The sequence below is a fragment of the Pelecanus crispus genome, chromosome 1 (assembly GCF_030463565.1).
Source record: "Pelecanus crispus isolate bPelCri1 chromosome 1, bPelCri1.pri, whole genome shotgun sequence".
Lineage (NCBI taxonomy): Eukaryota > Metazoa > Chordata > Aves > Pelecaniformes > Pelecanidae > Pelecanus > Pelecanus crispus.
Genome location: NC_134643.1, coordinates 179,024,447 through 179,096,535, shown reverse-complemented (window position 1 = coordinate 179,096,535; position 72,089 = coordinate 179,024,447). Strand labels below are relative to the sequence as shown.

The 72,089-nt window shown below is 40.5% G+C and overlaps 1 protein-coding gene across 3 annotated transcripts; it reads left to right on the top strand.

Moving 5' to 3' along the window:
- The first annotated feature begins 17,391 nt into the window (after positions 1 to 17,391).
- On the top strand, positions 17,392 to 70,255 carry SLAIN1 (SLAIN motif family member 1). 3 transcript variants are annotated; one of them, XM_075724117.1, is made up of 8 exons: positions 17,392 to 17,879; positions 21,646 to 21,785; positions 46,863 to 47,012; positions 48,906 to 49,055; positions 51,274 to 51,612; positions 63,202 to 63,366; positions 65,582 to 65,882; positions 70,180 to 70,255. In XM_075724117.1, exons 1-8 carry the CDS (start codon positions 17,392 to 17,394, stop codon positions 70,253 to 70,255), a joined length of 1,809 nt encoding a protein of 602 aa, XP_075580232.1. The 3 variants fall into 3 exon arrangements, with proteins under 3 accessions (XP_075580232.1, XP_075580239.1, XP_075580246.1); XM_075724124.1 differs by lacking the exon at positions 46,863 to 47,012; XM_075724131.1 differs by lacking the exons at positions 17,392 to 17,879; positions 21,646 to 21,785; positions 46,863 to 47,012; positions 51,274 to 51,612 and having other exon boundaries at positions 48,995 to 49,055.
- Positions 70,256 to 72,089: the final 1,834 nt, after the last annotated feature.

Here is a 72,089-nt window from a genome sequence, read left to right as displayed (position 1 = left end):
AAATACCAAATCAGAAAAACTTACACCCTTTCCAATGAAAGTATAAGGAACTCTGGAAATGATTAAAATTAGTACAATGGTTTATCATTGAGTGGAAAGGAGCAAGACCAGTTGATTTTGTAGTGCAAAACCAGTATGAACAGTTGTATCTAGAGAAAGTGCAGATTGATGTCACATAAAAATCCAAAAAGAGCTGAGAAAATTTTTAAAAATACTATTGTTATGAATACCAGGTAGGCTGTTCTATACATGTGTTCACTATAACTGCCATGAAGGTAGGATTTCTGTCTGCAGTGCAGAAAATGAAAAATGTTTTCAGGCACTTCCGCAACATAGAGGAGAATTCTGTATCAGACTGATCAAATGACGGCAGTTTAAATTCAACTACCAATTTACTTTTGTGATTAAAACATTAAAATCACTCCACTTCATCCCCATTTAGTATACATGCTCCCAGGCATTCAGCAGCTTAATACAGTCTCATTACTGTTTGAAATCATTCAGTTCACCAAAGACCATTCTTTCTATCAAGGTATTTTTTGCTACTTTGACAATTATGCTCAGCAATTTGCCCATCACAGGAGCATGTATATTACACCCGTCAACTAGAATGAAGGGAATATACATTTTTCCATTTATGGCCATTCTACAGTATACAAATGTCTTTCCTACATAATGCACTAACCTTATCAATTTTCTCCTTGAGATTTCAATGGTAGCTCTTTTCCTGACAGCTGATGTTATATTATATACACAGGAGTATAATTGGAAAAGATATATGTACATACTGCAGGAAGCCCTTGGGCATAGATGCCAAAATGATCTTAGATGCCTTGCAAATTTGCTGTCATTCAACTTGCTTCAAGGTAAGAAGATTTCACCTGCTACTAAGAAATACAATTTGAATGTAATACCTGCATTATATTACACATCTAATAAGAGAATATTTAGGCCTTAGGCCTTCTTCACCTGGGAGAAGAGGAAGGCTTGCACACTGGAGGAGAAGATTAATGTAGGAAATACTAGTCTCTCTTTTTTGCCCCTACACAATCCCTTCCTCTTGCTTTCCATCTCTCTCCCTCTTCCTCTACTCTCCCTCTCCCTACCTCTCCTCTCTTGCAGCCACAAGGAGGATAAAGGATGTAGTGGAACATATCCTGAATGTCCTACACATTAATAAGCCTTCAGTTATATGTGCTTCCAGTCTGATATAGTGAATTATATCCTACTTGCACTTTCTTCACATCATAAAATTTTATTCTATTTCTGTTTTTATGAAGTAAATGTAGCATAAAATGTAGGATAAAATAGTGTTGAAATTGGATATGTCTTTGCCTTAGTCTTATTTATTAAAAATCATGTAATTTTTTTTCCTGTTTCCAATAAGAATGAAAGCACAGAAGAATTTTTTTTTGCTTGTGATTCCAAAGCCTAAGCCTCAGCCTCAGCCTAAAATTCACTCTTATACTTTTCTCAGGGTACGCCTACCAGTGCTCAGCTCTCTAGTCTGTTTTCTTTCTGCCTCATTTGTCTTAATTTTGCTTGCATCTCCACACAGAGTTTGTTGTTCTAACAAACAATACTCAGCAAAATCCCCACATTAGCATAGCTCATTTTTCTGCTCAGTCCTGCATAGCTTTTACTTCTGCTTCTAACAGCCGTTCTTTTACCTAATTATTGCATGAAAAGTAACCCAAAGCAGAATACAGCAGTAAGGTTGTACTTAACATGTATGAAGTTACATACGCTTTTTGTCTCATACAGATTTTCTGAGCTCTGAGCACTAGAAATGCAATTTCTTCCATTGAAATCACTATGTAATACCTCCTTAATACTATTATTGCAAGTAAATACAAGCTGTGGTTTGCTTCCATTCTTTTTAGATAGATCAAGCCACATAAAGATGAGTGGGCTTTTTATGCAGTTAGGACTGTTAACATGTTGGTATTGGCTGAGTTATCTGTTAAATATTTAAGCTTATTTTTTTAAGTTATATTCTTTTTGCTACCTATTCCCAAGTGGGGACATGTCTGGCCAGCTAAATTCAGCTTTTGTGTAACTACACATTTATGAAAGCATTGGCAAAAAATTAAACAACTAATGTAGGTCTGTGGTTCATGCTTGTAGTTATGTATTTAGCTAAGTAGTGCAGTTTCTCATCATTAATATTCATTTAGCTCCTTACAAATACCCTGTATCCATTAGAGATTTGCATGTAGCTGACAGCAGTATAAGGTCTTTGTTTCCTTGTAAAGATATATACCAAAAGTTCAGTGAGTAAATAATCCAACTTGTAGGGTACAATTGTACAACTGTACAAAAATGCTAGCTAATCTTGGTGATCAAAGCTTTGAAAACATGCCCATCCTTTTGCTGATTTATACAAGGAAATATAAAATGAGTGAAGAGAGCAGACTGTTTTAATAGTACCTTAATACTAACAGCTTATGTAGAAAAGATATAGAAAAAACATAGTTCTGTAAAACTGGGGGAAAAAAAGGGGTTCTCTAGTACTCTAATGTGTTATAGTAATCAATACTGAGCACTCAGTTGCTATTTCATACTAGCCCTAGTGAGCATGTGTAACATAAGGCAACCGCATATTGTCTGGATCCTGGATCTAATCACTCACACTGCCTTTAAGTCCATGGTGTTGACATCACACAATGTCTTTATTCATTCAGCTGGGAAGGGATATTGTGGGTAAGACTGTTAGTTTTTAATTTTAATCAAGATTTTCAGTCCAAATTTATCTGAATAGACAGCCATCATGAAAATCATGGAAAGGCTTACAGCCTTTCTGGGATGGCTGGCAATTTGGTTACTGAATTGCACTGTAAAAGTAATGCTGATTTTCGCTTATCAGAGGATAAAATATACAAAGAAAGCAGAATTTGCTATACTTTTATTAGATTGCAAAAAAAAAGGATGATCTTGGTGTCAAGATTCTGGTTTATATATCGAATTACTTTGCTCGTTGATCCACTGTAGGCTTTCCTTGTGATCTTGGGAAGTCAGCCTCTGTGTATATCTGTGTATTTTCATATGTGAAACATGGGTGATGCTCCTCTATCTCAAAAATTAGCTTTTTGAGACATTTGTGAAAGCAATGTCCAGATTCTGCAATAATGGGAGACATAGTTAATGGTTAAGATAAAGTATCATAAAATATTTTTAAATAAGCAGGTTTAGATTCTATTCTGAGCTGGATGATTAAGTCTGATCATGCTTCCTTTACTCAATGAAGAAACAAAAGGATCTCAAAAGGGTGATTCACCTTATTTTAGAAAAAATTTCTAAGCTAAGACAGAGAAATTACCCTTTGGAAATGTCTGGGGGAAGGAAGGGATTGGTGAGTATAACGAGAACCAAGGGAACCAGTTGAGACTGATTTTTAGATGTCTAAAGGTGAGATATTCAGATGTCTAATTTAGTGTTCATTAAAACTACTCTTTCAGAGTTCAGATCTGATGATATTGCAGTACTCATAACCCCTATTCTGGTCTGGGGTTGCTTACTTCCTAAAAGACAGCATGCTGGGAATGAATATTAGAGCAGGGTTTCATTTTAATTTTTCTTGATACATTTACTTGTGTGTTGAAGTGTGAAGTATGTAAAAGACCACTGGAAGATCTGAAAGCAGGAGACAGCATTTGGATTTACAGAAAAACTGTGCATTGTGAGCCTTGCTATTCCAAAGTTAAAGGTAAGATGCAAGATATACTATACTGAATGTAAGAAAAACAATGTAGAGATCTTCATGCAAAAACCTTCAATATATTACAACACAGCTATTGCTTTTGCTCATTTCTGTGTACTTAAACCTTTTCAAAGTAGTTCATTCAGTCAGACTGGGTTGCTTAGGATGACATCCAGCCCCAGGCTCTAGACACAGTAATTATTCTATATCTGCAAGGGAGATCTCTTAAGGTCTACCTGTAATCTGTAGAGTCCTACCTGTGCAGTCAATGGACACACCTACAGTGACGCAACGGCATCTTGCCCTGAAAGTGACAAGAATAAATTGCAACTGAGAATCAGGTTGCTCTATTGAAATGAATAAGCCAGGGTTCAGAGGTATTTTCACCTAATGTAGTCATTGTGACCAATGAAGAGAAGATACAAAATCTGTTAAATTACAATGAAAACATTATCCTGTGAGTACCATTCTTACCTTTGTGAGGAGCATAGTGAGTAAACAGATGTGCAATTGTTGTGGTTTAACCCCAGCCAGCAACTAAGCACCAAGTAGCCTCCCCCCAGCTCTGGTGGGATGGGGGAGAAACTTGGAAGGGCAAAAGTAAGAGAACTTGTGGGTTGAGATAAGAACAGTATAATAAATGAAATAAAATAAAATAAAAGTAACAAGAACAATAGCAATGACAATAATAATAATAAAATGGTGAAATCAACAAAAAGAGGAACAAAACCCAGGAAAAACAAGCAGTGCAACTGCTCACCACCCACCAACCAACACCCAGCCGGTCCCCAAGCAGCGATCGCTGCCCCCTGGTCAGCCCCCCCCATTTTATATACTGAGCATGACGTCATATGGTGTGGAATAGCCCTTTGGGCAGTTTGGATCAACTACCTTGGCCGTGCCCCCTCCCAGTTTCTTGTGCATCCGGCAGAGCATGGGAAGCTGAAAAGTCCTTGACTAGCATAAGCAGTACTTAGCAACAACTAAAATACCAGTGTGTTATCAACATTGTTCTCATGCTAAATCCAAACCACAGCACTATGCCAGCCACGAGGAAGAAAATTAACTCTATCCCAGCCAAAACCAGGACAGCAAGGCAGTGAAGAATGAAGCTTTTGTTTTATTATTTTTTCTAGAAGTTGCTAGATTTTAAGTCCTCTCTGTTCACAGCAATTATTAATTCATAATAGTATAAATCAGTACCGCTGTACTAAATAAAGACAAATGGAAACATAGATTAAATGTTCTGATAAGATGGTGTTCATCTAGGTAGTTCTGAGATAAGATCATGCTAACTAAAATTATATTAATCAATTTTTTTTGTTACAATATTTTGTGTTATTATGCCATTGCAAAATTTGATGGGAAGAGTGAATTTTACAATTAATCAGATTATAAAATTAATAAGGCATTGTGGCAGTTATAAAACTGTAGAAAGACATACCAAGGGTCTGTATATTAAGCATAATAAATTGCCATATCCTATTTCAGCACATGACAAGATGGGACAGTCAGACTTCAGTAGATTTTCTAAAAAAATTCAATGGATTTAAAGTTTCCTTGTGTGACATTTAGAGAATACTGATTTGCTTGGCATTTCTGATCAATCTTCTCTCTCTTGCAGAAAAATGGATCTACTAATTTTGACATACAGAACGCATGATAAAGAAGTTCCACCAGTGTTTAGTTAAGTGTATTGGTCTGTTAATTCAAACCACTATGGAAAATTATTAGTTTTTATTGCTAGGAACAAATACTCTAAATGCAGTCCTACTGCAAGTTTCCCAAAGGAATTAATTGCATGAGAATTTAGATGCCTTTTCATACCCACATTCCAGGAAGAAAAACAAGATATTGTTCAGTATATTCATCAGATCTGTGAAGCTGCTAAACTGTATGTAAAACTAATGATAGTTTATTGACATTTTCTGAACAGCTGGACATACCTACACATATGTTTTGAAGGGGCTGTATTCTTTTTACTGAAAACACATGTCCTCAGATATAAAGATCTGTTATCTTTAAACAGCATGAATGGGATTAATCTCATCAAAGATTAGTCATTTAAAAGTCAGCTATTCAGTTTAAACTACTGTTTTCATACAGAGTGAGGTGGGTTCACTCTGTACCTTTGAGACATCAATCTCCAGAGGAATATTCTTCCCAAGTAACTTAAATGATAACTTTAAGATGGAACAAATCATCTTTGGAAAATACATCTCTATTACTGCAGAGGGATTCTAGACAAAAATTGTTAGAGGGTTTTAATTAGAAGTATTCCACTCCAAGTTTGTAATTCTGGTAACAATTGTATTACCATTTTTTTAAGAAGTACACACTTAATAGTTGCCATGAAATCATGAAATACATACTTTGCATGACATTATGTGGTTGTATTTATCTTTCCTACTTTATTAAGCTGACTATCTAAACACCTTGGATTGATTAATCTTGCCTAAATTTAAACATCTGCAGTGTAGACATCTACTTCTAAGCTACTTGATCTATTCTGTCTTTATAGTCATATAGAGAAGTAGACATTTTTAGGAAGTGATTCAATTGGTCAGATTGCAAACGTCTATTTTACTGTGATGTTAACCATGGTCTGAACGTACGTCTTACTTTCCACGGTTTGCAAAGGAACCTGGAGTGAATAGTGCAGATTTCTAGACATCTACATTAGGCCAGATAAACTCCTTCCTTTGAGACTACAGTGAAAGCATTTTTGTTTTCTTGTGGACAGTGTCTGTGTATTAAAGTACAGAAACTGAAAGAAGAGTTCACACTTTGTTATAATACGTTTCAGCAACACTCAATAGTTACCTGCCTTATTTGCCTAAAATAATAAATAGTTCAGTAGTTTACTGGACAAACAAAGGTGTTGACCACTGGTCTCTGCCATGAGATGTTTTAGATCATGGCTATTCAGAACTGATTTTTCTCCCTTACATCCCAGCTTAAAAGGAGTTCTTGGATATGACCATGATACAGTTAGAGTGCTCAGAGGCTGCTGGACCTGAGCAAGAGCTTAGAAGGGTCAAAAGTGCCAAAGGCATACATTAATATTAGTCTGTTGAATGGCTGTCCCAGCCAACCTTTCTCCCCTCATCTGCACATTCAGTAGTGAAGACAGGAGGTGTGGGTGTCTGTGTAATTTAAACCACTGGGCCTGCAGCTGAATAATGATGTAATCTGTCTTGCCTGGCTTAAAGGATGTGCAGACTGATATGCAAAGGAGCCATGAAGCAGTAGCTAGGTTTTTTTGTTAATTTTATGAACATTTCTTAGGAATTAATGGCAGTAGCTTTAATAAACCTGTTATTATTGATATTTTTTTCTGGTGTGTATTTCTTGCTGATGATGTATTCTAGTTAAACCATACTCGTTATTACCCTGTGCTTCACCAGGAAACAATGAGATTTGCTCACCAGGTGGAGAAAAGCAGTGCCAAAATTTTAATGTTGGGGGTCACAAATTTGGTCCTGTTCAGAGGCCAACAGTTATTGATAAGGCTCATTTACAATGGAAGATGTTAGATGTTCATTTGAGCCAGCACATTGGAATCCAGGACTTCCTAGTGTTTGAGGGGATTAGAGATTTTAGTTCACTCCACTAGAAACCAGGAGCAACTCTGGATCCAAATATCTGCTACTTAAATGCTCACTGACAGAGAAGTAGCAATAAGAAACAATAAATAATAATTCTGTGCGCATTAATTCATCCTTGCTGAACAGCCCTGGTAATTTTGCCATGTGTTTTTTTGTTATTTTTTATTATATGTTGTAAGTTTGCTGAAAAGAAACACCGGTTTTGTGAGGCTTGATATTTACCATATAAAAGCCAGCATGGCAGTACTCATTAAAAAAAAAAAAAATCGTATTAACATCTCAATACCAATGTATCACAACTTAATTGTTTTTTGTCCTTTTTGCATATCATTAGCATGTGGTGTTTTATTTCTCTTTGACTAGTGCTTCCATGAAACAATCCAAATGAACAGTTTGCTGGCAGCTGTTTTAATGAACGCGTTATCTTCAATAATGCATTAAATTAGACTGAAAAGCTATATTGAGAGATGATGTACTAAATTATGTGGGGTTTTGTGATTCATCAGGCCCATTTTTTCACTGTGTAATGGATACTTTATTTTACAAAGCTGGGGCATAGCTCTACAGAGGGGAGAATCAAGCAATAAGAGGAAAGGAGTGAAATAACGCATATAATACATATTGATGCATTTAAATATGTAGATGGTTTCAAAGCTACTGATATTTACAAGAACAAGGAATGTCACAAGCACAGCTTTGCTGTATTAATATATTCTGTTGCATCCTGTGTAGGTTCTTACAAAACACTCAGCCTAAGCATCCCCTCCTTAGCAGTGCTTGACACAAGGTGACAAACATCTGTGACATTGCCCTCTCATCCTCTTCCCCTTGAACTCACCCCTGTGAGTTTGACAAGACATGCTCTCCGTTACTTCGTAGAGCCTCCTTAGCTAGGCTTGTAAAGAACTGGTCAACATCAAAGGGACCTTGCTTTTAGTCACTAGGTCAGCTCTATTCCTTGCTCCTTGGTATGGACATGCGTATCATGTTGGGATAGTTTCATGTGTTCAGTTTATTTACTCAGAATATATATATAGGTCAGAACTCTGCTACTCCGCTTGCCTTCCTTGATATTTTAACATAATCCTGTTGTTTAGAATGAACAGTATCCACTTTCCTGGTTGGTTTTCCTGTCTGATCATACTTGCGTGTTGCTCACTGTAGCTATTCTGTTACACCAGGAGATGGTTTTAGCTTCCAGACAAGTTGGTATCAGATCACAAGGGAGAAATGTAGCCTCCTTTTCTCCCTTCTGCTGCACCAAAACAGCTTGTTTTTCTTCACAGCAGCGTAACAGCAGAGACATCCTTCATTCCATAAAGACACTTAGGTAGGTTTGATGTGCCAAAGTCTGAAATTGTTGACCAAACTAGCTCTATTTAGCTGCTTAACGGCTGCAGAATCACTGGGCTCTTAAACTCATGAGATATTTCCTTTTTTGACTTCAAAGGCCTACTGTCCTGTTTTGTGCTTTGCCTGGTCTGAGCAACTCAGCTCTAATCTCCTGCATCTGTAAAACTGGGACTTAGAAGAATTCTGTGCATTTCAGCCAGAAGAATCTGCATATATTCTCAAAACATGTTTGGCACACACTGCTAAGACCAGACCTCCTCATAAAACTCCTGACAACCACCGCCTTTAAAATCATGGAGATGGTGTTCTCTTTGAACAGATCACTGGCCCAGAAAGTGGGAGGGCCAAGTTCAATTTCTCCCACAATGTACCTGTCTTTTAACCACGTTGTGTAACACAGTGGAACAGGCTGGTGTGTGGAATAAACTAGATGTTCCCATTAAGGTTCTTGTCATGTTTTCTGACCTGTGCAAGGTGGATCCTTGTTGCCCATGGCCCACAGGATAGCTGCACTGCCTGCACATTCACCGTCTGTGCCTATTGACCCCTCAGGAATGACTGCTGAGTAGAAAATATAGAGACAGTCCTTGGAGCAAAGACCAGATCCTGGAATTTCTCCATCTCATCCCAGTGGTCTAATTCATAATTAAAAGCAGTCTGAATGATTCTCTGTTTATCTCTGTTCATGCCATGTTCCTTTCTAGCAACATTGGAGGAGTACTGTCTGCACTCAGATTTGGCTGAGTAGGATGGTGTGGGAGTGGAAATTTGGGGGTTTTCATCTGCGAGTACTGGAAATGTCTTCATACGATGATCTCTTCTAAGCCTTAGTATCTTCTTTGCCTTTCTAGTCTCTGAGCTCTTTTGGACAGGGATTAACTCCTTCTGTTTGTGCAGTGCCCAGCATAGCAGTGGCCTCTGGGTGGTACTGCTGCACCTGTGTAAGTGGCTCAAGAAAAAATCAGATTTCACCTGCCTTTCCAAGCAACTTACTTGTAAATGTACTATTTTCCATGAAGTTTTTATAACTGTGTCAGTTATAAATTGACAGCTACAGTCTCATAGCCTGTGCCAAGACTTAAAACCGGTTGGTTTTGTCCTGTTAGAGTCAATATCTGAATATAATCATGCCAAAAGCACTTGTCTGAGTCTTGGCATTGCTGTGCAGTCATCAGACATCTGCTTAGGGAGCTTAGACAGCTATTGTGGTCAAAACAATGGGCAGCCAACATTTTAAAACTACCTACTCAGGGGAAAAAATAAGAAACAGAATCATTTCTGGAAAGAAAATGTAAAGCTTTTCTGGCATTGAAGCCATTTTTCCTAATGGGGGGAAAAACAGTGTTCACATGTCAAAATACCCAAAAGAAGCATAAAAAGGAGAAAGAATTAAGAAAAAGATGAAAGCATTATGCAAAGAAGCCAATTAAGGACAAGTAGAATCAGTGGGTTTGAAAACTGGTGATAGGAATTTAAAAAGTAATAGTGTTGCCATAAATAATGGTGCCATTGAAATCAATAGTCAGACTTGACTATAAGATGAATATTCCAGAAAATGTTGGTCTATCATTGTATCTGCTAGTTCCTCTAGGGAGTTTCCACCCGTGGAACTTCAAATTATGTTATCCCCATATGTAGTTCAAATCTTGGAATTAAGAATGAGAATCCAGCTAACCATACTTGTAGCATTACAATCTCAAACAGCAAAATATTTAAAATACTAATATTTGGAAAATCAACAAAAGTATACAATTGATAATGCATTTGAACATTGCTTTTATCCTTTTACCAAAGTAACAGATAAATAAAAGTACCAGTAAAGCCTTTTGTAGTGAAATACCTGTTTTCTCATAACAAAATTCTCCATGGGAGCAAGAATACCAGTTTTGACATGAATGATGTCTGTGGAAACCTGGAGGATGAAAACAGGGAAGGACCAGTATTTTTTCTGCCTCTTCAACTGTAGTGTGAGATATCCCAGATACTCAGAGGAGAGCTCATGCTTTGAGAACTCCAGTTTCTGGTTTTTAACTCGGAGATCACCAGGACTGTTTAAAAACTCCCCTGCCTTCTAATTCACAATCAGGATCTCCTCAGTAGGAACATAAATGAAACAGGGGAATGGAGGTAGGAGGGACTTTGCTTCTCATAAATTGGAACAAACACAAGGAAAAGATCGAGCTAAGAAGAATATGCTCTTTTTGTAATGCCACAATTCCTATGTCCTTCATCAATCCAGTGAGCGTACTCAAGAAATGCCTTTGCTGCACCACATTTCTTCTATTTCCAGATTGTCCCAGAAAGGGCTGATTGTAGAGCAGCTCTCCTCCAGCCTTGGAGGAGTATCTGACACTGACCATACACCTGCAGAACGGACAAAAGGGACATAGAGCCAGCAAGACGGATCAACCCATCACTACCCAGAGCCAAGAGACCTGGCATGGCAGGAGGAATGGCAAAGGTCTTCATGCTGGTCTAATGATCTGTTGCAGGAAAGATCTCAAGTACTCTGCAAGGTATATACTATATGGAAGAGAGGGTCTGGAAAACAAGTTTGGATTTAGGTTTTTCTAACTGTACCTAAATTCCCTTCTAGGCATCTTTGCCATTTATTGGATCTTTCGTCATTGAGTGGGTTATAGATAGTGCAGGGACAAGTTTTTGCATGCTAGGCTTTTTTTTAGATCCCATCTGACAGGAAAAAAGAAATCACAAAAATAAATTACATGGGCATTTCTGGATATTTAGCAAAGATTTTTGCTTGATCAAACTGAACTTGGATGAAAGTTCAGGTACTTATTTTTTGAAACCGTTCCCCATCTGAAAATTTAACTCACCCACTTTGAAACAAGAAAAACCTTCCAACCAACTGCAAACTTTCCATGCTCTTTTGACAAGGTACCAGTGCCGCTCAGATGTGCCTTCTCAAAAACCAAATCTACTGCTGGACTGAGGGGTTTTTGCAATATTTAATTTTTCCTAGATACGTCACATAACCAATGCTAAGCATATCGCCGTTTAGTTTTTTAACATGGTAACTTCTAAACCATTTTACAGTATCATAAAGCATTCAGCCTGTTGGCTTATACTTACTAAAATTTTGCAAACTATAAAAATCACTTAGTTATCCACATGATGGAGTTGCTAACATCGATAGTAAATTTTTTTCCACTTTATTGCAAAAGCTGCTGAATCTCTTGAATCTGCTTCTCCAACTATATGCAGATAGACAAAACTAAAGATGACAGAAGACGAAAAAAAAAAAAAAGGAAAAATGACCAGAATTAGTTGAACCCTCCAGTATATTCATGTCATCATCAAACAAGGCATTTTTCCTGTATCAACGGCCACTGTTCCCTGAAGACAAATCAAGCTGAAATCAGGATTCTTGGCAAAATGTGTCATGCATTTTTAGCCTCCTGGAGAGAAGCTGTACTTCCGTCATTATGATCGTCAGCATTTTACACTCAAATAGCCTATCTGCTGTTTCAAAACCTTTACTCTAACATTATCAGCTCATTTATTAACAACCTTGAACTCCTCATCTCCCCCTCTACCTTCTCCTTCTTGTTCATCAGCAGTAAGGTTCTGTGAACAAAAATATATTCTACATGTATACTGGAGACAATGCAAATGTTCAAGCTTCTTTGAAAGCATAATTAGTCTTTGTTCTTGATGAAGACTCATTAGAAAGAAACAACCCAACCTGATTTGCAAGATTCAGGCCTGATGCTTTCTGTCTATAAGGAAAGGAAGGGAAAGGAAGGCACGGGAAGGGGAGAGAAAGGATTAATGCATTTGAAAGCCAGAGTGATTTGATGTGGAATTGATGAGGCAAGTAACAATCCATTAAATTAGAACTGTCATGTATAGTTCTGTCTAGATGGATCTACAAATTAGGATTCCCTAAGCTTAAGACAGTATCTTTGGATACCATAAACACTGATTTTCTGGAACAACTGGGGCTCACAGAGAATAATGAAATTTTGGATTTGATCCTATAGAAAATCTATTCTAATAGTGGTTACAATGTACTTCAATTTAATATTAATTCAATAAGGAAAAAGCCAGAAGGAATCATAGTAGTTTAAAAAAGGAAATTGTATAAAAAGGAGCAAGCCAATTAGCAGGAAATTAGCAACAGCTAGGAAGTTGCTGTTTGCAAGAGACATTGAGAATGAATAATCTATGATGTAACTCCAGGAAAATGTTTAACTACTGAAAGATTTTAGAACAAATCTATGAATCTAACAATAACACATTGCTAGGACCAGGTAGTGTCTATGCAAGAACTCTACTGCAGCTGAAGTGTGACATTGCTGAACTTCTCACAGGCATTTACCTTATCATTCAAACCAGGCTTGGTGCCAAACAAATTGGAAGCATCAGCTGGGACATCAGTCTTGAAAAAACATGAAAGCTGCTCTGGGGAAACTACTTTTCAGTTAGTCTGATTTTTCTACCAAGCCAATTTGTACAAATTATAATAAATAACAGAATATAGAGGCATCTGGTTATGTACAATCTATTGGAGGAGAGTCCATACAGCTTTTTATTAAAGCAAAACATGCTCATGAATATATGAGTGTTTCTGAAGGAGCCAATATGCTTTTGGTTAAGCTGATTTCTTTAACTGAGTATATTTGGAGTTACAAGAATTTTTTGTCACAGTCTTTCCCTAAGCTATCACGACATAAGAAAACATGGAGTATTAATAGAAAGGAAACAAAGGGTTAGAAAATTCAGTTTTCATTATGGGGAGACACAGGAAACAATGGGAGGTTCAGCCTGACTTCTGTGGGGGCAAGGCTATATAAATTAGGGCTTGTCATCTTGGAAGAGAAGTTTTATGAAGTCATGAATGACAAAGAGAAGCTGAATAGAGAATGATTAATCATTCTGTCTTTCTCAGAAAACCAGAACTAAGGGACACCCAATCAAATTACTAGGCAGCAGATTTAAAGTAGATAATAGGAAGTAGTTTTTCTTACAATACATAATTAAATTGCAGTGCTAATTGCCACAGGGCGTTGTAGAGTCCTAATGTTTAAATGGTTTAAAGATGGGGCTCAGCAAATGTAATATTATTACACATTGGTGGCTATCAAAAATAAATGGTCCAGATGTCTCGATTCGGCGACTTCTTAAAAGCTGGAGGAAATCCCCCAATACTTGTCCTGTTTCCGAGATATTTTCCTTACGAAGCTACAATCGCCCTTTGTTAAAGACAGACTACTGGATTAGATGGACTTTTGCTGGCATGGTAGTGGCCCTATTTTTATAAAACTACTTTCACAGTCATTTTTCAGACTGGAACTGCACTTTAAAATAATCTTGCCAGACTTGGAGTTTACTATCCATGCTCTGACCTTATTATAACACATCTTTTGTATAGCCCAGACTGGATTACTGCAATTAATTCTTTACCGGCTTGCCTGAAAGGCAGGTCCAGCCTGCAGCTATTGCAGCATAAAGCAACAGGCTTATTAACAGAGAAGAGCAGATGGGATTTGTAGACTTTCTGCTTCTTTGTTCTCTGCATTGGGAGCCTATTAGCAACTATACCGATTCAGAAATTTCTACTACACGATACCATGTAAGTAGCATCCTATAGCAGATTTCTGCTGAGTTAGGGCATGCAATTTCGCAGGTCCAGGAATAACAGGTTTCATGGGCATGTTAGGATGTTTTGGGTTGGTGTTCAACAAATTTTATCAATGCCTTAAAAAAAGGAATGGAACCATCAAGTCTTCACTGTGGCTTGTAAAGAGCTTATGATGTTCTGCGCTGATCAAACTCATCAGCTAGTGTTGGGATACCGAATGGAGCTCATTAACAATTTATTAGTAATGTCAATATTGGCAGGAGAATAATTTGTGTTTAAAACCCCAAACAATTAGGTCAAATATTTTAATGACTAAGATGTTCAAACCGTCTTTGCAGAAGACTAGCAGGCCAGCATGAAGACCATGAGATAGTGCGTTCATGAACACACATTTTACCTGCCAGCACCTCTAGGTGAAGCTACATGGTTAGTGAAATTGTATGTTAGTGAAATTACATGGACATTTAAAACAGAGCGACAAATACAACACCGCGAAAGGCATTTTCACCCTTTACTAGATCCACCTGTCCAGGAAATGCCTGGAAAAAAAGACAGGATCTCTCACACTGTGAGCATGGTAGGTGAAGCATGCACAAGTTTAAGCTGTTTTCTACCCATACTGCCAGATGGATATTAGGCTCAAAGCAGTCCCACTCAAGGAAGAGCCGACCTTCTGGACCATTTTCTTGGAGACGAGACGTAATGAGCCTGATCCTGCCTGCGATCAATTGATCTGAGCTGCCTGGAAAAGCTTTTGTACCCATACTAAGGCACTGTGCTCAGACCTAAGCTGCTTCTCTTTGGGAACTCAGCCCAAACAAGTGTCTGCATGCAACATTTGCGTAGGCAGCACAAACAGGAGATGGCAGTTGAAAATTTGCAACTGCTTTTACTCATAACTGAGGACAAGCATTTCCATGGCGACTTAAGATCCTGTGCCATGATGCTACATGCTGTAGTGCGTCTCCAAATGTGTCTCCTGATGTATCTCCAAACTGGTGTCTGCAATAGATTTTTTTATTGATGAAATATACTGACCACACTGTCATGCACCTGTTCCAGCAATTGAAAAAATCAGATACCCATTTCCTGGTTTTTTGTTTGTCCACTGAATAACTGCTTGCCTGGTTCAAAGAGAAAAAGTAATTCCTCCATTTTGAATCTCTTTGGAGCATTTCCTCTGCCTTATTGCATCATCCAGCACTGACATTATTACAAACTTCTTCCTGGCTTTTTTTCCTTGTATATTACTGGTGTCTAATAAACTCTATATTACATATGCTGCTAATTATCTTTTTTATCACTTTACAATCTTGCTGGATTAGCATACGCATTTCTAAGAATTAAGGCTTGTACCATTATTAGTGACAGCAACCTGAGGCATATGCCTTTTCCCTGGGGCTAAACATGTAGAAATGCAATTCTTCTTTTACTTCTGGAAATAAAGATTACAGCTACCTGTAGTAGTGAAAACTGGATGATGTTACTCACTCTGATGACGCATGGCAGTATTGGGGCCAGATGGTTTTTACACTCTCAGCATTTTTCCACTTCGTTCTTCCAAAGAGAGATAGGGGGCCAAACGAAAGTTTTGGATTAAGCGCTATCGGGTTGCAATCTAGTACACTGGGGGCTACATTTATTCTCTTCAGTGATAGAAGTTACGTTATCTGGAAGTCAATGCTTTGTGCCCTGCTGTTCTCTTCCTTTCCAGCCATTCTTGTAGTACCAGTTATTATTTGCGCTGCAAAGAGTGCTTAAAAGACTAACAAACAATAGTGCCATTGTCCTGTGCATGTACAGAAGAAAGTTTCCAGCCTATAAACAAAAAAAGAGAAAACTGTGACAGGCTGGATGATTTCAAAGTTGACTTATGCCCCGAGCAGAGAATTAGCGTCTGTGCCACATAAGAAACCTGAGACAGCGACAAAGCACGGTGAAGGCAGCGGTGGCTTCTTACCGCTCCTGCTCTGCCTAAAGCTGGTGCTCAAGAACTGGGTAGAGACCGACTGACAGCTATTATTAGTGGCTGGCTGAGCAACTTTACACGCTTCCTGGAAATTTGTTCCCTATTTCATCTCAGAGCTTTAGGAGACTTCAGGACAGTAACACAGGAGGTTGTCCTCTGTAATTCTAGTTAAGGGAAATGAACCCAACGAGGGCGGTGTGATGGCTGCGCTGCCTTGGGCAACACTGAATCTCTGCTCACCTGCTAGGTGGGAGGAAGGGACGCCAGCAATGCTTTCTTTCAATACCGGGCAATGAAGGACACTACAAAAACACTACCATGAGCAAACGTCATTCATCCCTCAAGCAGACCCGGACATTACAAACCCATGGAAGTATCTGGGCTGCGTTAAAGGAATTGATTTCCATACGAGGACATCTTTCACCCCAGGGGTTCTCCTACACATAAACAGTTATGCAGTTTTCTCCTACGCTTGGTTCAGTCTTCTTGCCTCACCAGCAACGCATCTCCAAAACCACGTCACTTTCGCCGCTGTGAATCCAAAACTCCTCGGATCAGCACGTTTCAACCCCACAAAACGCCTGCTGTGGGCTGAGCTCCTTCCTTTTCGAGCCCAACAAAGCCTCTCTTTGCCATTCCCCGCACACTCGCAATCTGCATAATTACAGCCCTGACACCACCAGGCTCTAATTACACGGCTCACGAGAGGCGCGGCGTCCTGGGCCAGAGCCAACCCGCGGCTGGGCTGGGCTGGGCTGGGCTGGGCTGGGGGGAAGGCACCTTTGTTTAAAGACCCGCGCCGAGGCGGCCCCGGGGCTCCCCGCGGAGCTCCCCGCCGCGGCGGCCCCCGCCGCCCCTTCCCGCGGGCGGATGGCGGGGGAGCCGGGCGGCTCTTTGTTCCCGCCGTGTGCGTGTGCGCCGCGCTGGGGCTGCCGGAGTGGGAGGGGATCCCACCCGCGCCCTCCTCGCCGCTGAACGGGAGGCGCAGCGGCAGCGGCGGGGGCGGGCAGCGGAGCGGAGCGCAGGGCCGGGCCGGGCCCCCAGCGCGGCGAGCGGCGCTCCCCGCCGCGCCCGCCTCCCCGCCGCCCGCGGGGGCCGGGCGCTGCCCTCCGGCGGCGCGGCGGAGCAGGTGGCGGCGGGCGGGCGGGCGGGCAGGATGGAGGCCGCCTTGCTGAAGCCGGCGATGATGGCGGAGGTGAAAGGGAGCGGCGGCGGCCCCGCCGTCAGCGCCGAGCTGGAGGTGAAGAAGCTGCAGGAGCTGGTGCGGAAGCTGGAGAAGCAAAACGAGCAGCTCCGCAGCCGCGCCGCCGCCGCCGCCGTGGCCGCCGGCCCGCACCTGCTGCTGGCCCCGCCGCCGGCCCCCGCCGGGCTGCGCCCCGCCAGCCCCCCCAGCGCGGCGGGCGGCGGCGGGGCCGCGCCGTGCATGCCCAGCCCGCTGCCCACCCTGCTGTGCGGCGCCGCGCTGGGCCCGCCGGAGCCCCTCGCCTATTTCAAGCCCTCACCGGGCCCGCCGGCGGCCGGCGGCGGCCAGGAGGCCGGCGGCGGTGGCGGTCCGGGGGCGGCGGCGGCGGCGGCCACGGTGCTGGACGAGGTGGCGGTGCTGGAGCTGGAGGAGGGCGGCTGCGGACAGGACGAGGAGACGTGGTACGTGCGGCGCCGCCGGTGCTCCCCGGGCTGTGATGAGCATTAGCCCCCAAATCCACTTGACCGCCTTCTGCTTAAACTTAAATCTCCTTCCCCCCCTCCCCTAAAACGTGCCCTCGGTGCGGTTAACCCTGCGAGGGAAGGGGCCCGTGTCCGCGATGGGGTGAATTCAGGTGGGGGCTGTACCCCCCATCGCGCCCGCGGCGGGGGACTTGTGCTCGTTTTCCCCTTTGGGGAAGAGCGTCTCTCTCTTTTCTTCCATGTCTCAGCCTAGTTTCAGCCTCCTGTTTACATAAGGAATTAAAAATAGTGGAATTGTTCCGAGAAAGCCTTTATCTCAGCAGCGCTGCCTCCCCGTCCTAAAATCTCTGCCCAATTGTCTCGCATCTTCAGGGATTTGGGAGGGCTTTTGTCTTTTAGACATTGATCTAAATGCTTGGTTGTGTATCTTAAGCGCCCCTGTAGCTCCAAAAGGCACGGTTGCATGCTGGTAAATTGAATAAAGCAGAAATGGCCAGTGAATGAATAAAGCGGAAAAATGAAATCGACATAGAGGAATGATGACGCTCGCTTAGAAACAAACAGAAGGGGAAATTATAGAATGGAGATTAAATAAATAAGTGAGCCTGGTGCCTCAAAACTTGTCTCGGCAACGTGGATGCAGATCGTAGGGACTATTCAAACGCTGCTGGAACACTATGTAAATCATTGGCTGCGTGAGCATGTTAAATGTAATTGATGCTCAATTGTTTTAAAGTGTCAGTAATAAAATATATATTATCTATATTTAAATAACTGGTTTAAGTATCTGTCAAAGCTTCAGCATAGTTTTTTATGTGGTTAGTTTTTAAATCGAGCTGCAGTTTACATCAGCTGAGAATAAAATACAGGATAATGCAGCTGAGGCTTTTAAGGATTTAAACATCCTTATTTTTGGTAGCAGAGAAAGGATTTAAAAATTAATCTAAATATAATAAATATTTCTTGAATGTTGGTTGTGTGTACTTCATGGTACAAATAATATCATGCTGCAGTTTTGGAAAATTGCTTTTGAGAATCATCAACAAATAGTATGGAAATTTTTGTCAGTGTTGTTTCATTGCGTGTACTGTTAGTCTGCTCAGGGCTGTTCTGGGGTTGTCAATCCGGACTTGAATGAAATCTTACCTCGATCCTAAATCTTAACTTTCCTTCACAGTGAGGAATACTGAATTTGTTTGATCCCGTCCTGTTAAACAAAATGTTTCCCTGTTTATGTTTCAGGGTGGTAGAAAGTCATTGTGATTTTATGTGCCTTAGTAAAATTTCCTATTTGATTTGCCCCCTGGAAGCAATCCTAAATGCTTTTTTTTTTTTTTTTGTGGGGCCAAAACTTACCTTGATGTCACACACGTACGTGTCCACAGGAAGAATTTGGTAACAGGGATTTGTTAACTAAGAGTCAGTTGTTTTAGCTGTTGAGTGTTTTTAGTTCAAGGCTAAATCTCTGTAGTTGTCCAAGAAGGGTCAGCTGTGTGATGCCAGCTGCTTGGGGCTTTTTTGTAATGTCAGTCTTTAAAGCAAACTGCTATCTGGAAAATCAAAGACCAACGTGTATCCTAGTTGTTGATGAGTAATTTTAGGCCTTAAATACCTTTGCTTTTTTTTTTTTTAACTGCAGTTATAAAAAAAAGTAGAATTAACATCATTGCAGACAAGTCAAACCTCTTTTTACTGTTCAGCATTTTACACAAACATCTGATCACTCAGATGTTTAGCTTTTGAAGCACTTCTGGAGGTTAACAGGAAAGCTGAAAGCTTTTTTCTTTCTTTTCTTTTTGTTTTTCTCAGTATCACTTTTTAAATGTGTAGCCAGGCACCACAGGAAGTCAGAGGAAATGAGTCCTCCTGTCAGAGAAATTCAATAGTTGATCTCTGCTGGGATTGCCAAGAGAGATAGCAATCGCAGTGAGGATATTTATTCCTTGTGAGCTGGATAGAGAGTGCTGATTGACTTCACAGGGAAAAAAAAAAAAAGAAAAAAACATTGAGCAGACACTGAAGAACACTTGTTCCTGGGGGACTTTAGTAGCTGTTGAGCCCAAACCCTGAAGGTGAAAGGCTGCTACCTGTTAGCCATCTCCTGAGGAACTCGGTGTTTTGGTTTTTGGTGTTTGTTGGGTTTTTTTTTTTGTTCTTGCCTTTTGTACCGGCTGTGTGCAGGCCAGATGCCTTTGCAGCCCGTGGAGTGTTTTGCTGGTGCCTGAGAATCTGCCTCTGTCTGCATCCCCATGTATCGGAAGTGGTCAGGCCAAGGCAAGGAGCTGTGAGTCCTCTCCAGTGACAGAATAGTTCCCTTCCCAGCAGATCTGTGCTCTCCCAGGTGAACTGGCATCTGCTTGTGTCCGCTAATCTGCAAGGGCAACAGCAGCAACGCAGATCCCAGCTTCAGAAATTGCCCCATAAAATCTGCTTTGGTACCTGGCTTCCTAACGTGCTTGACCATCTCATTAGTTGCCTACTCTTGTCTGAGAATAACACGTCTACGTGAGCTTTTCTTGCCTTTTTTTTCTCTGCTGGAATTGAATATTGAAATTGGATTTTTGTTGTTTCTCAGCAAATGTTTTCTAATCTTTAAAAATCTGACTTGTACAGCATTTGGATGATCTGGGAGAAGATACTGTGTATGAAAATTAAATTATAACCAGCACTCTGACAAGTTGATTAAGTTGTTATAGGTAAAAGAGTGAAATAGATAAGAGTGAAATTCTGGTTGTCGTGGTTTAGCCCCAGCCAGCAGCTCAGCACCACGCAGCCGCTCGCTCACTCCCCCTGCCCCAATGGGATGGGGGAGAGAATCGGAGGAGTAAGAGTGAGAAACACTCCTGGGTTGAGATAAGAACAGTTTAATAATTGAAATAAAGTAAAATGGTAATGATAATAGTAACAATATAATAATGATGATAATATACAAAGCAAGTGATGCACAATGCAATTGCTCACCACCCACTGACCAATACCCAGACAGTCCCTGAGCAGTGATCGCTGCCCCCCAGCCAACCTCCCCCCCCCCGAGTTTCTATACTGAGCATGATGTCATATGGTATGGAATAGCCCTGAGCATGATGTCATATGGTATGGAATAGCCCTTTGGTCAGTTTGGATCAACTGTTCTGGCTGTGCCCCCTCCCAGTTTCTTGTGCACCTGGCAGAGCATGGGAAGCTGAAAAGTCCTTGACTAGCATAAGCAGTACTTAACACACTGGTGTTTTAGTTGCTATCAACATTCTTCTCATCCTAGATCCAAAACACAGCACTATGCCTGCTGCTAGGAAGAAAATTAACTTTATCCCAGCCAAAACCAGGACAGTGGTTTAAATATAAAATCAAATACTGAAATTATCTGATCTCCAGTATGGATAAATATAAAAGGGAAATCTGATAGCATCTTTGGTGTGTGAACAGCTCCTAATGCATTTGAACTTTGGGCAGTGATGAAATTCAGACTGTGGTAGCGATGAGATGTAAGACTTTTATGGGAAGTCTCCTTGAACTTTGATTTGACATGCCAGACCTGTAGAGTTCATATTTTGCCACCTACTTTTCTGAGGAGGGAGGAAGAAAACTAACATAAGCTCTTGTACTTCATAGTATCTTTTGTTATTAGAATATCGTGTTACAGGGCATTGCACTGTTACATGTTATTAGTGGGTAGGAAATTGAGAATACAGAAGTAAACTTTTAAGTATTGCATGTCTTGCTGATATTTGTGTGTCTTTTGGTTAAGGTTGTATGTCTTGCCTACCAAGGCTCTCACTCCTCAAGAGAAATCACCGAGTCCTCTGCAGTGGTGCAGGCGTGTTCTGGATCATCCAAGTCCTGAGATAGAGGCTGCAAAACGTTCCCTATGCTTTAGATTGGAACAAGGTAATCTTATTCTTTGAATTTCTTTACTATAAGTTGGTATTTTTGGGCTGGCATTTCGGTCATGTTTTCTGTTTTTCACAATTTAGCGAGCTTTATGAATGGCAGACATGCAGGTTTTTTTCCTATGTACTCAAGTCTTCCTCCACTACATAAATGCTAACAATTGTTTGAATTTTTTTTGCGATTGTGCATTTCTAAAGTGTTCTCCTCCTTTGTTATCCTTTTATTCCCCTGCATAACTCGTGATTTTTAAACTTGGCAGATTTCATCCGTTGCTTAAAATAGTGGACCTCTTGGCAAGAAAAAATTGATGCTAACTTTACTATTGGTATCTCTATTGAGATTTGAAAAACAGTGCTTTTGTCTTTTTGTAAAGCCAAAATTATCACGGTGCTATAAATTTTTAAAGCCATATCTGTCCACATCTAATGTAGTATCGGGAATTTGTTAAGTATTGGACAAACCAAGAAGGGCTGTAACTTAACTACTAGCACTGCTTTGTTGGGCTCTCAGTAGCCTCAAGTACTGGGATCAGTCTGATGGCTGTTCGGTGCCAGTGAACTTGTAGAGTTATATCTGTGTGTGCTGAATTTCGTTCTAAAAAAATATCAGGCACCATTATTTTTACTTTTTTACTGTGTAGGGTCCCATTAAGATTGTAATAAGTGTTGTTGAAGAGAGTGATTAAGGTAGGAAATAATATCTTAAGATCTGTAACTCGGTAGGAAAGAAGATGCGAATGAACAATATCGGAAGACAACAGGAGAAAGAAATAAAGCTAATGACAATATGAGCATATGGTTGTATAAGCTAGCTACAGCCGTCATTAAGAGAGATTGAGCATATACCTATACGCTTTGGAGGATATGGGTAGTTGTGGATTAGTCTCATCCAAAATCAGGCATTTAACTGAATCAGTCTCTGAAGGCGTCTGTCTCTCTGCATTGACTATAACAGATCCTACAATGGTTATTGTCCTAGCGATATGCAGTTGAGCTCATTTGCCTAAAGTTAGGTGGACCAAACTGTGGTTCCTATGTTGGTAATCATCCCACCTAGCCTCAGGATGGAATTTGCCTCCCAATTTGGACACCTGAGTTTGGGTGTCTGTGCGTGGCAGTAAATGGGAGTTTCGTCCACAGAGTCGGAGGAATCGGGGGAGCTGCTCAGGTGACGAGATGTAGGTGTTGGCCTTAAGATGAAGTCAACAGCTCTCTCAAGTCCACTGACAAGTAGCAAGTGCTTGGCACTCAGCTCCCATTTGGTCACCTGAAGGTATGTCTGTGTGGTGCAGGGTGTCCCCAGTCCGGCACTGAATCCCGGTGTAGAGGCTCCATTGGGACTGCCCCACGTAGTGCCATTCGAGACGTCCTGGGCTACCCTGGCTGACTTCCAGTCCTGTGCCCTATATCTGCCATTCCTTTGATATCTTGGCCTCCCAAGGGCCTCTCAGATGGGCCAGTGCACCTCGGTATGGGCAATTGAATCGAGTCCGTAATGTGAATGTAGAAACAAGCCAGAGGAATGCATGACCTATTTTTCCTTTACAAGGTATTATTTGAATTTAATAGGCACTAAAGGCATTAGAAAGGCAAATTTATTGTTTCAAATTTAAATCACTCTGTGGTTATCAGTTCAGTCCCTCTCTGTGCAGAAGTCACGTTGAGTGATGTGTCACGTAGATTTACGTTGACAATGAGTTGCTTTGATTGTAGAAAGTTTCTGAGAAATTATATGCCACGTATAAAACCCATTATGGGAGCAGTATGTTCAAGGATGGAATGGACTTCTGTTTCTACTGCAGCAATTCTGTGATAAAGTTGTTTTAATTAATAATTCAGTTAGACTTGATTAACATTTGTATATCTAAAGATTTTCTTTTTATCACCTATACCTTTAGAAATAATATGTAATAAGCAAATGTCATTTCTTACCCTAACTTTGTAGAAGTTGGCTTGAAACCAGGTGTGAGATTGTTGTAAGAATCTAATAATTCTGTTTTAAAGTACAACAGACTTTCTGTAATCTGACTTTCCTGGGTTTTGTTTTGCAGCCCACTCTATCATTAAGTATATGTGTATAAATACATATACATAATTTTATCCTAATTTTAAAAGTAACTCAGTAAGAATGGCATTCTTCTTTCCCGGTGCTACAGTTTCAAACTTTGTACTTGTGAGTTGAACAGCATTTTTCCCCTTTAGCCATATGCCTTGAAAGGGCATTTTAGAGGGCTTTTGAAATCTAGTTGTACCTTTTCTGTTTGGCAGTGAGTCAATGGTAACACTGATGCACTTGAGAATTATTAAATGTGTAGTCAAAAACATTCATAATGTACCTATCTGTGATTTCTGAAATGGGTTATAGGTAGAATTCACTTAGTAATTTTGTCCATTGTGCATTAGCCAAAAATTAATCCAGTTTAGATTGTCATAGCTCTTTAGGTACTGTAGTACACATAGAAATAAAAAGCAGTAAGAATTGATTTTTGTCTGGAAAGTCAGCATATCTGAATGAATGTGCACAGAGAGAAGAGCTGTGAGCCAAAAGAAGTAAAATTTTGTCAGGCTGTTTTTCTGGCTCTTAACTAATTTGTTCTCTCTTCTACGATTTTTAAACCTATGGTCATTTGTTCCTGCTTGTGTAATTTTTCTTATTACATTATATCCTTATTTCCATAAAAGTATTCATTTGTTGTCTGAAATATCCCAGCATGAGGATAGCTCACAACAAGGGTAGAGGTCTTGTGAGAGACTTCTGCCAAAGCAATCCTAGGCAATGAAATAATACAATGATTACTTTCAGGTCTTTCAGGCTGGAGAATCACTTGAATGATGCTAGTTTATCTTTCACCTTGTTGTGCTCACCAGCCTGTTTCTTTTCTAGTGGAAGTGACTGTTCTAAGTATTTCATGGTGGAAGTAAAATTTCATAAATCTTTAAGGGTATAAGCACAGGGGTGGTCTCCAGCAGGTGGTTCTTCTGTTGAACCATTGTGAGAACTTGGACAAGCTTCTCAACCTTCCTCTGGTCTACCACCATGTAGGTAAAGCTTTTATTGAGTTTATAATGAACTAGGCTAATTACAAGCCCTGTTTCTGTAGATTAGGCGTGCTAGCTTTAAGGAGGATAGAAGTAAATGTAACCTCCTATGATAATATCTTTGCTTGGAATTGTTCCTGTTTTCCATGAGCAATTGTAGTGTTGAGGTAGTATTTGTTTGGTTTTTTTTTCTCCATAGCCTGACCTGGATCACTTCTTTCTTTTTGCTCTTCAATCATCTTTTGTTTGAAACCTTTCTGGTTTGTTTTGTTTACAGCAGTTCTCTATCTACTGTAGGGTCAGTTCCCTTCAGTTTTTAGTCTTGCTGTCTGTTTTATTTCTTTAGATTCATGCAAATCAACAGGGCCATATCATAGTCTTAACATTGTGGTGGAGCTTCTATATTTTCTTGGTAGTACTTGGAGATGTTGGGACATGCCAGTATTAAGCCCAGTGAGCAGAGAGATACAATGTGCGAACTTCCTAGTTGGTGCAGATGGGTATAAAATCCTCTGAGATCGATGAGATGGTGTTGATTGACACCCTGGCTGAAGATCAACTGTATAGCTTCACTTCTGTAAAATGCTCTGGAGGAAGCGGATGGATAACTGAGGAGTTAAGAGGCTTAGCAAGCAGTCAGTCTGTAGGAGCTCAGCTTTTATGCAGGGCTTCAAAGCGTATCTCATCCAATTCAGCCTTCCAGACAGAAACCTTCTCTTTCTTGGAGAACATGAAGTATTGGCTAGATTCAGAGTTTGGCTTAGATGAGTTCTTATTCAGAAATGCTGCTTCAGATGTTTAAAAAGAGTAGGCAACAGAAGTCTGTAGGTTTTGCAATTGGCTTCAGTAATTTATAGTCTTAAGATTAAACTCTGCTTCGTTTCTTAAAACGAGTCAGTGTGCTTCAGGGTGAATGCTGTTACGTCGTCTGTGGATGGTAAGGTATGTTGTGAAACAGATCCATTGTAGTTTCTCTCCAATTGCTTATGATTTCACAAAAGCCAAGAATCTCATCAGTGAAATTTTACCTTTTATTGTGCTGGATCCCAATGTCACATGTCAGTTAAGTTTGTCCAAATTTATAACATATCCAGAAGAAAAACTGGTGGGGTGGGAGAAGATTTAATTTGGTGGTATTAGATTCTTTTTACCTGTAAAAACCAAAACTCTTACAGCTAGTAGGGCCTCAGGCAGAAGGTTTTTACCTATGAAACTTGTTGCTTACACAGAAAGAGGCCATGTTTGGTCCCATTCTCCTAATTCACTTCCCCTTCCCAAGGGTTCGTAGTGAAGTCATTTGGTTTGGAGTCTTTATGACGTAAAATACTTTCCATCAATGTGGAATTGCTGTCATAGGGAAATTTTACACTTTAGTCTGTTAACAGCAGAAGCAAACAGAAAATACTGTAAATAGAAGAACGCTTTTATTTGGTATGCTTGAGCTGGATCCAGTGCTGCACCCAGTACAGGGTGGGATTTTTTTATTATTCTAAAATATGTTTAAGTTTATTTGCTGTCCATTGATGCATCGGAGATGTATGTTCTAGCACTCAGGACTGGATTAATAAGATTTAGTACAGCTTTCTCATCCTTATTTTTCATATGTAATGGAGATTAAAGTTTTATGTAAAAATGCTTTTGGGGTAGCAAATGATAACGTGCTGAAGCTTGCAGATGATTGGATTGTTGTTTCCATCATAAATAATAACATTTCTAAAGCTCTAGAAGGAATGAAAGAAGTGGCATGACTGATTTGTTTCCTTTCTGTATATGTTTCTGATAATAAAGGGTGATGAGCAACAGTAACTACTGTCAGCATCTGAGCATCTTTCAGGGAATGTGACATCTCGGAGGACAGGATGCATAGCAATCTTCTGCTGCAGTACAAGCTTAGTGCTCAGAGTGCACTTATACATGCACAAGAGTTATTTCCTATTAGATTTTATTTGTTTGATGTAACATGTTGTAACAGCTGCATAATTCCAAGCAGTTCTTAGAGGTTTTACACTGGATTTTGTAACACAGCTGCTGAGGATAATTTGTGTATTTCAGTTGGGAAAAACTCGGTTTTGATACTCTGCTTAGAAGCATGTGCTTGCATTTCAAACAGAATATTTCTCTCTAGCACTGGAACTTTTCTGCTCTGCAAGTACACCTCAGGATAGAAGTGTTTGGTTGAAAAACCTTATGGCAACAAATGCATAGGTGATCAGATGCTTCACTTTTTATTCATGTCACAGATATCCCTTGCCTTTTTAATATGGCTCTTAGATACGGCTTTTACTTTTTCTTAAATTATAATATGCGTACTATTTAAGAATTCATTTCATATTTGGGATTTGTTGTTGTACAGCTCATAATTAAATCTTTTCTTAGAATTGATTTCTGGTTCTTAGGGTACTTATAAGAAGATGCTGAATTCTGTAGTCTGTGTAAGGGTTGGTAGAGAGGTGGTGTTGGCTTTTACCTCAGTTAAGATACCCACCCTGTTTTAGAATGTGTTCTATTAATCCACGCTAGCTACTGAGCTGGGATTATCAGCTCATCATGAGTGGTTAAGCAGCTAGAAACACTGTCAAATTTTACATGAGGATTTCAGTAGGCTTATTTAAAATAAGAATAATTTATGCTTGCAATATAGACTCAGAAGTCTGTAATGCAGCATTATGTAAAAGCAATAGTAGTAGCATCAATCCTGGCAGTTATGCTAAAAATACAGGCACAATTAGTGTTATCCAGCAGAGTACTAATCACTGGTTTTTGTTTTCAAAGTACACAACTACTTTCCTCGATAGAAATTAAAAAGAAACCTAAGTTTTATTAATGGGCCTGGGGGCATTTGAAATCCTATCCTCTGAAGATATTTTTTCTATGGAAAAGAGGATCTTTTCAAAACCTGGCTGTTCTGGAAGCTGTCATTTCATTTTTGCTCCTGATAGTCAATGTGTCTTGCTCATTGTTCGCTAGTCCCCAAATTATTGTTATAGCTTTTGTCTTACATGCTGACTTTCTTTCACTGCCTATTTTTGATGTCTGCAGAAGAGAGCTGGGAATTAACATTTCAGAATGTAGATGAGCCTCCCCCATGTGGTATATAGAGGTAGCACTGCTTCTTTACTAAAATGTTTATTTCTGTATTTTCACTTTCAGGGAGCACTTTGGTTGTCTTCATAGCATTGCAGCCCCCAAACCTCCAGTCCTACCCACTGGCTAGTCTGACTTGATGTTTGCTGGCATCTCACCTGCATACTCATATGGACCTCTCTCTGTTAGCAGTCCTAGACTGAAAGTCCCTCCAGTGTCCAGCCTGTAGACCTGTAGTTGCTTGACGGTGGGTTCCCAGACCTTGTGTCCTGCTCACTGCCTAGCGTGGTTTGAAGTTTGCTGGAATCTCTCTCATACACATTGCACAGAGGACACCCTTTGCATAGAGAAATAGTTAGGAGAAGAGTTGAATAAGAAGTAGAAAGAGACTGGTCAGGCACAGGGCTGGCTCAGACCAGTGGGCTGACCAGCAGCTTGTTTACAGATGGCCAGCGCCTCTCATTCCCCTTCTCTTCATTTCCCATGCATATTTCTTACCCATTCATTGTGATTTCCACCCTTTCTTTGTCCTTGTCTCCTCCTGAATAAGCATCCTGGCCCTGATTCCTTTTGCCCATTGTTCCTGGCTTTGCTACATCTGTACCCAGGTTTGGTATTTCTGGTGCTGTTACCTAAGTCATCTCAGCTTTACATGGTGTTATGCATGGCGTTACCAAGGCACTGCTGACCTTACAGGACTCTGCCCCCAAAAGTCCCTGATGCTCCCCTTCAGCTGCCTGTCATGTTCAGCTGGTTCTCATGGAACCCCCCTCAACCCCCTGTGAGACCCAGCCATCCCTTGTGGTGCTGTCGGTCACTTTTGACAGCTTCACAGCCTGTTCCTTTTTATGTTGAACCAACGTCTTGTGTCTGGACCTGTAGTTCCTCACGTTGCGTCCAGTTACCTTCACCTCCAGCCAAGGAGGACAAGCCATCTCCTGGCATACCTTCACACAGACAGTATTTAAATTCCCATTATAGCCAATAGAAAGACAGGACTAGGTTTTGTTGTCCATACACACAGTACTGATGCCATTGAAATACCCTGACCAATTGTCTAAATGGCACAAGATGCCTATGTGTGGGCAGCTGAATTGAGCTGTAGATCTCCATTGACTGTAATCAGAGCTTAGATGCAAAAATTACTTGCGGACATTGTAGACACTCAGAGGAAAGGTCTGTGGTATAGCAATGAATGCCTGAAACAGTCCTATGAGAGAAGGTTGATTTCTTTTTCTCCTTAGAAATATATGTGTTAGTGTGTTAAATTTTTAATAAACATTGTTTTTGTTGGTAATGAAATTAATCTTTTCAACAATACATCTATTAACATTGCAGGTGACTTTAATATGTAACCTGTTAATTTGATGGAAGTACTTTAAGAGTTTTGGAAGGAAAATTTATAATTCTTTTCTAATTAAATCTGGATGTAGCTTCAGGGTATAGCTTTTAAATTATTAGCATGTTGGCATATGGCTCTCAAGGTTTTTCATGCGTCATACAGCAGTATGAATTCATTATTTTGTCTTCTGTTTCGAATTGCTTTTTATATATGAAGAAATTCAGTATGTGCTTTATACTGATGCTATCATGTCATCGAAAAGTTATCAGCACACAAGAAGATAAGTTGTGTGAGATAACATGGACATGCATATTTTTAGCATGTGAACGGACTTTAAGTAGCATTAACTTCTTGCTACTTCTTTTAAAGTCACTTGAAAGCCATGTAAAGATTTGTGTCAGAAACGAAAGTAAGCTGTTAGGGCTAGGGACTGTCATTTGTTTTATCCTTCAGGAGTGGCTCATATAATGTAATTCTAATTTCATTGGGCTCAAGGTACTACCGTAGTATAGCCATAGTAAAAGAGTAGGATTGAGTATTAAGTCTTCTTCATCTGACTGGTAGCACATCTTTTTTTTTAATTTGAGTTATTTGGTACTTGATGTTTTTGTGATTTTTGGCTTCAGGCAATTTTTTCTTCGTAACATGTCTTAAGTCTGTTACGGGTGCAGGGAAGGATTTTGTGGCCTGTAGCATGTGGGTGATCACAAATTGGTCATTTGTTGTGTTGTTGCCTGCAAATACTGAGGACTGGGCTTAGCATCCTAACACCTTAAGGTCCTTTCTTCCTAGAAGTCCACCACGTCCCTCAAGTAGCTCTGTGAAACACTAGCAAACTTTCTCAACGTTCTTTGTTCCTTCTTCTTTCTCAAAGTTCTTTGTTCCTTCTTCCCAACCCATAGGAAAGGCAGGAGAGAGCAATTTGTAGACCAGCATGAAACAGGACAAGATGGAATGATGGAGGGAATCATTGCTTCAGCCTGTTCCTCTGTGGTGTCACCAGTTTTCTTTTTTGTCATTTCTGCTTCATGTGTTGCAGTCATATAGGCAACATTAAGAGTGCCTTATGGTTGTTTCTTAACATCTTTTGATACACTGGGTGTGAAATACCTCACTGTAATCACAAATGAATCTCTATTTATAAATTAAAAAAAAAAAAAATCGGTTTGTAAGTATGCCCATATGTTCTTGCTGTGTTGGACTTAGTCCAGAAAGATTTTGTTATTTTTGACCTATATAGGTGCTGATAAATCTGAGATAACTGGAAGCAACAAATGGTTTTTAAGGAGCAGCTTGAAGAAACATCTCAAACTTTGTTGTCCAAGCCCATTTCTGCTTACTGTGGACATGACTGGGTTTGGTCATGGAAATGCTTAGAATATACTGTAGAGTGCCTTTTACCCTAAAAAGTAAGAGTTGGGCAAAAGGATGTTGCAGTAGCGTAATAATTGTATTGATGGTGCTTCTGCAACTTGTGTGCTTTCACTCCTGTCTTTCATACCATTCTTATGCTTTCCCTGTTGTACTGTGCTCTTGGTTGATAATATATTCCTCTCTTCTTCTCTGTCAGCTTATACATACATTACTTGTTTGCAAGGAGCAAGGATTGCCTCTCTATTAAATGCTTGTGCAGTTCTTGCTGCAGTATAGGTACCTCTGGGAGGTATTTGCAAGGCAAAGTTTACTTAGGGAGTCTCTCTGAAGATGTCTGAAATCACCCCAGAGGAGCTTAAATTTAGGAATGTGGTCTGAGTTAGTGCCAGGAGAAATCAGTCTTTCTCTAGGGAGTCTGAAGAGACTAGCCTCTCTAGGCTAAAAATTGTCATTGCAGAAGCCCTGACCCCCATGACAGTCATGACAATGATAATCATAGAATCATAGAATCGTTTAGGTTGGAAAAGACCTTTAAGATCATCCAGTCCAATCATTAATCAAACATCTATATGTCATTTTACCCATTTTTCTAGAAATAACACTCTGGTTAGTCCTTCTTAATGTGACTAGGTTGGTGTTGAATCTTAATTCTACACAAGGATATGTATTCTGAATACTTTGCTGTTCAGAATTCTATTCTTTATTAGACTTGGCAGTCACTTAAACCTCTGTCAGAACTTTTCATAATTGTAAACTTTCATGATTTTTTCCTCAGTTTGGCATTTTAGAAATATGCAAAACCTATTTTACAGTATCTCTTATTTTTGAAGGGTTTTGCATCTTTTCTGTGCTTTGGGTGATAGTGCTAATGCTTTCTCATAATAAGCACATAACTGTGACAGCTGCTATATTTATCCAAAAGCCACAGGAGTCCTGGAGGGTAGTGCTGCTTTTGACCTCGATTTGAGCCCAACTTTTAGCTTTCCCAGTCTGATTCAATATAGGCAGCTGGTATACTTGTGCAAAGACAAGAGTGTGGCATCTTGGAACAGGGGGTGTCAGAGTCAGAAACTGCAGACAGAGAAGCTGTCTTGCAAAACCTTTCCTGCTAGAGGTTAAACCGTGAATAAAGATGGCAGGCAGATACAGTTGTAGGGGAAGTTATAATGTGTTTAAGGGTGTTTCTTGGATGTAGGAGAAATTCAGAACTAATTGGTAAGGTTAGAAAAAATGCAGTTTAGGGTTAACATCTGAATTAATCATTTTCATGTTATGATAAATGATCAGGAAAGTTATAGTGCAACAGACACATATGTTTGGATTCCACCTGGTATGTAATTATTATCCTATACTGCTAAGAGAAGGAAGGAAATTTTCCTTCTATGAGTCTGTTATTTACAGAAGGGGTTCCTTACCTGTTATGCTTACCTCTGTTGCAGATGGTAACGTACAAAAGAAAAAAGAATTGTGTGTGCTACCAGCAATTTTAAATTTAGGAAATGTAATTAGCTATATTTTTTCCTGCAGCCACCTGTTCACCTGAGAAAAAATTTACATCTTTGATTCAAATTGTTGTTAGCATATCTGTTTAGCAGAACAGTACATGTCCACTTAGCAGAACTGTCATTCATCCTGTGTGCCATACAGAAATGAAGTTCTCTCTTATTACTGGAGCAAAACCCTAGCTACCTTATCCGAAGTAGTGTGCTAACCACTAGATAAGTCATTTTTTGTTTTTCCTCTAGTCCAATGAATAGACTAAAGGAATAGGATATCTTCAACAGAAGAGCATGAGAGCACCTTGTGTACTAGCTGAGCTCTGATCTGCAAGGGGAGTTGAACTAATACCTGTCCTTTAAATCAAGAAGAGAAGGGATAATTAGCTTTGCTTTTCATCCTAGATGAATCCCCTAAGTGTGGACTTAAAGTGAAAGGGTGAAGGCACTGCTTCATCTTCCTCTGTTTTGTGAATGGCAGCTGAATCAGTCTTGAAACTGTATTAAAAAATCTGGTTTACTGCATAAATAATCCTTTCAACAAGCTTTTAAATGTTTTTGTTTGTTTGTTTACACCGTGGTTGAATGTTTGCCATAGTTGTTATATATTTGTGAAGAGTTTTAGTTGATGTGATTTTTATTTTGCTTTTTCTCTCTGGAACGGCACTTTTACTACTGTCTCCAGTCTTTTATTCAACTCCTGAGATGAAAGCTGCAGAAAGGGAGGCTGTCCAGCAGAGTTCTGTGGGACTGCTGTGATGGCAATGACTCAGCTTCTGTGCTGAATGCACAGGAAGATAAACACGATGGCACTGACGATGTTAGACCTACCAGTACAAAGACACAAAGACTCAAGAGATCACAAAGCAGCTGTTGTTCTCTAAGGGATGAAAACAGCATTTCCAAAAGAGTGGATGCACTGCTGTCATTGGGGTTTTAAAAGTGCTTGTGGCTGATTAAACTGGAGATGTCTAAGGTACAGTTGCAAGAGATTAGGGAGATTTATTTCTGCACAGAGAAGCTGTATTAGGTTAACTGGTTTTGAAAACAGGCCTCCTTCTCAGACTGAAGTTAAGAAAATATGAGATCTGTGCTTTTTTTTTTTGCTATGTATAAAGCAGCTTGTGGACAAGATAAAAGCTTCTCATGTTCTTAATAGCCTTGAAGGGTACACTTGTATACAGAGCATATACAGGCACATAGAAGACCTCACCCCTCCCTGTTGTGTTATCAGAACATAAGTAGACCCTGAGTTGATCCTGTCAATGCTTACAACCTGTCTGCACCATGCAGAGGCATGCCAAACAGCCTAGTTCCAATACGTCCACACACTGCAGTGCAGTGCTGCATGGATAATATACATCGGTATAGCTGTCACTTGGATCCAACTTGAATGAATCTCATGATGCTCCTTGTATTTCAACTTTGAGGTCACATCTTCTCTAGCTAACATATATGTCTCTTTCTCGGTGTTAAACATGCTGTAAGTGCTTTCAAGATAAGGTTCATACTACTTTATTTAAGCCATCTTAAACTTCAGGCTTGAAATCAGGGACTAGTTGAAAAACAGAGACATCTCCAGAGCATGAGATCTGTCTTCCTCCAGTGACGGGGAGGGACAGAGAAGAGCGTAGTTGGTTCTGTAGGACTGGAGGTCAAATTTGAATGCTGAAAATTAGTTCAGGATGGAGGAGCTGCTGCATTTTGCAAAACATTCTTCCTTCACCTCTCCCCTCATGGGTGGCTAAAATTCAGGTTAGCTTCCATACCATTGCTTTTGTAAGAATTTTTACTCATCCAACAAAATGAACTTCCAGCCTTATGCTGTGGTAAACTGCAATTAATTCTGTTGAAAGCAGGCCTTCCACCACTTCAAAATCAACCTGAGACAAGAATCAAGTGAAGTGTCTCCAGTCTTGGTAGGAGGGGAGGTAACTAAATAAATAGTATTAAAAAAATGGTGTTATGATAATCTTTTGTAATTGCATCCCATATACTAGATAGGAGCAGTAGAAAAGTTGTAGTAGTAGAAATGTATTAGGAAAAAACCCCATGTTGATTAATACCTATTGAAATCACTGGAAGTCTTAAACTGACTTTCTTGTGGTTTGGGTATTGTCCTTATGTTAGTTCCTTATGGTATTTTGCCTACTAATTTTGGGGTGAATGTCAAATAACTTTGAGAGGAGTCCTCTGCTTTATACTTGAGGTTAAAAAATATGATAAGGTGAGATTCTGTATCTATTGGTTCCCACGTGACTGAAAAAACAGCAAGTTCATGCTCTTGATTTGGCTGGTGGTCATCAGTACAAACTGTTTAAAACTCTGGAGCTTGATTCCCCATAGTCAGAGATTTTGCTTGAGGAAGGCTTCGCAAAGCTTGCTTTGACACCACAGGGTGGTTCTGACCCATTACAGAGCTACATGTTTGGTATTCTTGCTGTTGTACAAGTGTTAGGAAGGCAGGTCTGTGCTGGAGACCAGAATGTAGCATGTTTTTATTCATCAAGAATGCAAAAAGATGTGAATCCATGACCTGCTTTGGCAGAAGTCCCTGGTATATGGTTGTGGAAAATTCTCCTTTTATTGATATAACTTTGTTAGTTCATGGCAATGCTTGCAGTGTTGACATAAAGAACAACTTTCCTCAGTGGTGTAAGAGACATTACAGGTCCTGCTACAGTGTATTGGCAAAATACCCCTGTACCAACAGGCTTACTTGGTCTTTATTAAGTAATTCAAAGAATTGAGTGCCTGTATGAAATAGACTGGTTTGGGGAATCGGGTGTCTTTGAACTACAAGAGAGATGGCCAAGAAAAGCATCGTTATCGTAAGTAGTATTTCAAGGAGTAATCTGACAGAGCTGTCCAAAAATGAATTTACCTTTACCAACTTTTACTGCAACTGAAAAAAAACCTGTCCCTGCACCTGCATGACTTGTACAAGGGTGGATGAAGCCCCTGCGTGAATAGGGGACATGAAACTGCTTCTCCTTCCCTTTGGATGCTGAGGCAAACTCTACATGTAAGGGTAGCCCAAGGGACCGAGCTGCATGTCTGGGGAAGAGGAGGACCTGTAACGAGTCACATTCCGAGTATGTGTACCAGATGGATTAGTAGCTTGAAAGCCTGCTCCTGAATAATAGATAACCATGTCCAAAGTGGCAGGCCAGATTTCTTTTAAGTCAGCTTTACCACCAGATAGTTTTTAGGATGATGAAGTGCTTACTTAAGTGCATAGATTTATGATCATGGGCCCATATTATGAGCAAACCCGCCCACCCCAACATGCATTATTAAGCTTATATATGATACTCAGTTTCTCTCTTCATTGATCCAGAATCTCAGCTAGCGAGGGTGGTGAGTTAGAGGGTTCAGCATGGCCCAGGGGACGTGCCTGGGAAGGTTTGTAGAGCTACAGCTCCCCAGATCCTTTTTGTAAAGTAGTTTGCAGAAGAACTGCAAAATAGGAACTCTGGTAACTACTCTCTGTCTCAAAGTGGAACAACCCATCCTTGTGATTTGGTACTGGGACAGCAAGTGCTTCCTCTGGGGCACAAGGAACTTCTGCCTCTTCTCCTGGTTAAGGCAGTTTAATAAGCATTTTTGTTGAATATCTTGATTAGATTACGGGCCTGGCTTCAGACTTTAAACTTTCTTTGTTTCTTTACAGCAGACTTGAAAATTAGTGACATAATGACACATTTCATACAGAAATAGGAAATATTAACTGTGTGTATTCTGGTCAGCACTCTATAGCTGTATATAACCTTTGCACAGGGATAACTGTAAAATACAAACACTACAAGCAACCTGATTTCAGGTGGGGTTGCCAAGACTGCACCTCCTTCCCCCTCCACGAGCATATGCCATTGCTACCATTACAGTAAAGGCACCTCTCTGAGAGATGATGACAGTGTGGAAGTTTTGAGTCAGAGAAAACAGATTTAGGTCCTCCTTCTATTTTTGATAATGCTATGCTCCACAGAACTGTGGTGTTAATAACCTAGCACAGTAGCTATCAAACTGGTCACTAAAGCCTCACTGTGTGAGAGCTGCATCCTGGGCAAGCATCTCTGATGAGGATGCTGCAAATGTTGAATTACAGAGGTTGCGGAGGTGACTCCTGCAGCTGCATACTCCTTGCTGCTGCTTATCTGCAGACATTCCCTTGACTCCTTCAGACCTAGAGAGAATGTGTCATATGGGTCTGCAGAGCAAATGTCCACTGGATTCAAAGAGTATGAGTTATATGGCAGACAAAGTGCCAGGGCTCTGCAAGCAGCAGGGAGTGTAGAGGTGTCCTGAGACCCAGGCATTTAAAGAAAAAGACAAGAAGATGGTTTTTTCAGTTCAAAATTGAGTTGGTTTTGCTATTTGTGGAGTATTGAGACAAATGAAGCATTAAACTAGTGTTGAGTGATTGCAAAATATGCTTTCCACATTACTCTCTGGGATTTTGCTGTATCACACTGTCACTTAAATATAGCTAAAGCAGTTACCAAAGGTAATGAATTCAAGAAGGAAAATAAGGTTGGGATGGGTTTCACAATGCTTATGCAATGAGCATGAGATTTCTGACTTAGCTTGTGGTGATGTTACAGAACATGAATGTCTCTTTTACAAGGGTAACGTTAGAGTGCATGTAATCAATGGTAGACCTGTGATTTATAATGGAAAATGTAAACTGTGTCACAAATTGCGCCAAGCAAAATGTTTTCCCTTTGGATTAGCAGGCAGTGTTAAGCAGGTAGTGAGTAAAATGTGATTCGTGCTGATCATGATGCTCAAACAGCATTAAAGTGGTCTGCGTGTCATAACTTCTGACACTGCTTTGCTTAAATCTAATGCTTTGCGATGTGGTAGACTGCAATAGCAATGTCTGTGTGAAGACACCTGTTTCACGTTGGAGGAATGAAGCCACCACCCGTAAGTTAGTGTGGTGTGGAGCTTTCTCCAAGTTTATTTGAACTATTTGAGACCAGATTAGTTATACCCACCAGTTTGGGTGCAGCTAGCTGCTTGTGAAGCTGTGCTGATTGTGCACGCGATGGTAGTTTCTTGCCACAGTCCTGCCTTTCTCTAGGTAGATATACCAGCCTCCTCAGAGCTTCTTTAGGGCTCTTGGATGCTCTGCTCTACTGTATGATATAAACAAACCTGCAAGTCTCTTGTGGATCATGGAACAAATGGAACATTTGGAATAAGATCATCTTAGGTTGCTGTGGTTGTGTTTTCCTCTCATCCCTTTACATGGGCACGTAACCTGCTTTCTCTTTGGCAGGGATATATGTCCTGTTCTAACTTCATTTGTGCCTACAGGAATTGTTGCCCCTTCAGATCTACAAGCTGAGGAGATTAGATGGTGGTTTCTTTGCCCGTCTCGGTTAGCACATGTTGGGTGAGCTTAACCAGAGACCTGATAATTTACAGTCAGAACAGTCTGAGGCAGGAGGTCTATCCAGCTGGCATGGGAAGAGTTGGAGGAAGAGAGGCCATCTTGTCTAGACTGTGCTTTTGCCATGAAAGGTTGGATCAGATGATCCTTGAGGTCCCTTCCAACTTGGTAATCTATGAAGATGTTTCTGTGGCCTTATGTGCATTGTCTGCACATCATGGTGATAGATCTTTCTTTACCCTTTGAGTGACGTTGTAAGGTGGTTACCATTTTGTTCCCTTTTTTGTTGCTGATTGTTAAAATACGATGCAAGTGCTGTTGTTTTGCTCTGTGCTGTATATGTAAGCAAACAATCAGTGTCAGACTTCGAGTTCATCTCACCTGCCTTCAGACACATTGTAGAGGCTGTTCTCTGACAAGCGTTTCTTTTGGAGGCAAGACTGGCTTCAGCAGCCACACCTTCCCGCTGCTGTTTTCTGCTTCTCAATCTCTCCCTTAAATGCCCTGGTACAACTGGGCTTCATCTTCCTGGTAAAGGGGACTGAGGAACTCTTCCTTGTTTAAAAAAAATAAATTAACAAAAAGGTCTTTTTAATACAGATCAGATAATTGATCTGATTTAGCATGAAGTCTTGCAAGGACAGTTGTACTTGCTGGTGCAGTGTACCAGTACAGCTGAGAGGATGGCATGGGGAGGATTGGGGTAAAGCATTAGCCTGTAGGAAGGTAGCAAAGGTTCCCCTTTCAACTGGAACTGCTGCCGAGAAGATGTTCAACAACTTTTAAGTGGATACCTACAGCTGTTTCAATAGGATGGATGCTAGCATTGCAGTGTTCTAGTGCTGCAAAATAGTTGTCTTTTTCAATGGCTTAGAAAAAGGGAAAACTGAATGCAGTCTCTGAAATCTGTTTTTAAGCTCTGTTTATTGTTCTCTGTGATGAATGTTGTCAGAGTGAGTTTCGTTTGAATATATGCAGAGATCTGTATCAGAGCCAGTCACACTGGGCTGCCTTTGTAGGCGGTGCAGACAAAGAGGCACAGCTCATGTCCTTTTAAAGTGGAGGTGAGGTGAATCATGCCCTATTCTTTCTCTTTGGAGTATATTGCATCCCGTGGTGACTAGGTCAGCCATTAATATCTATACATAAGAACATCTTTATTGCGTCTGCATGACACAGGATCCTGCATCCAAAAGCGGCATAAGTAGATACTAGAAGAAAATGAGAATATGGGGAAATAGCATACATGCCTGCCCCAACACCATCCCAGATGTATTTCCGATTCAAAGACTGACTGAACCAGATGTGAACTCTGATTTAGATGTGATTTATTAACCTTTGGATTCATCTTCTGTGAATTTCTGTAGTCTCCCCATGTAAATTTTTGCATTCACAGTGCCCTTTGGTAAGAATTCCTTGTTTTGGAAGGCTCCTAACTCCTTATTTGAAGGCTCCTAAAATTAACTGGGGTAAACCCTCACCTTAATGAATGAAATGCTAATAATTTGGCAGAAGAATCTGGGGGTATATATTTTGTTTCCGGTTACCTTATGTAGTAATACACAAGAATGAGTCTTCTGCTCAGACAAATATATCTTATTTCAAACTAGCTGAAATGTGAGAGCTTGTATGCTCATGTGTTCTAGTTCAGAATCCACCAAACTGAATGAAAATGCATCAGACTGGCAGTTCACATAAAAAGGCATTTGCTCAGTATGGGAGCTGGGGAGGCAACAGACATTTTGGCCCTAGGGCCAATACCTCAGTGTAGCATTTGTCCAGTTTCTCAAAAAAGGGGTGCTGGGAAGCCAAGTTTGGCGATTACCTCTGCTCTCAACATTTGCTTTTGGACCTCTGCATGCAGGGAGAGTTGTGCACACAGAAAGAAAATGAATGCTGAGACAATTACGTTTTTCACAAAGCCTCTGTGCTTGTCTGTTTATATAGCTGTTTGGTAAAAAGTTTGCCTTAAAAAAAAAAAAAAAAAGAGCAAGTTAAAAGAGAAAAAAACAACAAAAAACCCAGACCTCCAAAGCACATAGCTAGGATGCGGTATCCTTTTATGTAGGAATTTTGTAGGAGGTAGCTCATACCTTTCAATTCCATTTTCTTCTAGTCTTTTGAATACTTTGATGTTATTTTAATGACAAAGTTGGGTCAGAGATGGTGGTTAGAGTCATTCTGCCCTTCAGCACACTGCAGTTGGAAAGCACTGTGGCTGTTTTTCCAGTACATAATGTGTCCAAAGACAATTTTCAGGTCAGCCTTTCGCTGAATTACGTTGAAATAGAGTAGTTTTGCATCTGTCTTGAAAAATATATAAATCTTCCCTGCTCACACTGACAGGTAATCATTGGCACAACTGGAGTATGTCAGACAAAGTGCGTCATTCCTGAATCTTACTTAGGTTTACGTTTTTGTCACCAATTGCAGTATGCCAAACACCACTGCTGATTGCATTGCTTTGCTGTGCTAGCTGAAAGTCCTAGAAACTACTGCCATTTAGATAGGCTTTCTGATTGTACCTTGAAAAGAAGTCTGTGCTATTTTTGCTGGGGCAGCTCTTGAGGTATATGAGTTGTTGCAGTTCTGTATATTTAAGCAGATGCATACCAACACATACCAACTGAACAGCTTTCTCATTTTACAGTAGTATTAGATCCTTTTATATAAATTTTCAAAAAGGACTTGCTTTATGTGAAGGAATTGGGAAACAAACTTTTTCAGCTACTCCCAGTTCTCACATACTATTAAAACTGAAGTTCTCACATACTATTAAAACTTAACATTATTTTTCAGTTTTCCTAGGCTTAGAGGAAAGTGGGCAATCTTTATGGATTTTCTCAGCTCCTCCTAATCTATCACTCTGTCCAAGCTATAATGGCTGTTGTTTTCATTAGACATTTGAAGCTGACCTTGATTTATTTTTATTATTTTAAATAGCACAAGACAAGTATTTAATCTTTTTTTACTGTACATGGCAATCCTGTTTCTTGACTATTACAACCACTGTGAAAACTTACAATTTTATAGAGAAATTACATCCTTGCAAAAGACAAGGTAGTGCTATGTAGTTTCTCACTAGCTGACCTATGTTAAAAGCTTGAGAAACCGTAGGATTTAGTGTAGAAAACCAAAACCAGAGAAGAATGTTGCCGTATGTTTGTTTGGTTGTTGTAGGCTAAGTATGGAGGTTCAAGGGTAAGGATGTACACTAAACTGTATTTGAGACCCCTGTTTACTGACTCTTGAGTCCCCTTGTGTAGTCTACACTTAGGGGGTTTCTCTCTGTTATCGTTGCAGCTGGGGAAGAGGGGGTGCTTTGCCTCTCTTGACCAAGAAATCAAGGAACGGAAACAGTAAACAAGCCCCAAGAGCATTTTGTGAGCTGGATATGGCAGTGCAGGGAAATTATTTCAGGCAATAACAGATTCAATGTGACTGAAAATGTGCATTAAACGTACGAAGTGTAGCTCTGTGCTGATGTGGCAAACTTTCTACCACTAGATGGATGGCTGAGGGAGCTACAGCTGTGGTTAGGAAACTGTACCTGCTGGAGCAAGCTGTTGAGATGACCACGGCTGATGGCTGTGGGAGACTGGAACGAGGAGCGTGCTGCTTGACAAGTTGAGATGTTCTCTGTACAATAGCATTCAGCAAGATGGGAATATGTAGGTGCCCCAGACTAGCTTCCAGTTTTACAGGTACAACTTAATACTCTTACAGTAACTAGAGCTGAAGACATTTCTGTCTTGGGCCCTGAACTTGTAATCCTGTAACTAATAAAAAAGCAAATTTTTCAAAAAAGTAAGTTTTCAGGACTTCTAATTGAAAAGGAAAGCTTTGAAGCGGTGGATTCAAATAAACCCTGGAAGATGTTACAGTCCTTCTCTTTTGAGCACAGAAGCTTGAACACCTCACCTTGTGAAGTAGACCTGAGGATTCTATGTACTTCTAAGATCCATGTATTTGGGACCTACTGAGGTACTTGAAAGACAGTATCTACTTAGGCTTTGCTTTGAAAACTTTGCCACCTGAAGATCTATTCCTACACGATGGCAACACAGCGTTGGTTGCAGTTGAGTATCTAGCACCTCTCTTCTACCTCAGGCTGCTTCAAGTTCTTACAGGAGCTCTGGGTTTTCCAGGGACCTGAGTAAATCTCTTCAGGCTGGTGAGTAGCAGTCGCCCACATTTCCGGCTTCTTGAGCAAGTGTCCCAACAATGGCACTGTTGAGCAAGTAGTGGGACTACCTTCATCTCCTCTTCCTCTGGCTGTCTTTTCAAACACATTAGCCACTTGTCTGTTCCCAGGCATACATCTAACTGCAGGAGGAGTTTTCAGAGTCTGAATCACTGTTTTCCAGGGACCGAAAGCAAAGGTTAAATTTTTACACGGACCGAAAGCAAAGGTCTTTGGGAGGAAGATATTAGATATGCCTCACTAAGGTGATACCTCTTAGCTGGTTTAGATATTTTTGTCTACAGTAGGGAGAGGGTTTTGAATTCCCTTCCAGCACTCTAATTTCTACAGTGAGTGACAAAATACTTCTGTTTCCTATGCAGGACTGTGCACTTTGCTCCTGAGAGAGGTATTTTGCTTTTAAGCGTGGCTGCTGTGCAACCGTGCATATGCAGAACGCGCCAGGGAAGTGGTTTGGGTTTCGTGCTCTGAGGAGAGTATGTTGGCAGGAAAGTGCTGTGTGTTCAAAACTTGCAGTTACTGGATTGAGAGTGCTGTAAGCATTCCTCCAGTTGCTGGCTCAAAAGAGTGTTTTTGTTCAGGCTGTGTAATGAGTACCCATATTCAAATATCTGCATATGTGCAATTCAATTTATTTTTAGCTTGAGCTTAAAAAGTATTTTTGACTTTGGCCTGAAGGCCTGTGTAAAACTTAAGCTAAATGAGTGAATAAACAAGCTAGATACCACCTCAGATATAATTTAGTATGGTTAGTCAGTAGTACAACACAGTTACTTATGACTTTATTGTTTTCTGTCTTTATAGCAAAGAAATATTTTAATTTTTGTCGCTTAGGGTGAAAGTAAGTTACCGTTCTGTCAAACTGAGTTCACTGAGTTTCATAATGGAGTTATGAAAATTGAAGGTGTCTAAAATGTGCATGTACTTCTTTTGGTTTCTTGGAAACCCTGATAGCCTTAGTTGATGTCCTAGGTGTGTATATATATAATGTCCTAGGTATATCTGATTTATCAAGTACAGGACCTGTACTTGAACTGTCTGTTTACATCAGTGTAACCGCACAAAATGAAAACAACATAATGAGAATCTATGCTGTTCATACCTCGTGTCCCAGCTTCTGAATGTTCCCATTGATTTGAATAGCAAATTTTGTCTTCACTTTCAGAAACATGCTTCTATATATGTTTAGAAATTGTGTACTTTATGCAGCTTAAGTGAAAAATAGCTTTTAGTAAAGGAATTGGGTTAGATATGGTACAGCATGCTGTGGTTTTACAGGGTGCTCTGTTCCTTTTGAGGCATGCAATTCTGTAGTTGTTTACTTGTTCAGGTTTTCATGTGGAATTTCCCATCAGTTCTTATCAAATGCTGATTCTTTGCAGGAGTCAGTATGGTGAATATTTGTGTTTATGTCGTTGCTTATATTTTTCTATGTGAGTTACTATTCTTGTCTGGTTTAGCATTTTGATATCTCCAGGCAAGTTATAAAAACAAGGTCTTAATTAGTTTTTAAACCTTAAGTTGTGTTAGTAAATATTTTAAAGTTATGAACAGGCTCACTTGTTGCTGATTATATTTTCTGTTTTTAAAGAGACGGTTTTGTTTGATTATGTAGTTATTTTGCCAAGTCATTTTTTAAAATATGACAGTATACATTGTGCAGTGCAGTATGTTATGAGCAGTCTAGTTACGCAGAATTGATCAAAACCAAGGAAATCATACCTGAAAAGTTGGGCACTTCCAATCCAGCTATACACTTCGACTGGGACAATTTGTGCTTATTGTGTTAGAGAACATTAGTTCCTTTGTTGGTGTGAAAGGCCAAAGGTTTCATGCTTCAAGAAGTCAAATTGTTAAAGCATTTAACTCTTTGCCATCGGCAAATCAAATGGATTTTTTGGCTTTTTTTTCTCTTGATGGCTCTTTAGATACCCCTGCTTTCCTTTCCATGGCTAGTACTTTTTCTTCCTTCAGTGCATCTTCAGTATAAGGTACTCAGAGTAGGATTATTCATGTTTCTATTCAACTGCAAGGGTTAGAAACTTCCTTTGTTTTTTAAAGGTACCCAAGTTTCTTTTTTCATTTGTGGGCAACCAGAGTTGGAGCTTGAAGAAAGAACTACAAATATTCTAAAATTCAGAGCTGGACAGCTGGGCTCTTATACATAAAATAAAGGTCTTAACAACATTGTTTCATCCTCTGGAAACAGCCTACTGGGAACCGGTAACTAAGAGCAAGTCCACGCATACCATAGTGGTGTTCTACCATGCTAACCAGGGCAGTTGCACAACCAGTTTGGAGCAAAATAGCTATCCTAAAATGACTATCCGTTGCACAATTTGAGGATTTTACAAATTTTACATTAATTTACGCCTAGATGTCTGTAACACATGCTTCCTACATACTGTTTTATATTTTTGGCATAAGACTTCAGTAAGTCTAATTTTGCTGTCTTTGTTAATACTGCAGAAGTACTCAATATGTACTTTGATATTTCCATTTAAAACCTAATGAAAACATTTTTCTGTATTTGTTCCTAAACAGTGGAGTTAATTGTATGCCAAAAAAGTGTCAGTCCTTTGCTGATGCTTAAACACTGTGAAGTTTTATTTTAGGCATGGTGGCAAAAGTTATAGAAATGGGGATATTTTAGATTGGTATATCTAGAGATTTAGTGTACAGAGAGATTAGTGTAGATAGAGTTTCTTGGCTTCTTCGTCCATCTTTCCTTGAGAACACATACTATTTGTGAAAGAGGAGTTTGGAATCTGGTTTGCCATAAATACTAATTATATTCTTCATGTGGGTTCTTGCTTTCATAGTCACGATAACTGTTGCTTTGTGCTTAGTGGGCCAGCTCACAGCAGTTATTGTAGAGAATAATGAATGATGTTTATTTGTGCTGTACAGTTGACCACATCTGGGGGTGAGAACACACTGGCAGCTAATTGGCCTGGCAAATGATCAGGCTGCTACAAAACAGGATCTTGTGTTAGGCAGAAAAATAAAATTGCAAGGAACTGTCATCCCTTGCTTCTTACTGATGTTTTCTAGTGGAGGTGACAAACATTAGCTGTGGATATGATACTGAGATCTACTATCGTGTGCATTTCTTTCAATGAATGCCTCAAACCAATTTGCAGTTATAAACTCCTTCTAAGTTAGCCTCATCCCCAGCGATCTGTGTTAATTACTACTTTGTAGAGTTGTGTCCATCTGCGTTTGCTCTCCTCTTTGTCCTGGAATGCTTGCATACTTGACTTTCGAATGGATCACATGACTGAATGTTAAGGACAAATATCCTTGCCTGGAAGTCTGTGTTGTGTTGCTTGGCATTGAGCGATTTCCTAGAAGTGGTGCTGATGCTGCTCCTAGTTAGTCTCAGATCTTTAGATTGCTTGAAGCTTGAAGGAACTAGAATCATGAAAACTGATTCTCTGATGAGGGGACAGCAAAGATCACAATTTGCATTTTTATGTCTTACTGCTCTGTAGTTTAGCTCCCTCCCACAGCAACTGAGCTTTGCAGGTGCTCCCCTTCTGCAGCAGCCTGCTTTGTCTCTGTGCTGGAACCAGGCGGTTGCCTTCGCTCCAACCTTAGTGGCGCAAGTGGGAAGAGTAGTAAAGGCTGGTTATTTCTTACAAACCCAGGAGTACCTTTGAGTGGGACAGCGCAAAAGGAATAGGGGGGAAATAGCATCTTTTGGACTGATGACAAACTGATTGCTCCAAAAGGTTGCAAGGATGAGATTGACGGCCCGCCAACGAGATACACCTCCCTGCTGTTCCCACGGCCGCTCGGTGTTGATGTTAACAAGAAGGAAGAATAAAGTTCTTATGCCCTGCTAAATCATTTTGTCGACGGTGAGGTTTTAAAATAGAGAGGGCTTCAATATTATTTGAATATCTGTGTTTAAAATGACTGGATCGACAGTTCCAAATAACACTGCAGATTTGTGGTATATAAGCAGCTGTGTGATGGAGAACAGCTTTTCAGAGCTTTTGGTCCCTTCTAGTTTTGAAGTCCGGTTTACGGCATCTGACACAGCAAAGTACACCTGCTAAGCATCAAGATCATGCTATTGATTTCTAAGCTGGGTATAGATATGTTCCTAGCTCGCTCCTGTGTATCACTGTACATAACATCTGTCAGGACAAAATAGATCCTGTCACAAATAAACATGCAATAGTATCATTTGTTTTTCATCTGTACAAACTTTGTTTGTATCTGAATGGGTTCTCTGAAATTTACATTTTTTTTAAATTTTGCCTTTTCGTTCTACCTAAAACAACTTTACTATATATTTATTTTTTGAAGAATGTGTGGATGTTGTTTATTTTACCTTCTGAATGCATGTTAAAAAATAGGCAAACCAAAGGACAGTTGTATTCATATTTTACTGGATAAGCTAAGAAAATGTAAATTAAGTAAGCCTTTAGCTTTTTTGCCTACTCTGAGCTGTCTTTGGTGTTACTGAGCAGACCAGATGCCTTGCAAGCTTGTTGTAAGCAATATGTAGAAAAAGTGCCCTGTTCTATTATTTGGTTGATCCTCAAAAAAAAAAAAAAAAAGAAAAAATATGTCATGCTTATGTAATCAGGAATTTGATGCTGTAAAAAGGGAAGGAAAAATATGGTAGCCTAAAAGCTTGCTATGGGATTACAGTTGTTTTTAGCACTTGGTGGTTAAGCATCTTACTGCTGTGTCTCTGAACAATCATAACTGATCTAACTGCTAATTCATTTGTGTGGTGATTGATTGCCATGAACAATTCCTTGAAGAGGACTACAAATTTCATCTGTGTTTTTCTATTAACTCTAGTGGTTTTTACTTCCTTTGTTACTTTGTGTGTTGGCACACAAGTGATGTGTGTAATAAATATATACCAAAAATGGTGTATACATAGAAAATGGTAAACAAGACATATTTGCTAGAAAACTTTTTGGAGCACTTTTAGATGTAGAAGGCTGTGCTGATCCTGTGTCTTGCTGCTGAACTTTGACCATTATTTTCCTTTTGCTATAAGTAAAAACATATAATGAACAGATTAAGATGAGATTATTTTTCTCTCTAACAGCACTATTCTATTTATAACTGAATCTTTTTTTTTTCCCCCTCCTCCCTTGCATCTGTAACAGCTAGCCGATGGCGGAACCTCTTCTCTACACCTGTCTCCTTGGCTTTTCCCTATAGTCCTGTTGCAAGACTCACCCCATATACCAATGGCTTTAATAGTCCCAGCTTCTCTAAAACCTCCAGTAAAGCAATACTAACACCTGAACGGACAGGTAATGCTTATCTTTCTATTGATTTATGGTGCTTACAAAGTTGCTTAATTTAATCTAATCTTGCTAGCATTTAACAGCGATACACTGTTCAGATGATTGTATATAGACTTTCATCTCAGAGGGAGATTTTTTTAAATGACCTGAAATTTGGCAGTTAACTAGTAGTGTAGGTTGTCTTCTGTGTTGCACAGCACGTTAAAGGGAAGCGATGCTAGTAAACAGAGCTTATTTCTCAATACTGGTTTACCTGAGAGTATAGTTGTGGCTCTGTCAGCTTAAACAGTCCCCAGCTTTGCCCTTCATTGCTTATTTCTGCCCCACTGTGCCCCTTCCTTATGCCTACAGAAACATTTGTGCAGCTGTGTAATGAAGTTGCAAGGAGAACTTACGTGTCATAAAAATAGCTGGCAGAATCATGGCTGTTTTCAAGCTGGCATTGTTGCTACTATCCAAGATTTATTTTGTTTGTCACTGATTTTCAGGTGACACAGGAGTTTTAGGAAAAATACAAACTTTCTGTGGGCTGTAAATTGCAAAGAGTTGCATTTTTCCTTCTTCACTACAGGTATTGGGAGTCAATTTATATCTGTGACTTCTTTTAAGGTGCAGTGGAGAAAATCTTCTGGGGACGAGGCATTAACATTTTATTGCTGATGGGAGCACATGTGGTCTAAGGAAATTAGCATCAGTGTCACACTTGATCTCTGTGCAATTTTCTTTACAATGCGTGAAATCAGTGCAGAAAGCCCTGTTAGGGATATGAGCACTGTGGGTGAGATACAGCTCCAAACTGAACACCTGGTGTAGGTGCCTGTGTGAGCAAGATGCCTAAGCTCCCCTATTCAATGGGATGTAGTTTAGTTCCTAAATGAAGGCCTCTCATGCTATTTGAGATACCCTCAGGTATCTTGTCTAGCTTCCCACCGCTGCTCCAAAAGGGCTCAGCTGTTACTACCTCTGCAAAACCTCGAGGACCATTGTAACTTGCAAATGTAGAAAAAGCAAACACATTTACCCCTTAAAATCCTTCCAAAGCAAAGTAGTCCCCTGTGTGTCGTTTTCTGTCGGAGGTATTATTAGACAACAGCTGAATTTAGGATGAATTTTAGGTGACTGTTTTGAGCCATGCTAGAGGATGCAAACACATCTGTGATACAGGCACAGCTGATGAGCCATCGTCACAATGGTTCTTGCCCTGCAGGCTGTGGGCCTCTGGTGGCCCAGAGGATATTAGAAAGTGATTTACTGTTTTATTTGAAGAATTTTTCTTTAAAGTTGGGCAACAACAAGCTCATGCAACTAATTACAGTTTAGTTTATATTTTACTATCATGCAGGGAAAAAGTAGAATCCAGAGCCCTCTCCAAAAGGTAGCTCTGTGAAGGAGACAATGCTTTCTCTGTTGTTGCATAATGTTTAGTCCTAATTGTTATTGTCATTGATTTATCTGATGATTATAAACAATTAAAAAAACAGTAAAAGTTAGATAAATGGCTCTGATATAGAATCTTGAGTACTGAGTGGAAGTTGGTGACACATACTTAATTTTCAGAAAAGAGTAGGGAGAACCACAGCCCCATAAGAAGGATTCAAATGCAGATGTGTTTAGACTACGCTAGCTAATATGAGCTGTATCAGAACTGTATTGGATAAATTATTCATTGTCTGGGCTATTTTGGGAACAAGCTGAGGAATTCATGATCTGTTACTACACGTACTGCTTCTCATGAGTATCAAAGCCCTTTGCTAATTGTTAGTGGGTTGCACTACACCTCTGAAAGTTTTTCTGTTACACAGAAAATATTTTAAGCTACTATAACATAAAGGGTAGATAGTCGTGAATGAAAGATGGCCAGACGTATTCACAGACTAAAGGTTATGTTTTCTTACATAGGTTACATTTCTAGGAGTTCCCCTTTGAGCCCACAGTCATCAATAGACAGTGAACTGAGCACCTCGGAGCTGGAGGATGATTCCATTTCCATGGGATACAAGCTGCAGGACCTCACCGATGTTCAGATCATGGCTCGTCTACAGGAGGAGAGTAGGTGGCTTTTTTTCATTTTTCAAAATAGTCTGAGGAAGATTTCCTGTAACAGTCAAAACTGCTCCAGTCTGGTCTCAGTCAAGTGGATCTTTCTTAAACAGTGTCACCTCTTGAGTGGCAGGTGGAAAAACTCTTCACCTGCATGGAAAAGGTGTGCACGTTGTTGGGTCCAGGTTAATGGTACTGGATCTTTCAAAAGTCAGTGCTTATATATTTCTGAATCCCAACTGGTAGCTCCATACCCGTTGACTACATTTAGGTTTAGAAGACTTAGAATGTCTTACAACATTAAAATAATTTTATTTCTGGGGAGGGAAGGTGCTAAATCATTTTTCTGATGCATATGTCTCATGAAAAAGCTAAAAATAAGCAGCTCGCATGCATTTCTTTGCATCTACTTTGATTTTCTTAATTGTCAGATGAATTTTGAAATTAACTCCCCTTTAACTCCTGAATTGGGGCATTTAAATGTAACATTTTGTTTTGACACTAGTGATTATGCACAAATCTGAGCCCAAAAGCTTATTTGACATAGACTATAGTTTGGCTTGACAGTAATTTTTGGAAAATGTCTTTATTCATAAATAAAGGGCATTTGACTTAGAAGTCACTCAGACAATAAGTGCAGTATCTTTCTCACTTCCTATTAGTGCCAAGTGAGATGTCAAGGAGAAATGATGAGATGAAAACCAAGAGAAATTCAGAGATGGTGACTGAAGGAAAATGCCAAGTAATAAGTGATTAAATAAAAATAAAATGTGAAGAAGAAATTAATGCTGCGATCTGACTGCAGCAACCAGACTGAGCAGGTTGGCGCCATCACTTGTCAGCAGTTGAACTTGCTGAGCATTTGGTAGCGCTTGTTTTGTTCAGCAGAGAAATTAGCAAGTGTGGGACTTTCGAAGATAGCTGAATGCTCGGCTGGCAAATGTGTGTGGTGAGAGCTCGGAAAATTTCTGATATTATGTGAAAGTTGCAATAACTTTTGAAAAAAATATGACTAATAAGGATACAAAGGATTGTGTTACTTAAATGACAGCTGTTGTCATCTTCCTCAGATTTAAAAAAGACTTCAGGTACTTAGATCTTTAAGAAATCAGGTCATTGGTAAACTGGAAGGAAAACCACTGTGTTTCTTCTCATCTATGTTCAGGTGTGACGGTTGTATCTCATCCTCGTAGTAGCAGCTGGTCCAGAACGTTTGAGCAAGTGACGGTTGTTGTCCACTTAATCCAGTGGGCAGTGGTAGTAGTATATGTGCACGCAGGCACGCTCTTTTCACGGCCACGAATAGAAGCTCCCGCTCAAGGGGTGAGGGGGGGAGCACATTAAGAAGCTTCCATTATGAAGCAAAGACACCTGTCAAAGCTGAGGGCTTTTTGTAAATCTAGGAAAGTTGTTGTCCGCAGCTAGTGGTGGAATTACTCGGCTCCTGGAAATACGATGTACGTCCCCCTTTTCCCTGGCTGCTGTGCAGTTGGGAAAAGGGGGATGTACAAAGGCTGGGGATGTTTTCCTCTCACTTGACCTGGAGCAAACATCCTCGTCTGGGGCAGTGCTAATAGTGGGATGTCTTTCAAAACGCTGGTGTTCTGAGAAGGGGGTGGTAGGATGCATACCTGTCTAAAATACAGCTGTGTTACCGCTAAGCATTGCCCGTAAGACTGGCTGCTAGCAGGAACTCATTCTGGTTCAGGGAGGTTGGACAGGCAGAGTATTTACATGGGTTTTAAGTTTGGGAAATGTCATTGTCAGCATTTTGATTGCATGAATATAGAAGTTTAATAGCAATAACTTGGAAAACTAATGGAGTGAGTGTTAATTCCTCTAATTAAGAGTGTTTAAAAGTTAAATACTTAATACTCATGTAGTCTTTCTATTGGCAGAGAAATAGGTGCCTCCTGAAGGTAATTCATCTTACATTAAGACAGGCATCTAAGACATCTCACAGGTACTGCATTTTGGAGATGCCTGTATTATTTTTTTATTAAAAAGGGATCTTGAGGGAAGTAACTCAGGCTTAGATGCCTGAAAGGTAGACACTGAAAGTTAGATTGGATGAATCCTACCTCAGATCTTCAGCCTGGTAACATTTTAAATCCAATTATTGCTGTAAAATTATGTCTACGTACCTGCTTAGTTTTCAAGTTTGAAGTGCATGTTAAGAGTTAATCACTTAGCAGAAGCTGAATCATCCTCTTCTTGGAATTTACAGGCCTTAGGCAAGATTATGCTTCGACTTCAGCATCTGTGTCAAGGCACAGTTCGAGCGTCTCTCTGCATGCGGGAAAGAAAGGGACGTGTGGTGACCAGGAATATGATCGCTGTAGTCTTGAGGACGAGGAAGAGTTTGACAACCTCCCACCTCCGCAGCCGCGGCTGACTCGCTGCTCCCCATTCCAGAGGGGGATTCCTCACTCACAGACTTTCTCCAGTATCCGGGACTGCAGGAGGAGCCCTACCTCCCCGCACTTCCCTTCAAATACTTATCAGCAGCCCTACTACTCTCCTCAAGCCCAAACTCCAGAGCAGCAACCAAATAGGATTAATGGAGGTGGGTTGTATGCTTTTCTGAGAAGTGGTCTCTGTGCAAAGTGCCAGTGCCATTTTAAAGATCAAGTTGTGTCAACGGAGTGAAGTGTGTTTAGTGCATGACAGCTAGATCACTCCATGAATTGTATTAAGCAATTTAAGCCTGTGCAAATGATTGAGCTATGTTATTGTTAAGTAATTTGCTACAAAATGTAATCTGTGGCCTGGTCATGAAGGTTGTTGCTTTAGTTGGTTTTAAAGTGCTTCAGGTGTGACCACAAGTGAAGAAAGAAGAAAAAGGAAAGAGGAGCATCTTTTAGCAGACTAATAGTTGGTGAGAAGAACTGATCAGGCTTTTAAGCTTGGCCTGTGCATGTCCATCATGGATACAGTAAAATACAAAATAGGGTTTTCAGATTTTCATTCCTTTTCTTATTCCTGACTTTGCTGTTAACACAGCTACGCTGTGAATCTGCAATGAATGCAGAGTCAACACTCTGCTCCTGTTCCAAGTCTGGTAGGGCAGACTATTAAAGTAGTGGGAGATAACATCACTCCCAAACTATCCTGAGCCATTGCTGCGTTTTGCACTGCATTCGAGATGCGTTCCAGAGTCTCTGGAAGATTTGTCTCTTGGTGTTTACTCAAGACTTAAGTTTCCCTCCATCATTGCTGTTACCTTCCTTTCATTCTTTATTATGATCACAATTTTCTTCCTCCAGCTGCATCTGGCTCTTCTATTCCTTCAGTCTTTTCCCCAAGCTAATGCAAACCAGTTGGTTTTCAGTCAGGGTCTTGTTTGAAACAGTGCAGGTTACAGCTCACCCTTGGGCAAGAAAATAAATGTGGTGTTCAAAACAACACAAAGTTGCTATTTCTAGAACACTACAGGTATGCATGTTGCTTTCCTGACAAATAAGATATGACAGGTTGGTGCCAAAAGCACTTGCATTCAAAGTAAGACATATAGTGGAAGTATACTCGACAAGTGGCAGTATATAAAGAAGGCTGATGTTAACAGAGGGTAGAGTGACGTGGGTGTTTGCTGGTACAGCATATGTGCTGTATTAATGTTATTTTTCTTGCTGGTGAGGTACAAGAATGGGACAGCACTAATGGGCTTGCAGAAAAATTGTTAGAGAGAGAGAAAGGAAGGATATGGGGCATTTTTGATTCAGGAATGAGGGCAGGACGTGGTGCTGTGATCTTTTTGTGTGGTCCCCAAATGCTTTTTGATGATTTTTTTCATGTTCCATGTCAGTGGAACTTAAGCATTGGATTCCCACATGGAACCTTCAGAAGGTACTTACAAAGCAGTAAAAATACTAAAATCCTTAACTAGAAAGTGTATAAATGTAAAAGGCCACCAATTCCATGATGTGGTTGCCTTTTTTCCTCAAGAACTTTGAGGTGTTGACTAATTTGTTTGGTGTTGCTGAGAAGGTGGACACATGTGACTTCAGGTCCTATAATAGCCAGTACCACTATCTTTAGCGGAGAATTATCTCTTCAGCTGCTGCACCTTCAGCCTGTGACTCATGCAGCACTGATCCACATAAGTGGCAAAGACTGATGGCGAGAAACGTTTTACTTTGGCTGTGTTCTCTTGGCAGACAAGGAGTCAAGTGTTTGCTGCGTTGAGTATGTCTGCATAGTATTACAACAACATCTTCTCATCGGCACTTATCATCATCTTGGCAACAATTTCATTGTCTTTCAGGAACTCCTACACATTGAAATGGAGGTAGACTGCAAAACAAGAATTTGTCTGAAGCTCAATATGATGGACAGTGTGTTTCCATGCTTACGTTTTACCAAGGCAAATGAGAAAGTGGGGGTGTGATAGATGGAGAGGCTCAAGTGTTTAGTTACTGCTTTCAATATCTGTGGAAAGCATCATCCATAATTAATCAAAATTGCACATGCTGCATGCTGTGCTGCTCTCGGTCGTTCAACAGTCTTCCCAAATCTCTCTTCCTCTCTCTTCCCCTAAAGAGGTGACTTGTGTTGTATGCACAGTCAACAGTCTGGCCACTGGTTCGTCTGATCATTCACAGAGCTCTCCATAGAATAAGAGTAAGTGGCAAGTAAATGTTGGATTTTGGCACTTAGTCTAGGGTAAAAAAAACAGTGTTTAACTTTGAGCCAGTGACTTCTGAAAACTTGTCTATGTGTTTAGCTCAAGTATAATTTTTTGCCTTTAGGAACAAGCAGTATCAGGCGTGCTGTCCTCCCTGCTTTTACTGAAGTTTGTATGGCATGATAGTTGAGGTACTTACTCTAACTTTAACATTCTGTACTGTAACAAATATGCTGAAGGTGTGATAAACTCAGAAAACTCTAATAATTCTTTTAAGAGTATAATACTGGTTGCGTGATGAGGAGTGCCTACGTTTAGATGCTGAGATGTAGGTGCCACATATGTATGAAGGGCCCAATTCAGCTGCCCACATGTAAGCACTTAGTGCTGTATGAGGTACTCGGATGCACCCTGCTTGGCTTCACCATTGCCATGTGTTGGTGCTTTTTAGATGCCTTGGATAACCCAGGGTGTCTCAGATGGCGTGAGGCATCTATACATAGGCACTGAATTGTGCACTAGGTGTCCAGCCTCACTGTAGCCAATGGTCTGCTTATTCTCCATTCACAGGATTGCATTTTAGATAGCAGAGAGATTGTCTGGTGTTTCTGGCACCCTAATAATCTTCTGCCTGTGCTTGGGGTGAGAATACTCTCACAGATGTTTTCTAGCTGTGTTTGAGGCCATCATTTTGAACTCACACATTGTTCTTGCTGGTGTGTTTTAGCAAAGTGCTGCCCCTTAGTGTAATTTGGAGAGACTGCCCTGCTTTAAATTGCTGTACATCTGTTTTAAAATACAATACCGTACATCTGTTTTAAAATACCACACCATATAGCCCCCACTCTCAGGCCCAGGCTCTTTCTCTCAGTGTCCCACCAGCACATTGTCTGAATCAATGGTGCGAGTCCTGTTTATTACCAGTCTCCAACAGCTTGCTGTATTGAAAGGCTCCTGGTAAATGCTAGCATAGCATATTGGCTTTACACAGCAAGGTTTTGGTAGCGGGGGGCTACAGGGGTGGCTTCTGTGAGAAGCTGCCAGAAGCTTCCCCTGTGTTTGATAGAGCCAATGCCAGCCAGCTCCAAGATGGACCCACTGCTGGCCAAGGCTGAGCCCATCAGCGATGGTGGTAGCACCTGTATGGTAACATATTTAAGAAGGCGGGGGGGGGGGGGGGGGAACCACAACCAGCCTGCCAGGACACAAACTGCAGCTGGAGTGAGGCGTGAGAATCTGAGGAGCGACTCTGCAGACACCAAGGTCAGTGCAGAAGGAGGGGGAGGAGGTGCTCCAGGTGCCAGAGCAGGGATTCCCCTGCAGCCCATGGTGAAGACCATGGTGAGGCAGGCTGTGCCCCTGCAGCCCATGGTGGAGGACGGTGTCCACAGTGGAGCAGATATCCCCCTGCAGACTGTGGAGGACCCCACGCTGGAGCAGGTGGATGTGCCCAAAGGAGTCTGTGACCCCGTGGGAAGCCCATGCTGGAGCAGGCTCCTGGCAGCACCTGTGGACCCACGGAGAGAGAGGAGCCCACGCTGGAGCAGGTTTGCTGGCAGGGCTTGTGACCCTGTGGGGGACTCACGCTGGAGCAGTCTGCTCCTGAAGGACTGCGCCCCGTGGAAGGGACCCACGCTGGAGCAGTTCGTGAAGAACTGCAGCCTGTGGGAAGGACCCATGTTGGAGAAGTTTGTGGAAGACTGTCTCCTGTGGAGGGACCCCATGCTGGAGCAAGGGAAGAGTGTGAGGAGTCCTCCCCTGAGGAGGAAGGAGCAGCAGAGACAACGTGTGATGAACTGACCACAACACCCATTCCCCGTCCCCCTGCGCTGCTTGTGGGGAGGAGGTGGAGAAAAACAGGGATTGAAGTTGAGCCTGGGAAGAAGGGAGGGGTGGGGGGAAGGTGTTTTAAGATTTGGGTTTTATTTCTCATTACCCTACTCAGTTTTGATTGACAATAAATTATAGAATCATAGAATCATAGAATCATCTAGGTTGGAAAAGACCTTTAAGATCATCCAGTCCAACCATTAACCTACACTACCAAGCCCACTCTAGACTAATCAAGGGTAGACCAGACTAAACCATATCCCGAAGTGCCACATCTACCCGTTTTTTAAACGCCTCCAGGGATGGTGACTCCACCACCTCTCTGGGCAGCCTGTTCCAATGCCTGACCACCCTTTCCGTAAAGAAATTTTTCCTAATTTCCAGTCTAAACCTCCCCTGGCGCAGCTTAAGCCCATTTCCTCTTGTCCTATCGCTAGCTACTTGGGAGAAGAGCCCAACACCCACCTCACTACAACCTCCTTTCAGGGAGTTGTAGAGAGCGATAAGGTCTCCCCTCAGCCTCCTCTTTTCCAGGCTAAACAACCCCAGTCCCCTCAGCCGCTCCTCATAAGACTTGTTCTCCAGACCCTTCACCAGCTTCGTTGCCCGCCTCTGAACACACTCCAGCACCTCAATGTCTTTCTTGTAGTGAGGGGCCAATTAAACTGATTGTCCCCAAGTTGAGTCTCTTTTACTGGTGAAGGCAATTGCTGAGTGATCTCCCTGTCCTTATCTCGACCCATGAGCTTTTCATTACATTTTCTCTCCCCTGTCGGGTTGAGAAGGAGGGTGATAGAGTGGCTTTGGTGGGCACTTGGCATTCAGCCAGGGTCAAACCACCACACACAGAGTGGCAGATGTGTGCCAATGTAAATATGGTTAAGATGCGTGTAAAGTGTATTTGGGGCCACCTATAGCATAGGCTGCAGGCATAGGCTGCTGTTACCTCTCAAACAACATTTTGCAGCCATCACCTGTAGAGTGTGTGTGTGTTATCTTTGCTTTCAAATAAATTTTATTTCCAGTTCTGCCAAGAACTTGCTAATGGAAAAGTTTTGCATGAAATCTGCCCTTTTTTTTTTCTTCTTGTTTAATTACACCTTCTCCCTAAATCAGCTGAATTGTCTGTAATGATGAGTTACATCAGAAAAATTCCATCTCTGAACTTCTTCAGGCATTCTGGTTTTCAGGGATTTTGTAATCGGTTAGTGGGTCAGAAATAGATTGTTTAACGAAGATCTGAGACAGGAGGTGAATAGCTTTTGAGTATCTGTTGCAGTTGGCTAAAGTGAGTCTGTCTAGTATGTGTTTTATAATTTAACAAAGCTTTTAATATGTTGGCAATGGAAAGATTTATGTTTATACCTCTCTCCCCTTCCTCTAATTTGAAGGAGTTAATGGTTAACAACTTAAAATGTTGCTAACTCTATTAATATCAAGAATACTTCGTATTTAGTCATTTTCATATAAGAAATATCACCAAATTTCATAAACCTAGCTGTTTTCTGCTTTATGTTGTCTATAAATATACACTTCTTTTCTTTTACTGTGACACAGAAGTAATCTCTCTCATTTTAACTTTTTTAAAAACAATTTTATTTCTGTTTGGTCACTTTATTCTTTTTTTAATTATTATGCCCTTTATTAGTTCTGATTTTCTGAAACCAGAAGTAACAGGACTATAGTACTGTTAAAACATCCAGAACAGTCAAAATCCAGGATAGACAAAATAGTGAAAGTGGGATTGATCATCTTGTGTTCAGGCCCACTTTCAGATATTTTAGATAAGTTTACTCGTAAACTTTTATCCTGGCACCCCTTATTTCATGTGAATTTTCAAGTGACCATTGGTATAATACCCCAAATTTGGAAACTTTGGACAAATAATTCCAGCTAAAGATTACATTTATTGTAACACAGTAAGAAGGGGCAGATGAAAAATACATCCTTCATTGAGTAGCAGTGCATGCAATTTGGTTAGTTTTAAGTTATATTTTCCATTACCTTTTTATGTTGATTTTTAACTTCTTAGCTTGGTTGGTACCTTCATAAACAGGCCACAGATACTATTCACTTGAAAAGTGTTGCTTTTATTTTTCAGAAATTACTAGCTATGAGTTACTCACATATGCTTCTGGGGAATAGCTTTTCTCAGGCAAAATATTATGGTTGTCATTGGCTGTTGCAACACACTTGCCTCATTTGGAAAGCTGCAAATGGTTTTGTTGGTGGTTTGTTGGTTTATTTAAGCAAACTCCAGGCAGATATAGAAGAGCAGCATTTCAGGTGCAGTAGGTCTGTGTTTAGGTACCAGTTCAGGATAGACTAACATTGATTGGGTTGTTTGGAGAGGTGGGAAAAGGTCTGTTCTTACTGATTTACAGAGTGCTTTTCTGCTTGTAACCTCTCTTATTCAGTAAGGAAGGGATAATTTCACTGTAGGAAATAGTTGCAGAACCTTTATTAAGAAAAGGAGAAAAAAATCTTACTTAGTCACCTTTGAAGTTTTATTGAGAACAGTAATCAGTGAGAAGTCATGGAGTGATAATGGAAAAATCTTTAATTTACTGTAACTGTGGAGGGAGACATATGCCTGTGAAGCCAGGGTGAGATGAAAGAATGATTCTAAATAAAATGGAAGCATTCAACATTAGTAAAGTGTAGGTCTTAACAATTATGAAGAATGGTGTCTCTCGCTTAACTGAAAGAGTTGGTTTTCGTTCTTAATCTGTATTGTATTTTTACACGCTGATGTCCCTGTTGTATCAACTGATGACACCACAGACCTTTAATTAGACTCTGTATTTGGGATGTCATAAATGTTATAACCATAACAAATGCAATGCAGATACTGAACTCAAGTCTTCAAAGATGAGGAAGAGAAATTAATCCCTTAGAATTAAGTTGTAACTGAGTCTACAAGTTTGTTAAGGATTTCAGAACAAACTCTGAATATCTACTTAATAGAGAACATAATATTTAAAATAGAAAAGCCCAGATTTTTTTCTGTATGGTTTTTCCCCAACTTATTTGTGCGTACAGTACAGATAAGGCAGAGCTGAATTTGCAGGGTTTGTGTGAAAGATTTAAATATGTGTAAGAAACTGCTAACGTAGCTTAAATGGTGATACAGATTTCTGAGACACTAATAATCATGATTCATTGTATCATATTCCTTAACGATAGTGCACTTTTGGCAAGGCTTGTGGCATTGACAATGCTTCCAGAGAATAACAATGAATGAATAAATGTGTGTTAAGACGTTTCACTGTGGAGTCAACTTAAGCTCTCCTTGCAAGGAGAGCCTCACTGGTTGAGGTGTCTTGGCAGAGAGAAGGTGATGCTTTACAAGAACTGCCGCAGAACTCCCAGTCTGGCAGCTCACCAAGAGTGCACCTCTGCTGGGGTAGCTTTGCTCCGAGGGCAAGGTCTGTTCGCATGCTACATGGACATTAATCTTTGGCTGGAGATAGTATTAGGTCAGGGAAGGGGGGGGGGGGGGTGGGGAAAGCAGTGGCGAAATGGGGGCGACCACCAGCTGTGCTGGGACCAGAAGGCAGGTGCTGCCTGTTCTGGTGTCCTGCCAGAAAGAAGCTGGGCCACCAATCCCAGGTTGACTTCAGAGAGGAAACAGCATTAGGGGAAGAACTTCCTGGAAAAAATCAGAACTGAAGCAGCTGGGTAAGAAGGAAACTGCTGTCTTCACTGTAATTTTTTGGGACGTTTGACAAAATAAGGGACATTTTTGCCTCATTTTCACCTGTTTCTCGCCAGTAGTGCATATGATCTGTGCTGTGGGGTGGCCTTTTCATGCACATTTTTAGTTGAGGGCAGAGGACCCTGAATTTCATAATTCCCAGGTTTTCCTGTGCTGTAGGCAACAGGCAATTCAGTGTGGATGCTACATGGGGGAAAAAGTGTAAACGTGCAGTAGGTAATCTTTGGTGTATCATTCTGCTGCAGATAGATGAAACAAGGGCAGCATATGCCACTTAAAGAATGCTCATGAAGTGACAACCACATGTGTATATGTATGAACTATTCTGAGAAGGTGGCAATAATCAGTTCGTGCTTATTAACTCCCTTGCATGACCTGTCCTTGCATTTTCTTTCAACTTTCAACACTTTCAAATATCTCAATAATACAATGTCTTAGGTCATGCTATTACATCTCAGAGAAGGCTGGGAAAGGCGAAGATACATCTGTGATGCTTTATATGGCTGCATCCTACTTAAACATCATATTTGTTTCGTCCTAGATTATGGTTGAGACTCAGTAGTGGGTCACAATATCTTTGGATGCTGTAGAAGGCGCAGGTCCTTTGGAGTTCCTGACTGGTGTTAATATCCACATCTTCCGAACAGAATGAACTGTCAAAAACTGATGATTTTTTTTAGGCTTGCCACTGATCCAGATTAGTGCAGAAGAGGTAGCAGAAACTGTAGCAAATTTCAGCATTCATCATAAACAGGACTATTTGGGCAAATTACTTCTCACCTGAGAATATGTCTTGGCTCTATTCCTTTCTGTTAATTTTCTCATCAGTCTTAGGAGAGCAAAGAGCTCTAGAAAGGGAAGGTTTGCTACTTGCGGCTTGGAAAAATATTTTTGTTTTCTTCTCATATTTCCAGCAAGTTTCTATCTAGTCATGTCTCAGCAGCCTGAAATAATATTAAAATCACATAGCTCACACCTTCTGCTTCCATATATCAAGCTCACAAGAGCCAGCATTTCATTTACAAGCAAAACGTCTGTAAGACTCTTTCCACTGTTCTCAGGAGGGGAACAGGTGGCAGAACAAACTTCAAGAAAGAGATGAAAGAGGATGGATCATCCAAGGAGATGAAAGCTGCAAAATGTCATCAAGATGAACGTTTCTGGGTTTTCCCCAAACACAAAACTGACCTGCTATTTTCATTGCTTTTCAGGGCCATTTATCTCAGCAGACACAAGGACCCATCAAAGAAGTAACACAGATGGTCGATGGGTGAGAATTTAGGTGCAGCAGGAATCTGCTGCCTGAGGACTGAAAGAATCAGCAGCAGAACAGACTGCTGGAAACAAGAAGGGACTAATAAACAGGAGGCAAAAGATGTGGCCGCCCATCACATGGAGGAAATCCATGCCTGTGGTGGCTGATGCAGTCCCTGAGTGGAAAAGCATGTACAGTCCAAGGAATTCTGCTTAGACAACGTGATACATAAATAGTATTAGCAAAGTTATTTTAGCTAGTGCCATCTTACCTACCACCATCCTGCCGCTCAAACCTTTTTTGCCGAGTTCTGTAATGTGGACTTAAGATTTTAAACGGTAGGCTAGGGCTCCAAAATTAACAGTAGCTACAGATGTTCCATGTTCACGAATGTTCTGCCACTCTGGGCCAAAGATTGCATCACAGGAAGAGTTTCCAGTTTGCAAGATCATGAGTATTTCAGAAATAGGGACATATTATAGCTGTATGGATGCCATTGTTTGCATCCCCAGGACAGTTTTGGAAGCCTGATAACTTTTATCATTGTTATATCAGTGATACTAATACTTAACCTGACTGAACCACAGTGGTAATACCTTTGCTCGTGTTCATTGCTGTACCACTGACAGTTTCAGCCTGCCAGTGTCAGTGATGAGTCGCTGAAGCACAACAACTCTTAACTCTTTGAGGAAGGATTACCCTTAAACTGGTTCTTTATTAGGATTTGGCTGTACTCTAGTTTCCACGAACTCAAACCTTGCATTTCCTTTTCCTGCACTGAACTCTTCCCTGTCTTACCTCCCATACCTACTGTTTGATTTCAAAAATATGAAAATGTAGTATATTTAATTCATGGGACTATTTAAACTATTTCCTCGACAGTAATGGTTTTCTATGTCAGACCATGTATGGTAACTAAAAGTTAACCTTAGCTGAGATGGGAGAGAAGAAGGTCTCATCATTGCAGGACTAGTGTGCATAATATAGTGTTAAGGGCAGGTAGGCACTAGTAACTGGGACTCGAGACATGAGGATATTAGAACTACTGGACCTTTGAAGTACAAGGATGTTTTGGACTATTTGCAGGATTCTGTACCGGTTCTTATCATGAGGACCAGTCATAAAAAACAGCTGGAGTTGTAACCTTGCTGTGACTCAGTTTGCTGGAGTTACGCAGGTGTCATATATATTGAAGTTACTGTTAGTGACTATTAATACCATGTATAGATAGAACTGCACTGTCACTTCTTATTACTCGTCAGTTGTTAGCAGCTTTAAGGATTAGAGGAGCTCATGATACTGCTAAATAGGTTATACATTTATGTGGACTGATAAACAGAGATTCATAAGCCAGTTTACTGTTTCTGTGGAACTCGTCCTGTGTGAGCTAGGAGGTCGGCCCAAAACAGCAGTTCCAAGCCTCATGTGATGCGTCATGCCTGTGCATAAATCCAAAACATCAATCTTGAAATGCCCTGCTTGCTGTTGGAGAGAGCACTTGTAGCTGCCTGCTGTCTGTTGCAGAATAAGAACTGGAGGCAGACGTCTGCCAGGTGCTGGAACCTGCGGCAGGAGCTGGTGGCCTGCACGCTGACACCGTACCAGGAGAAACATAGCCACCTCAGCAGGGCACAGCACTCGTGCTCCTGATCCTGGCCAAGAGGCCAGCGTTCGTGGTGTTGTCAATGCCAGTCTAACGAATGACCTGTTATTTTGCCACAGCGGTGCTTTACTGAAGTCTGTCATGTCACAGGAGACAATTCAGGCTAGGTCATTCAGTGTGTGCCCTTCTGCCCCCACCAGTCTCTTCTGATTATACAGAATTGAGTCATCTCTCTTTGGCCCTGTGGCAGAAGAGACCAAAAGACCTTCACCTTAGATTACCTAATGCTGTTGTGGCTGGGAAGTCTTGAGATGTCAGACTTGGTTTTGGCTTCTCTCCAAATCTCTCAACCCTCTGTGGGGTTGCAGACGCCTTCTGACCTCTTAGACACTTGCCTTAGCTGTTGAACCTGCCCCAAAAACATTTGGGGCATTTGCAGCTTTCTTTTTGTGAAAGACCCTACAGGCCTGTTCTGAAAATGCCTACCAAATCAGGCACAAGTAGGGTAAGAGGGAGAACCACCAGATTTGAAAACCCTGATGTCAACCCAGGGCTCCAAGCAACTGAACTGCACCAAGACTCACCAGGTTTTGTGCGTGGCCACCTGCAGAAACTTGCTAACAAGGTTAGGGACTGAATGGAATTTGTTAGCATCTCATTGGCACCTGAAAGCAAGACTTTAGTCACTTAGGATGGATTCATCTCACCTGTCTTTAGATAGCCACAGTGTAGATACCTGTGTCTTACTTCATCACTGCAGCCTTGCTTTGTATTCACTGCAAAGAAACAGGCACATTTAGGGCATGATTCATCTGGCCTACTTTATACATTTACATGAAATTCATCCTTAAGTCACTTGAGTGTTTAAATCCTTGTGATTCCAAAAATGTACTGCCTATTGGTGTCTTTAAAACTATTTGTGAATAATCTTGCTGTTAACAATAGTCAGAAGGGTTCAATTAGTAGGCTGACAAAACTTACTCATATTCTTCCTGCAGAGCAAAACCTTTCTTTGTGTTGAAGTAATTTGTTTTAATTTTTATTTTCTACAGAAAGTATTCAGAGGCTGCTGGTGTTTGTTGGAAATTCTGACATGACTATGGATGTTGTCTTCTTTTGCTTCAGATAAACTTCGAAGAAGCATGCCTAACCTCACTCGGATGCCAAGTACTCCCACCATTAACAGTAATGCTGGCTTTGCTAGTTCTCCAGTCACTGTGAGGAACAGTCAGAGCTTTGACTCCAATTTGCATGGAGCGAGTAATGGGATTTCGAGGATGCAGTCATGTAGTAAGTACCTGTGTTCTTTGGCTGCGCGCAAGGAATCAATAGAGTGGTAAAATACATGTCCCAGTCACTGATCCTCTGCTTTATGAAAAATTAAAAGCAGACTGTGTTCCTTTTACACCAGATTTTAATATAGCTCGTGATTTTCAAAGTTTCTATTTCAGAAAGCAAATTCTGCCAATCTTGTTATGCAGTATTGGGAGTGTCATCACCTCCTTTCCCCCACGCCCCCCGCCCCGTTCATTTTTGCCAACTTTAAAACTAAAATTATAATTAGTAGTAGTAGTACTGTAGAAGCACCAATAATGTGATTAATTCATATAAGCTTACATTTTTAGTTTTGATACTAGAATTGAAAACTGCTTTTCTTGGTAATTTATGCAATGCTGGTTTTACTGTACACTGTATAAATACTATCTTAAAATATATGATCTCTCCTCTACTGAAGTTGAGCCACTTTCTTCCGAGCAAATGTGGTAAACAGGGGGTTATATCCTCAGGTACAATATACTTGTTGAGCGGGGGAGTTAAAATGATGCTGTAATTAGTTTAATTTAGGGGGAGTATGAGGGGATGAAGGGAGAATTGATGTAATGAATGTTGAATTATTAATGTAGGATGTGAACAAGATAGATCAAGATCCACACCCATCTCTTCTAGCACAGTGGTTGAGGTACTCTGGGAGGGAATGGAGAAAGTGGATTTCATTGGACACAAGCAAGAGAAAGGATTTAACTTATGCCTCCCACGTCCTCTGAGGTTTTGGAGGGAGAAGTTGGTGAAACTTTTTCCTGTGGGTGTGTTCTTTCAAATTGGAGCAGAATTTACAAATCATAGAATGGTTTGGGTTTGAAGGGACCTTAAAGATCATCTGCTTCCAAACCCCTTGCCATGGGCGGGGACACCTTCCACTACACCAGGTTGCTCAAAGCCCCTTCCAGCCTGGCCTTGAACACTTCCAGGGACGGGACATGCACAACTTCTCTGGGCAACCTGTTCCAGTGCCTCTCCACCCTCATAGTGAAGAATTTCTTCCTTATATCTAATCTAAATCTACCCTCTTTCAGTTTAAAGCCATTACTCCTTGTCCTATGACTACATTTCCTTGTAAAAAGTCCTTCTCCAGCTTTCTTGTAAGCTCCCTTCAGGTACTAGAAGGCTCAAAACTATTAAATTGTATCTTTTCTGGAAAATTTACTTTGTTTTATTTTTGTCCTGTTTCAGTAGGAGTAGTTGTTCAGGTTCCCACTTGGATTTGCATGGTAGTGTGTTGAGAGTTTAATTTTATTTACTATTTTAGAAATATATAGTTCTCTGTCTATGTGTGTATATATAAAATGTGATATTCTAAATTAAGTTTTTGAAAAACATTTCTAATAAGTGGCTGGGCTGGGGTATTTAAGGAGCTGTGTTACGATAAGAGTTTCATAGCAATATATTGCTGGTATTGTTTAATTGAATCACACATCTATGTTTTCTTTTGTGTCTTTAAATGATTTTAAGATGTCCTTTTTCAAAGACTTGGAAAAGGATTGGCCAATATGCAGTACGTTAGTTTATGTGATTCAGTCTTTTGACAGTTTGCTTTTGATATGTGGACTCTGAAACAGATGTGTGTGTGATGTACACCAGAGGGCAGGATTGTGTAGAAAATCTGTATGTAAAGTTTCTGGAACCCATAGCATTGATTTAAAATGCTAGTTTACATAACACTGGCCTTGGAATATGCTGTTATATTCAAGACCTTTTTATAGTCTTTTTATTGTTTTTATACATAAAGCTTAGACTTCTGTGATGTTTTATAATGTTTTAATGCAATGTTGCTTAAACAATTTGTGGTTATTGCAAGCAACCTTACAAAAATCTAAATGATCTAACAGTAATTAATTTATAACTTCAGCCATTTCTCCTGTTTAAAGCTCTAATTGCATAGGTGGAATTAGCGTGCTTGTAATGGCTAATGAAATGTCTTTGAGGGGAGAAAGAAGGGTGAATATGGGTGGGATTTTTGTTCAGGATGGAGATGGAACAGGGTATTCAGTACACAGTGCAGTGTTACTGGATACAGTATTGGATCCAAGGGGTCTTTCAGTCGTTCAGCAAGCAAATTGTATAATGTGTTCATTCCTATTCAGATCTGTCTAGAAATGAGCATTACTACCTGGCCTCATCTGTTGCATACTGACCTTGTTACTTCCTTTTCTACCACTCTTTACAGTTCCATCACCAGGACAGCTTCAGCACAGAGTTCACAGTGTGGGACATTTTCCAGTGTCTGTCAGACAGCCTCTCAAAGCTACTGCCTACGTAAGCCCAACCGTACAAGGTGGTAGTAGTAGTAGCAGCAGCAGCAGTATTCCAGTGTCCAACAACTTGCAGTTATATTCTAACACTGGGATCCCAATGCCAAACAAGACTGCCAGTCAAGGGATTGTAGGGCGCAGTGCTCTTCCAAGACCATCGCTGGCCATCAATGGAAGTGGCATACCCAGAAGTAAAATTGCACAGCCAGTTCGAAGGTAAGAATTAACTAGGCCTCCTTCCCTATGTGGATGGCTTTGGCTTAGATTGTGGGGATTTTTTTCTCCTGAATATGAAGCTGGGCTATAAAACAAACAGTTTCTAGCTCTCAATGCTGAGTCACTGAAAGGGTAAAGACTTCTTTCCAGAAATAATAATGGACAATGCTTGTTGGTAGTTCCTAGTAAACTATGATAATTGGTAGAATATAATCACATATAAATAAGAATGGATTGCTGCCCATCAGTAAGAAATCAAAACGAATAGAAACCTCGTATCTTCAACATAGGTGGCTTGCCTTCTTCCAGACTTGTGCCAACTGCTATTTCAATGTCACAGGATGAGCAAATCTTAGAGTACTCAAATAGAAAGAGTTGCATCCCTGTTGTAAATGGCAGTAGACTGTGAAAATGCAACTTGTGACATTATGGCATTGTGAGGAAGGAAATATCCTCGATAGTATAGTCTTGTGTTGAACCAGCATCTTTTCAGTTCCAGCTGGGAGACAATATGCAAACAGGAAATCCTGGACTATCACATACTTGCAATGAGCTGTACTGTTAAGCAGGTGCATTTTTTTTGCATTTTTCCAAGAGAATTTAATCTCCACAGTTTTTTGGGTTTTGGGTTTTTTAGGGCAAGCAATAAAATAAGCTTTAGGAAAGACTGTTTTAATCACCTTATCACAGCTGGGAGTTAAACTCTCAGCTGTATATTCTGTGATTAATAGGTGATGAAATTTCTCAGAGAGAAACTTACATCAACTTGTGTCAACTCTTCCAGCTCTTTTTTTCCCATCACACGTGTCCCTCCTCTGTGAGGGCCTGCTGTGTGACCACCTGGTTTTCTGTTGGCTGAACTGTCACTGTTTAGCTCTCACCATTTTTTATACTTTTTGCTAGATGCCAGCTAGATCCAGAATAAGTTCAATTGCTCACATTCTCTCTTTGGTTGAGTTACTTGGGGATTACACCGATGTGACTGACAGCAGATTTTGACCAACTGCGGTGAAACTTTGATGAAGAGCTGTCAGGTTTCTTTGATGAAAACTGTACCATGCGATTTCTGTTATAACCTCCTTTGCTCTCTGCTGGAACTCTCTCTGTTAGAGTTCTTTATAGTAGAGGGTTTTCTTTCTTTTTTCCTTTTTCCTTTCCTCCATTTCATGTTCTTCTGCAGAGCTCTTAAATCTTTCATAGTAACATGTGAGAAAGAGACTTTCTGTGCCATGAAGACCAGTCCCTTGCTATTTTGTAACTTTTCATACAACAGACAATATTAAAGAAAAACAAAATTAAGAGGTTTCAGCGGGAGAGTGAGACACTGTACTCTCAACACTTTTTTTATTAGAAACTAATTCAATTCAGTAACAAGGCTATTTATAGTCCAGAAAGTCTGGGCTCCTGTCTTCTCACCTTTAAATGTACCTTAGCAGGATCATATGTTGCCGTACAGCCAGACCAGTGATCCTTGAAGATAGATGGTCTTTGCGCTGTGGGAATGACAAGTTTATAGAACTCTAAAAGCACGGGCAGATTGGAGCTCAGCCTACAGTTCTTTAAGACCTTAGTTTCATTTTATTTATTCATGTGGAAAATAAGGGCATTTTCAGTTCACATGGAATTTTCTTGGAAAGCATTCAGCCATCAGCGGTAGATTTTCTCCTGTTGATTTTTGTCACTGTGGTCATTTCTAAGGAATAATATTTCTGATCATGAGTTTGAGTCTAGCTTCTGTTAGTACACTGAAAATTAAAGTGGTTTTAGTCATAACTTGATTAAAAGTAGAAAAGGTCCTTTGTTTTGGTGTGCCCCCCGCCCCTCCAAAACCAATCAGATGTTCTGGAAGAAGTGCACATTCAGAGCAAAGCTGTGTCTTCATGCCTGTGGCCACACTGTTAGGTAGCCAAGTTATTGGTATTTTAGATACTTAAAATAGGTTGTTAAACACTTTACATAGGGCCTGCATTAGGGAGCTTCAGTATTTACTGTATAGGATGAAGCACGTGAGAGAGTGCTTTTGATAATTTGTAAAATAAAATTACAGTAGCCAAGATAACCAACTTGGCTAAATATTAACTGCTTTTCTCCTTGCCTTCAGACATTCGTGCATCCAAACGCAGTGTAAAGAAATTAAAGAGTACAGTCCATCTCTACTTAGCCTTACAAGTCAGGCAGCACTTTTTCTTGGTTGGTTGGTTTTTTTTTTTGTTCCTGTTGAATGGATCCACGCAACCCCCAGCCCTTTCCAACTCCACGCTCTGGGCTTCTTGCAAACCTACCTTCTCGCCTCCCATCCCCTATCTGCCAGTCCTCCACTTTCTGTCCTTACCCGGGAGCATGATGTGAGGGGCAGCAGGGGCAGCTTCCAGTAAGGCAAGGTGAGCTGGCAGCCGAGTAGGACAGCCAGGCTGTCCCTCAGTACCCAACCAAGAGCAGCACTGAAGGTGACCAGGGTCAGCCAACAGCCCCAGTCTCCAGACAAGTCCGCACTGACAAAGCAGGTCCCAGCTAAAGCCAGGAAGTCAATCAGCAGGTCAGGGTCTGGGTCATCCCAGGTACCAGGCGTAGGCATGGCAGCAGCATAAGCACAGCTCCGGAGCCACGGTGGGAGGCTTGCTTGTTCCTGCTGCCTTGCGCTGGAGCCAGTCGCTGAAATCCAGCTGATGATGGGAAAGTAGAAAGGGACTACAGACCCTCCAAAACTCTGTTACCTCAAACCACACATCATCATACTGACAGCTTGTGCTTGTTTGAAACAGTTTTCATTGCTGATGCATCTTCCTGTTCACTGCCCTGCAGCAGAGATTCGACTCTGGATATGTACCAGTATTCTTACATTTCTTTTCAATGTAGTTAACTTTTCTTTAGAATCATAGAATTGTTTAGGTTGGAAAAGACCTTTAAGATCATCCAGTCCGACCATTAACCTACACTACCAAGTCTACTCTAAGCCAATCAAGGGTAGACTAGACTAAACCATGTCCCGAAGTGTCACATCTACCCGTTTTTTAGTTCTGTCGTCTCTGTTTTCTTTTGAGATTGTTAAACATACTTTCATGTTTTTTTCTTTCTGGGAAAAAAGAAATGAAAGCAGCAGTTGCAGGAAACGGCAGAGGCAGGTTGTGCTTTATGCCTCAAGTAACTGGATTTCTACGAAAGATAAGTGATACTGCAATAAAGTGGAGCTGCACAAAAGCAGCTTGGCTGAACCTAAGTTTAACAACCTTACTTAGGTGCAATTTTTTTGCCACTAAAAAAGCAGTCGTAGCAGAGAGGCAAGAAGCTGCTCCGGTGACTGCTTTTAACTTACTGACTCTGCCTGCCTCACAACATACCCCTGCCTTTTTGCAGCCAAGGGCATTTGGAAGGGAGAGGAGGCATCAGTAACTCACAGAAAAAGCAGAGACATGTGAGAACAAGGCTTAAGACCTGGTTTTGTAAGAAACAGTTTCACAGAATTGGGACACACTTATTTTCAGCAAATTGTGGGGTAACTAAGACATGGTTGCAGGAAATTAGAGAGAGCCTGCCTCATCACCACTGAGTTGACAGATCAAATCTGATGGTTGTTCTTCCATTTTTTAATCTTTTATGAACCGGTTAACTTGGTACTTGGAGGGTTTGGAAGATGGTCAACAAGCATTTTTTAATCAGTCCTCGTTCATTAGTGAGAGATGCAGCCCAGGTGTGAGGGTTGGGGCAGGAAGATGGCAAGTACCCTGCAGGGGTGTTGGTGCTGGGACTGGTGGCTCTCTGACTTCAGCTGTGGGATGGAAACATGTCGTCACATGTCTGGATAAGAGCAGGACTTGGTAGAGTTCTTCAACCGATAAGATGCCTAAACGCTTTAGTGTTCGCGCATAGTGTTTTTATAAAGTGTTGTTTTTTGATGAGCATGCTGAGCACAACAGCTTTTTAGCGACTGTTTGCCATTAGAATTCTGCTGTCCATAGTGACAAAAATAGGGTTTTATTGCATATAGTCCTGAAGAATCAAATCTTCCCATTTAGAGGGGTCTCGTGCATCGTGGGAGTTATTCACCAAATCCCTTTTTACCAACCTTGTATCCTGTTAAGACCAGTAATAGCAATGGGGTCTCATTGGAAGTGGCCTTAATTTCACATTTGCATTAGCATGGAGCCAGAAATCAGGGTGATTTCCATCACCAGAGTGATGTCTCCAAGCAAGCCACAAAGCCAGTGTTGCTACAGAAGTAAATAAGTTTGTTAACCTTGATCTTTCATGTGAAATATGACTTCCTTTGTCTTTTCTTTTTGTCATTCTTTTATTACAGTTTTCTTCAGCCTCCAAAGCCACTTTCGTCGCTCAGCACAATGCGGGATGCGAACTGGAGAGACGGCTGCTATTGATGAAGGATGCCCATCAACAGTGGAAAATAAATAATGCAGATTTCATTACCCAGCTGGCTGGGTAACAATGATTTGGGAAAGGAGGGTCATACAGTATTATTTCCCCCGGTATTTTAATATATAACCATCCATAATGCAATGTCATTTTTTAAAAATGAACATCTTATCAAATACTAAATATTGCACTTAATCTGTTACCTGAACAGCTGCATTATCAGACTAATAATGGCAGTGTTGGCATTTGGAACTGAAGAAAGTATATATGTGCAAAGTACCAGACTATTTCCTTGGAAAGAACTAGGAGATAATGCTTTCCGGGCAGCTTTGCCGTACTGAAATTCCAAGATAATTTATTCAGTGTAAAGGCATCATGCATTTTATTTTGAATTTGGGGGGGACTTATGTATGTGCTTGAATTTTTTTCTGGTGTTTCCAGTACATTTTATTTTGTATACTTAAGTTCATTTAAACTTGCCTGAACCTTGAACAACAGAGATAATTTAACTTTTCTGTGCCATAAATAATATTTTTGGGGTAATGTACTTTTTTTAGCGCTAGGAACATATCTTACAAAATTGTACCATTGGCAATACAAAGCAGTGTATTTATGTTGCAGAAGCACAAAAAAAGTAGCATTCACTGGAAATTGCCATCCAGCTGGGTCAGCATGGTTTTATTGGTCTTTCATCATTTGTTCAATTGTTAATTTATTGTCATAGTGGTTTGTATTTAAAATGGCAGCATAAGTCACATTGCACTTAGAAAGATACAGTGATCTCTAAAACTACAGTTGGTTTTCAGTACTTTATTACAAAGAATAAAATTGTAATGTTTTATTAACAGTTGCTTATGGAAAATGAGTTTTAATGCAAATAAATCTTTTTGATAGATCTTTTACAAAATCCAATTGCACTAATCAATGCTTTCTTATAATGGCATATGAATTAATATTTGATTACAACTGTGTATACTGCTGTTTTGGAATGTTTCAGAAATAAAGAATCTATTTCAGCAATAATGCTGTTCTTGAGTGTGCAATGTAAACATTGTCAGAATTTAGCAACTGACATCTACTTAACTCCTGAAGTTTTTATTACTTAGCATTTAGATTATGCTGGATTTTTGCAAATACTAAGTTCACCTGAAAATTTTTTTTAAATCTTAAATGTATGTGTTATGAAGCCATAGTATGCCTAAAAGACAGATAAGTATTTTTAAATCAATCTTATTATTATCTTAATTTTTTTTTCAATTTAATGTTTGGATTCTGCAAATGCAGATGTGACTTGCAATGGGAAACAGAGATTGTGTACCAAGAGGGTCTTTCACTGTGGCTCTGAATTTGCTCAAGGACCTGGTTTTCTTAAAAGGGCAAACTAAAATAAAAAACAAAGGAGAAGCGTTTAGTGTTGAGTAAAGCCTTTATTACTGTGAGAAGTGATTGTATAGTAGTGCAGTAGTATCTCTGCGCAGCATATTATTGTTTAACAGAGAGAAACAATTCATTTTCGCACTTAGTTCTTTTAATCTGGTTAAAATCAATTTTTTTTTTTAAAAAGACAGAACTGTTGAAGAGGGTATCAAGAAGTATTGCAGCAAGCAAATTATTTCTGCGCAGGTAAGTATTTCAGCAGGAGTATGTGGAACTCATTTTGTTCATAAGAAACTTTAATTGGAAGAAATTACTGTTGGTTAAAGCAATCGGTCATTTGTGGACAATCTCTGTTGTCTTGAACGGTTTCTCTTGCTTACAGACTTATTGTGGTGGGGGTGCAGAGCCAGCTCAGGGAGTGCTTTGCTATTTGCCTGAGACAAGGAGGGCTGCAGAACCTCC

Coding starts and splice junctions, on each gene's coding strand:
- SLAIN1 (XM_075724117.1), top strand. CDS start 17,392: ATGGAGGCCGCCTTGCTGAAGCCGGCGATGATGGCGGAGGTGAAAGGG. Junction 21,786..46,862: donor ATGCTTTAGATTGGAACAAG/GTAATCTTATTC, acceptor CATCTGTAACAG/CTAGCCGATGGCGGAACCTC. Junction 47,013..48,905: donor ACTAACACCTGAACGGACAG/GTAATGCTTATC, acceptor TTTCTTACATAG/GTTACATTTCTAGGAGTTCC.